Here is a 72,089-nt window from a genome sequence, read left to right on the forward strand (position 1 = left end):
ATGTGGCAGCTGAAGAATTTCACAAAGTCCTTGAATCGGTAGTACAAAAACACACAGTTAAAAAACGTGCGAGCAGATCGACATATACTTTGAAGCCGTGGATAACACCCGGCCTTATTAGATGTCAAAAACATCGTGACCGATTACACATGGAACTTAGAAACCACCCTGATGACCCCATGCGCAAATTGGTGTATAAGAGGTATAGAATTTTTCTTACAGAGTTACAATAGAGGTTAACCCATTCAGGGCCAGCCACTCAGCGTATGGGTCATGCTCAAACAGTTCCGCAGGGCCAGTGACTCACATGTGAGTCTTGAATAAATTCTGATTTAAACTTAAACGAAACGTAATTTGATGTAATAACGTAAGTATCATATAAGCTAACAACCATTTCTATAAGGTATATTAGGTTAAAAAATTATAAACACGTATTTTTTAATGAAAACAGGGTCTAGAATATTCAAGTTTGGTTTACTATCAGTGCTATATAGTAAATATACTAAAATTCTAGATACATATGCAATGCAAGCAAACAGAAAAATCCATATTTAAAAAATACAAAAAATATATATATTTCAGAAGTTATTGACATGGCTCAAGGTATGGGTCACCGTGGCCTGGCGCTACTTGTAAAAACTACTAATGTTTCCGTAGCAGGCTAAAATAAACTTTATTGGCTGGTTTTAAAGCTTATTTCATGTTGAAGCTGTTTGATATTGTACCATTTTACAACCGATTACTGTTTGGATGATGGTAAGCCACCTTTTGTAGGAACCAAACCGTAGTATACCTAATAATATTTTGTTTTGTATGAGGGGTAAGGCAACTAGGATTTTCTCCCACTGTACTTTTATGTCATAATATTTGGTGATCGTTGTATTGTATCTTAGGCAATTACATACTAACAATGATGTGAAGGTTCATTTTTTTTCGTTTTAATATAAAACAAGGCGGACAATGATGTGAAGGTTCATTTTTTTTCGTTTTAATATAAAACAAGGCGGTTGAAACAGTCATCACTAACTAATATGTATTGTATTACAAATAGTTTGTGACAAGTATTTACAAGTTCTTTAAAACATCGTGGTTTCTACGGCAGATTAGAAAGTAAGTACTATAATACATTTTAAGTTCTCTATTGTTACTAATATAATGGCGTTTACCAAAACAAAGATAAATGACCGACCAGGTGTAAGCTTATCGGACACACTTGGACAATAAACAAGGAGGCGGCGGCGGTATTATCTTTCATGTGGTATTTGTCACAAGAGTTCAAGAAGTGATTCATCCCATCCCCCCTATTAGAGATGTACATATTTTGGAGTAACATGGGAAATAATATTATTTAGTCACGATTTATTCGTGGGCGACTTTATACTCCTCCTGTGCTGTTTAGTGATTTCGTATTTTGTGACCGTGGCTATGGATTACCGGAATTTGAACCCGCCTAACCAAACTGCAATAATTCGTTTATTTTTGATAGGCACAGAAAAACGGTGGTTAGTAAAAATGTTGCATAATGCTGTTCAACTGGCCGGCTTCATAAGCGGCGATTTATTTACCGTGCGCGCCAGGCTCGAGACCCATAAGCTGAGTCATACGTTTTAGCTAAAAACGGTTTGTATGGTGGCCCGGCGTATTGTGTACGCTCAGCGGTTCGTGGCCATGAATGGGTTAAAAAACGCTCATGATAGCTGAGAATTGGAAAAAAACGTGAGCAATACAAAAGGACTCTGGAAAGTAATTAAAAACATTGCCGAATTCCCAGATAGTAAGGCAAAAGCCACGGAACTAACAAAAATAAAGCCAACGCTCTTAGAATCAATAAATTATTGCAATAACCACTTTGCCAACACGGGAACACGTCTAGCCAGTAACTTACTCTCAAAAATGAACAAGACAGAGCTTTCTCTCCCATCGACTCTCAGCAATGCTGCCTCATCCCCACACACTTTCTTTTTGCGGCCTACTGACGAAAGTGAAGTGGCCAAACTTATTAGTGTGCTGCGAAATGATAGTAGCCCTGGTCCTGATAACCTAAAACCTTCACTCCTTAAAGCTATTAAAGCTGCTATAACTAGTCCTTTAACTTATATATTCAACCTAAGTCTCACAACTGGAATAGTTCCTTCCATGTGGAAGAAAGCAGTGGTTATCCCTATCCACAAGAGCGGCCAAAGAAACGCACCCGAAAACTATAGACCAATATCTCTTTTGCCTATATTTTCAAAATTGCTTGAGAAAATTGTTAATAGTCGCCTGGTTGACTACTTGGACCGTTTCAGCCTACTAGAAGACTCCCAATACGGTTTCAGACGCGGTACGTCGACGGAAGATGCAGTCGGAAGCTTGACCAGGAAAATCAGTTCTGCATTGGACTGCGGCCTGAAGTGTGTGGGAGTGTTTCTTGATCTAGCAAAAGCATTCGACACCGTCTCAGTGCCCATACTACTTCGAAAGCTAGAGCATTATGGAATAAGCGGACTTCCGCTTCAGTGGTTTGAGAGTTACCTTACTGGCAGATATCAGAGATTGAGGGTGGATGAGTACTTGAGCGAAGAAACGCCAACTGTTTTCGGCGTACCACAAGGGAGTGTTCTAGGCCCAACACTGTTTATCCTTTATATAAATGACATTTTCTCCGCCACGCCTGCTCAGTGCGACCTCATATGCTATGCAGATCATACAGTGGCTATCTTCTACGGGAAATCCTGGATCGATACTCTGCAAAAAGCTGAAGTGGGTATCTCCGATATGATGAAACGCTGGTTAGACAATAATCTTCTCTCTCTGAACCTAAAGAAAACCAAATATATTTGTTTTCACAAAACCAAAGCTTCTGAGCCAAGGCTAGTCACAGCCCTTCATGTCAAGTGTGCTGCTGGTCTATCATCGAATGACGCCTGCGATTCGATCAGCCGAACGAATTGCATTCGGTATTTGGGTGTTGAAGTTCATCAGCACTTCTCATTTAAGCAACACATAGGTTCACTTTCACAGCGAGTAAGAAAATTGATTTATGTTATGCGCCTACTTCGGAATTCCGCTGATAACCGAGTCCTGCGTCAAGTCTACATTGCCTTATGTTAGTCTATACTGGTGTATTGTATATCAGTATGGGGCGGAGCTGGTACCACCACGATGCTCGGATTGGAAAGGGCACAAAGAGCTGTTCTCAAGGTAACGTACAAAAAGCCCTACCAACATCCTACAGACCAACTTTTCTCCGAAACCCAATTACTTTCAGTTCGTCAATTATTTGTCTGCAGAGTCGCCATGCTGATGCACAAACTCACTCTTAACTCCCCCACATACGCAGCATTACAACGCAAAAGGGTGTTTCGTGTCCCACAAAGTTTGACCAAAACATCGTACTCGCGACGCTACCCACAGTTTCTACATCCATATATTTACAACCAAACATTAAAAGCTTTCAACGTCCAAACATTGTCTCTCAAAGAACTGCTGTACACCGTTAAGAAATGGTAAATCTCTCTTTCCTACAAGGCCACCGAAGACATACTAAAACCCTTGCAATAATGCACCGCATACACAGGATCACTCTCTGTCACGCACACGCACACGCACATGCACACGCACACGCACACGCACACACACGCACACACACATACACACACACACACAAACCCGGAGCATATCTGTACAAATTTATTTCTTCTCTGTGTTTAGTAATCTTTGATATAAGTAGTATTATTTTACTTTTAAGTATCAGACCTGTATCCTACGCATCTTGATGGTAAATCTTAGGTTCAATGCCCCACAGTCCTCACGACACAGGCTCGACCTAGTGTGAGGGCTATTGTTTGTTCTAAGAAGCTGTTGTACATATTCTATGGTTAAATTTAATTTAATTTAATTACTAAGGTTTCATGTCATGTCAATTTGGAGAATAAATATATTTGTATTTGTATATTTGTATTTATATTTGATTCGATCATCATTTAAAATGCAACCTAGTAATAATGAAATAGCCGATTTATAATTATTAATCGTTCCATACTTAGCGCCAGTATCGAAAATACGGGTCAGAAAATCAATAATAATTGGTATTCATATTTTCATATAATCGTGTCCATGGGTTTTACAATAATCAATATAAGCTTTGATACATGGGCCATATTGTTTGTATGTATTATCAGATAGTGAAGATAACATTATTTCAAACGATCTGGGGGATAATGATCTATTTAATAACGAGTCCCTGATAATTTTGCGGCAATCAACGACAGGGTCCTGTGCAAGTTGTGAGTCGATCTGCAAGGAGACGTTAACAAATTAGCACTTGGTCGAAAGTAAATGGGTTCTGCAATTAATAATTTCGAAAACAAAGGGAACCATGGCTGTGTGGGCCAGTTAGGAACGACAAGAATACCCTCGGCTTTATCATTTATGATTTTTTGTATGACCTTTAAAATCAATGAAAATGGTGGAAAGGCGTAAAAATTAATATTTTTCCACGAAAAGGTAAAGGCGTCGATCGTCCATGCATCTGGGTCGTTCTTCCTGGTAACGTATAGAGAACACTTAGTATTACAACGGCTTGCAAATAAATCGACCTCAGGCATACCAAAAGTTTGTTTTATTTTTACGAATGCATTATTACTTAGTGCCCACTCGGTGTCAGAAAATTTAGTACGCGATAATTTGTCGGCTTCATAATTTTCCTTAGTATTGATATATGATGCAAATATTATAATTTTACGCCTTTCACACCACTGCCAGATTTCCTTTGTAATACGATTTAAGTGAGGAAATTGGACGCTGCCCATTCTGTTTATGCAAGCGATGGCGGTAACATTGTCGATTCTTAGAAGAATTTCGCAATTATGAACTTCGTCTGCAAATGTCCGTAAAGCCAAAAAAGCTGCATTTAACTGTAATTCATTAATATGTAAAATACGTTCACTCTCTTTCCAGTAACCATACGCCTTTTGATCATTACAGTATGCACCCCAGCCAGATTTCGATGCATCAGAAAATATTTCTAATTGAAATTGATTAAATCTGAACGGACAAAAACCATTGTCAATATTTTTAATTCACCAGTACAAGTCATCCTTTATTTCAGATGATATTGTGATTGAAACTTCATAGTAAACTGAGGTATTTATGACGTTCTAAAAGTTTAGTGTGTAACCAAGAATATTGTATAGCAGGGCAGGCAGATATTAAAAGACCAATTAATCTAGCAAATTCGCGTAATTTACATTTATAGATTCGGATAAATGTCGTAAGCTTATCTTTTATTTTGTCTCTTTTTGAGTCAGGTAAACTTAACGTCATTCTTTTCGAGTCAGTCAAAATTAAATCCTAAAAATTTACATTTTGTACTTGGTGTAAAGCAACTTTTTTCGCTATTAATAATAAATCCTAAATCTTCTAATAAAGATTTGGATGCAGTGACATTTGCAAGACATTCATCATGAGATCTACCCACACATAATATATCGTCCAGATATATACACGACAGATAATTGTGAAGTCTTAAGTATTCGACTATAGGTTTTAGCATTTTAGTGAAAACGTATGGCGAGGTACATAAACCAAATGGGAGAGAATTAAACGCAAATAAAGTATCGTTGAACATAAATCGTAGATATTTTCTATGCGGTTTATATATAGGAATCAAAAGATAAGCATCTTTAATATCAATAGAAGCCATATAACAATCCTGCGTTATCAATTTAGACGCGGTTCTATAGTCTTCCATTTTAAAATGGCGAGTTTCGATAAACTTATTGAGGCATTTTAAATTTAGAATGAACCTTTTCTCGCCATTTGGTTTAGGTACCAGAAAAATACTAGAAATGAATTCGTCGGGATCATGCTCGCACATTGAAATGGCATTGATTTCTAAAAGTTTATTCATAGCTTTTTCATAGTCAGATTTTTCCGATCTTGTCTTGGAATAAACAGCAGGACAATCTCTTCTGGTAGGCACAGAGGTAAAAGGAATCTTATACCCCTGGATAGTCCATTCAAGAATCGTAGGGTCAGAAGTGATCTGTGCCCATTTATGGGTATAGTTTTGTAATCGTCCTGCGTACCGTACCTCGTGTTCAGCTATCTCCTGTAGCTCCGGTAGCTGCGGCGGCGCGGCGAGTACGAGCGGCGCGGGGCGCGGGCGCTGCTCGGGCGGCTGGAGCGCGGCGACGGCCGGTAGTGCCCTGCATCGGGCTTGCTCTGCGTCCTTTGATGCAGGGGTTTGAAGTTTAAATTGTTTTTCTGCGACTTTTTGTTAAGTACAAAATTATTTTTATTAAAACGATTGTTAACCGGTTTAGGTGTGTGTTTTAATGTTTCACCAGACTTTTGAATAGATTGAGCGGCTTTTAATTTGTCAGATACATTATCTCCGAAAAGGAAACCGTCTCTAACCGTATTAGTAAGGGTCTCTTTAAGATCGGTGGTAATTGACGAAACTACGAAGTAGCGACGTGTTTTTGTTTCTAAGTAGTGACTATCGCATAAGATACGACAAGCATCATGCACTGACTGGTTTTAAGATTTTTTGCACAGATGCCTCTGGTTTGAGCAATTGATCCATGGCCTGCGCCAGAGCAGACAGAGCAATTCCTAATTGCTTCTGTTTTTCCATTATGGCATGATCTCTTTTTATTGAACTATCTGTTAATGCCGCTTTAGCTTCGGCGTTAAGAGTAGGAGCAACTAAGAGGTCACAATTGCTGGGCACGAGGTACTCTTGAAAAAGCTTTTCTTTAACCTCCTTTTGTAAACCTTTTAGTAAGATTTCATGCCACCTACTGGCCACGTCCTTGTGTATGCTCTGCCGTCAAATGGTAGAACGCTGCAACTCAAAAAACATAGTTTTGAGAAAAACGCGTTTAAAGGTTTAAACGTTTCGGCCTTTGAAACACATATTATTTATAAACTTACAAGGTTGAAATTTACACAATATATACCTAATAATACATTTTATATAGCTGACAAAAAATTTTTTTTTTTAATTAGTGTATTTACTTAAATATTAGCCATAAACTGTTTTGCCAAAAGGATCCTACAAAAAAAATCTATAGAACGTCTTAGCAAAATGCTGTAACTCCCTAGTTACATCATTTTGCCATAATCATTTTCTAGTTACAATGTTTTGGTTTTTAGTTTAAAACTCGTAAACTGATTCATTACAGGAAGAAAACATCGTAACTGTATTTCTTAAAAAGGTAAAATAATAAAATAAATGAAATACGTAATTAAATTTTTCATTTCAGTTTTAATTGTTAAATACCATATATACAATGAAAACATTCATTGATATTACTTTAGTCAAACTAAAATTACAAAAGCAAAAAGCAACTAAAAATAACTGCACATTCTCAAATTAACACAATGTAAGTCTATTCGGCAAGAAAAAAAACACTATTATACATATAATTTAATTACAGATCGCTGTCATTATGAATATCTAAATCTTTTGATTTATTATTTACCAAAAGATTGTCAAAAAACGATCGCCTATTTTCTGGCATTAATTGACATAATTTCAACAAGTCATTTTTTTTTAATTTGTCGTATTCCCCTTTTGGTCAGTTGCTTTGGCAAATTATCAATCAAATCATTTTTTAACCCAAATTTGATATTCACGTTTATAGTGTCGGTGAGCTCTTTTTTAAACGCATTGATTGGGACCAGTTCGCTAGCTGCATAATTGTTTTTGACAAATATGTTATTTGAACCTCTGCGAAATTCGACAACCTTCAATTTACTTATGCCGTAATTAGGTGGTTGTTTATCTTTCATTTCATTTGGGAACAGTGTAAAATCCAAATGGCTTAGTACCTCAACATCAAGATTTTTTCTGCTGTTTTTGATTACGTTAACAAAATCATCGAAATCATAAAGTTGTTGTTTACTTATTTTATGAGTAATATTAGCATGAACACTATCGGCAGTCATATATGTGTGTCCCGGTTCAAAGTACTCGATTTTAATTTTTTTCAAGATCTGATCTGGCTGATTTATAAACCGAATTAATGCTGAAAATAAAACTTTGTTTTTGTTTTGTGCATTGCAATTATCGGCGTAAAATATGATTTCTTCGAAGTCTCTACAAAGAGTTGACTGCAGAAATTTTAGGTATGCACTCGCTATGTTAAATGCATGGCGACCACCTTCACCCTCATGCCAAAGCACACAAATAGCTGGTTTATTTTTCCCTGGCGACGCAAAGGTCTCATTGAACATGACCAGTTTTCTCGAAAAAAAGGCTTCCTTAGCAGCAAGATTTGGGATAGATAAGACCTTTTGCATATCTACGGTGAAGATTCCAATCTTGTTATTAGAATGGTCTGCCACTTCCTGATCATGATGAAAGTCGCGGCGTGAAATATATCTATTTCGTTCATGAATTGTATATTCGTCACAGGTCAAGCGACCATCACAATCATCACACGAGTGTTCATCTTTGTTTGGATGTTCAAGATTGTGTTTTATGCATTTTTTGCATTGGTCTTGTTTTGCTAAACGAGATGATATATTCAATTCTTTAGTCACCTGTTTAAAGTATGTGAAGCTACAACTTTTTTTGTTTTTACTTAACATTTCCGTCTCAAAATCGGAGAAAATATTTTGCAGCGAAACTCCTATAGGTAAATAAAGCCGTTTAGGTGCATGAACAATACGATAGTGAGATAGTTGAGGTTTATACTTCATAATAAATTTGTTCAAACCTTCTTTATAATCTTCGGGAAATGCATTACTAGGCTTGTGTTTGCCTCTCATATCCGGAGCTGCAAAATCACTATTGTTTTTTGAATATTTGATGTTTGATTTAAAAACGGCCTGGACAACTTGGTCGTTGGTATAGTGTGAATCAAGCGATCTGAGCTAGTTTACTAAAAGAGTCTCAAGAATACAATACCATTGAGTGGTAAACCACAAATTAGGATAATCCCCTCGTAGTAAAAGCAGATTATAACCGCCTTGAAATGTTAGTATAGATTAACGACTCTATTTCTTTAAACAATAGACTACAAAATACACTAACTAAATAATGGCTAACCCAACTTTTTTTGCATTTAACAAGCATCGACACCTGTCGTGGCTAAGGTGCATGTGATTTTCCAAAATATTGAATATGATATTATCTTTTTAGACCATTTTAACCCCATTCAACAAGAAATAAGGTTTAGAATTCAATATACATGCAATGTACTTCTAACTTATTTTGTAAGTAAATTGGTTGGCGCCTACGAGAACAAAAGCAGATAAGGGTCAATTTCTGAACACGTTTTTTTTTCTGTCCGTGATGAAAATCGCGGGTTAGCATCAGATAATACTTACCATTTTTTTTTTACATAAAGAAGTCACACTTTCACACCGAGTTCCATATGAATTCACTGATTAATTGGTTTTTAGAGTACACTTAAAAATACCAAAAGGCTCAAATTACTACTCCCGTGCCCTGTCCGGAATCTACTTTTGAGCATAATGAAAAATCCTACGAAAAATTCTACATTAGTATCACTAATTTAGTTTCAAATACTTAAACTAGATGATATTTACTATCACTGAGCACATACACTATTAAATTCATTGTGGTAAATAACTCGTGATCGAAGTTTAAATTTTGTCCGAGCGCGCGAGTACAATTTCGTCGGCAAAACTCAAAGGGCTCTGACAGCCGACGTCTGTATTTGAACCGCCTCGTGTCCCGCCTCACCTGTACTGGCAGTATTCGGCTGTCTCTTAAAGCAAGCGGATGTACGTCAATCAGCGGCGTGTTCGAGCAAATCGCGTAAGTATTTCGGAATCCGGGTGGGCGACAATTTTTTTCTAATTTCGATGCCCCTTATAATTTTTATTTCCCACATAGCTTTTCAATAACAATTGTCATATTTAGGAGCCCTTTATGTATCTTTATGTAAGCGATAACATAACAGTTTGGTCAAACACGATTTAAATTTTTGGCGAATTTTTTTATTACGAATTCTAATTTCCGTGCCCTAATTCCCATAGAATATTTACCTAAAACAGCTGATTAAGTGGCACGGGAATTAGAAAGTATTACATATATTGTCAACAAATCTTTTATTGGGGGCGCTGTAAGTTAATTGGCAATGTTTATGTCATATTATTATTACATATATATATATATATATATATATATATATATATATATATATATATATATATATATATATATATATATATATATATATTGGCATTGAATATATATTATATGTAATAATAATATCACGTATATCTTTCTATTTTACATTTAAGGAAATCTTAAAGAATGCACAAAAATCTGTGAACGTTTTTTTAGTATAAGTACTAAGTATAGTATGTACTTACTTACATGGTGGACCCGAATAACCCGGGCAATTTTAATACGTAAGGTAAGGTGGGTAAGACGACACTGGGGTAAGACTATCACTTGTATGGAATCCTCGTACTGTTAGTGGGGCAAGTCCCACCTTACCTTATTCATTGATCATATTATAACATTAAAATATTATATAAACATAAAACTGTTTTTGGAATTATTACATATTATAATTCCTGTACCTAAGGTTACATGAAACAAAATGAATCAAATTTATTTTTTGTAAATTTGACAGCTGACAGCGTATGCCGTATAAAGTTTAAATATCTGGAAGACCGAGCTTTGCTCGGAAAACATATACCTACCTAAAAACTCAAAAATGCGCGTTTTCCCAGAGATAACACCTAGCTAGATTGATTTTTCACCCCAGAAAACCCTCATATATGATCAAATTTCATCGAAATCGTTAGAGCCGTTTCCGAGATCCCCGAAATATATACAAGAATTGCTCGTTTAATAGATTAGTTGTTATAAATTAGCTTTTCTAATAGGTACAAGAAAAATAAATATATCCTTCTTACTATATTATAAATGCGAAAGTATCTCTGTCTGTCTGTCTGTTATCTCATCACGCTTAAACCGCTGAACCAATATCATCTTGATGATACATATTTGGCATGGAGATAGTTTGAGGCCCGGGAAAGGACAAAGGATCTGGGGGCACGGCAGTGCCGCCGCCAAGTCGAGCAAAACAAAGTGGCACGGCCGTACCATCAAATCTCAATAACATTCTATCTAAATAACATTTAATTTGAACATGTAGTCTAAGAATTAATACACTTTAAAATCCCTTAGTTTTGTCACTGACACAATCACTCACAATCATCATTATTCTAAGGTACTTCTAGCATACCCACAAGTTCCAAATTTGAAACGTAATTAGGTTTTACCTTTTAAACCAATAAAAATCTAATAATACTGCAATATTAGTCACGTTCTAAGGATCTAATAACTGCATAAGTAAGTTTGTAGCCTATAGAAATATATGCGATAACAACGTTACCTTTTAGTTCTTACAATTAGTAGGGAAAGTAAAGGTACACTACGATGTACGATTTGAGTATGAATAAAGATGTGTGTAGTTATGATATGTGTATACATAGTATCAGTATGGTATGGGTATGATTACCCGAAAAGAAGGACAGCCTACAAAAAGAGATGGGATCCTATCAAAAACATTACATGTAAAAAGATGCAAGTCTCGCAACGCAGTTCTTCTACTACAAAAAAGTTTTGAGATGTAATGTGAAACTAAGTCGGTTATTTTAGTCAGTGCCAGGGGGTATTTTTTTTTTGAAGTTTTTTTTAGGAAGATTATGATATTTTTGAGAAATTACTTAACCAATTTGAAGATTTTCCCGGAGGGCAGGGACAGTGTATACCTATGTGTAAAGTAAGGCGGGGTAAGACTAACTTAGTTTATTTTGATCGGGACTAACAGTATGAGGATTCCATACAAGTGATAGTCTTACCCCGGTGATAGTCTTACCCCACCTTACCTCATATGTGTTCTAACAATTTTTTGTGTTATGAATTTATGAAGGCAGCATATTCGATTTCTTCAGATTAACTCACACAATAACTCCTCACTGTGCCCCTATTTATTTCTTAGTATCATTTCCTATACGGCCATATACCAGATCATACACCTTGTACCTATCTACATGCAGATACATAATGACACTTTTTAATGAATAGTTTTGTATGTAAGGCGGACAAGTTTACGAAACTACTCAAAGTATTGTTTTGGAATATGTACATTTTACTAAGAAAGAGAGATTAGTTGCCATTAAAATAAAGGAAACGATTAGTCAGATACGTAGTTTTTAGTGTATCATACTTTCGTAGATTTGTCGTCCGAAACTAAAATTAAAGAAGGTAAATATGTTCGATGCCACTTCAGTATGGTTGCAGTATATTATTGTAGATTAAAATATACATAAATAAGAGTTTTAACTACCAAAATAAGTCAAGAAAACAATTCCCGTGCCATGTTCTAATTTCCGTCCTAGTAAAATCTAATTCCCATGGACACACTAATTCCCGTGCCCTGACCAAAATTTTAAATTGAAATAACTTTTATAGTTTTATGAATATTTTTATCCCATAAGAAAATTAATGTTTATTATATTTTTTATCAAATTATCAGCATAAATATTTATGTGTAATGTTGGTATTTCAAAATTCCATGGGAATTAGACAAAAATGCTCGTTTGGTGAAATTGACCCATAATAGGATTGTAATAGAACAATGCCATTGTTAGTACAGGTAAGTGAACAAGCTCAGTTGAAAGAATTTTATCTATATATCCAACTGTGTTCAAAAACATGTCCTTGCAAACCCTTTTGCCGCTTAAACTGTAATTCATAGTACACGACCTCTTGGAGTTGTCGGAAGTTGTCACTTTGGTTTCTTCGCGTTTAACGTTTTTCGATATAAAGTCGCGTCTTCGCTGCCTGTCAAGAGACCAATACAATTCCCAAATTTGTTTTCTTTGTGTTTCTTCTAAATAACTCCTGCATTTTCTTCGACACTCTACTTTGCAAGGCTGCAACATACTATGCATTTCTTTGTCCTGTTCTCTTCTCTGTTCGGCATCGCGAATTCTTTTTTTTTTTTGGCACCAGCAAAGAAGCTTCTGGAGTACTAGTTGCTATAGGTCCATTAGGCTCAATATCCACCGTGACTTCATGTAATGGTGCTGTTGACTCAGCGATGGCATCATTTGTCGTTCCAGTGGCGTCTGTAGAAATGGCATCGTTGTTCATTACTTCTAGAAATGAATCGGATGGTCCAGTCAACGGTATGTTAGTAAGTTCAATAAATTCACGAGGACTCGGCGTGTCTCTGAAAGATTCCTGTGCTCTTCCATCTATTCTTGGTCTTTTGGATTCGGATCCCATATAATCTTCCTGAAAATATGAATTTTATTTTTTAAATTGGTGTTGAAAAATACGCAGTCGGTTTGCATAAGAGTAGGTGGACACTGAAGCTTTTTTACTGTCAGAATGAATGAAATGGCAATGTAAATAAACTAAATTAATTGAAGTGAATTTCACTACTTTTAGAGAATCGTGTAACCATACAGCAATGCCACTATTTAGGAAACTTAAACTAGTGACCTAGTGACATTGCTACAAAATTAGATACTTATTATCTATATATCGGCTAACCTTAGCTCAAAACAAACATTTTGTCACTAGGTATAGTTAAACCCAATTTGAAGTATTAATGCAGGCCTCATGATGATGTGAATTTTCTATTTAATCATAATTTTACTACAGTATAGGTACCTACTACATATATATAAAGTAAATACCTATACAATATGTTAGTTAGTTGGCCGGGAGTAACGGAAACGGAAAATATTCATATGTCTTACTTCTATCATAATAAACAACGACTAACGTTTAATACAATTACAAAAACAAAATGATACTAACCTCACGAGAATCCATTTCAGTTGCTAGTTTAAGTAACTGCAAAGTTCTTAGTTTTCTCGCCATTTCATACACTCACTTCGAAATGCTTATATCACATGCACTTGTTAGATAAAAGTATTTATTTTCAATTAATATTCAGTAGTATAATCACAATGTTCGTTAGCGTCAAGTCAACCGATTAAATAAAAAAAATATTTATTGGTTTTGTATAAGTATTGCTACAATATAGGTTGGGATCTTCTTTTAAGCAACAGATATGCTTGTGACAGAAAACCCCGCTCTTCCACAAATGCAGGATTTAAACCAATATGTTTGTGTATATAAATCTAATACTTAGGACTTAAAACTAAAACTAACTGTGACGTCCAGGCTCCGTTGTGTACTGGGTGATCAAATGAAACAACTGTTATTGTTCGTGCACTCCGCCAGCCACCCGCCGCCATCACACTTCCCCACGGAGTGAAGCTAGCGGGTAGTTGCGTCGTACTGTTTATTGTGTAATCGTCACATCTCTCCCTTTTTATAATGATTTATTTATTTTACTTTATATATTTATCATGCAACAATAGTTCAGTTTATCGTATTATCTTATACTCGCTAGGTTAATTTATTTTTCCAATCTAGGTATACTACCACCGGTTCGGAAAGGTTAACCTCAGACCCGAGAAGAACCGGCGTAAGAAACTCGGCGAGGTGTGGATGTATTCATTTTACAACAGTTAAATAATAAATATTTTCCAACACTAGCAAGCCTTTAAATCTGTAAAACTATTATTTTACTTTTACAATTTCTTCTTAGGTGTCAGTCCCTCTCCTTCTCCTATTTGCAGTTTTGAGTTTTTTATTCAATTGCTTATAACTCAAAGATTTACTTTAAACGCCTTAATTACTACATTTTCCTTTTGATGCTTACACATTTCCAGGTATTTCCATTAGCATACAATATAATATTTTACTAATTAATACCTATTTCATGATTTAGGTACAATAACATTGTTAGGTTGCCAAGCGCCTTACATTAGTTACTTATTAGCAATAACTGATTGACTCTGTTTTACTTGTCTTGTATGATGTTAATATATATAATGCAATTTAAAATACTTGTAGATAATCCAAGGTCAAATAAAGTAGGAATGTTACATTCGTTGTAGAGGTACCACGTCAAGTACCTATGATTAGTTTTACTTGTGAATAGGTTAAGCAAACAATAATCTATATAAATAGATTTATATATTATTAATTTGTTAGGTACCTACTAAGATTTACCTGCCTATTTGACCATTATTATTATTAATTGCATTGCATACATATCTAATTATCGTTCTTTAATTATAATACTTGAATAATATAATCTTGACATCAATTAATCCAAATATTTATTTTATTCATTTTATTGCTCAAAAAGTAACACAGCAAATATAATATCGAATGTAATATTATTCTAGCAACTTACTTATGCGAAGAATCATAATTACAATTTATGTTATGAAAATAACGTAACACTTTACTAATTGAAAGCTGATTTTTCAATTGAATTGTGACCAGTAAGTATTGTATTATTATTTCCACAATAATTACTGTCAGACTGTCACATAAATATTATTATTTGTACTTATACACTTTTTCATCGGTTTATTTCAATTACTTGCAACATATTTTATAAACCTGAAACATAGGTATACACCTTGTAAGTATGTCTGCTTCCTATATCCTGCCATTGGTAAGTATGTCATTTAATTTCAATAAACATCTCCCAACGAACCAATGGAATTCCATTATTCTAACCATGATCCCATGAAATACTGAGTACACCAGAGTACAGTTCGAATGTTTAGTTACTTTACCATTTTATCGTTACGTTTAACGTTTCTAAATGATAAGACCTAGGTTTTTGGTCTTTTGAGTCTTAGTGCTCAATTAGTACAATAAATGTGTACTCTTGGGTAGATCAATGAAGTGGTTCAAGCTACAACTTTAATCTACTAGTTTTACTTAATTTGTTAGCCTCAACAAATTAAACATCAGGCAAACTGTCATTGAGAGCGATCAAAATCACGGTTAATTCGAATACTTATTGTTTTTATTTTATAATGTGTAGGAATGTGTACCGACACACAGTATTTAGTTATTTGTTTCTGTTTTGATTTAATGTATCGGTTCTGAGACTATGTATAATTTCTAATGTATGTATTGTCTCAACCGCATACCTAAGCGTTTTGGCATCCTTAATTATTGTAAGTTTATGCATGTGACTGAAATAAGGAAATATATTTTCCGGTAAAGTGCCTTTTTAATTACACTTAATTATAATTAGTCATCACATCACACACATCACTCATCTTCATCTGAGTAGGTGTACCTACTACCTAGGTAGTTAAAAAGGTACTTCGTCATCTACACTGTTAACCGACAAAAGTCGTATGTCTATTTATAAGACATTAGGTTAACTGCTGGTCACTAGAGTTTTTCTGTTAGTACCTTAGTCATGGTTGCCTTGGGTATAGTTTCGTAGTTTAGTTAAGTAAGCAGTGCTTCCTCACCGTGTAAGGCTCCCCGCATCGCCACTTCAGTTTTTACAGCATTGACTTTAGGTACTACATGACATGATGTATTATGACAGGCCCAGCGTCTATTTACGTACCTGTTGTACTTGGGTTTGTAATTGAGCTTTGCCCTGATTATTATTCTATAGAATCATGTATTCCGGCTCTAAAATAGATTGGAATTGGGATTTATCATATGAAATCTGGGTCATATACGATTTTGAAGAATTGTATATCCTCATCTATTTATAGGTTTTATTTGGGCAGTTTAGGCATGCCTCTGTGTTCCACAATTTCCACGGCTACTTACGCAGAATGCATTATTACTCTTATCCTGGTCACCTGCTTGTTTCTCTTAAACTATAATTTAACCTGTCTTCTAACTGTTCCAACAGGATTGCTACAACAATCTTTAACCGGAATACCGTCAAAGTCGTCGTATAATATATTTTTATATATACTTTGTTCGTTTTTATTTAAACTGATACATTAAGTTCTTACCCATACGAACATCTGCAAAATGCAGTAAATTTATGATACGGGTATAGGTTAGAAGAAGGTTAAATTGTAATACTTTACAGGAAATGTTTTCCAACTGGCGTATTTTTTTTTGTATAATTGAAATCTATCCTGAATCTACATTAGTAGATATGCCTATTCCCGAGGCCATCCATCTATACCTACGCCTTAAGTTAACTGGAACAGTAGGCAGAGGCACTTAACTGCTTATTATATAATTTCGAATTCAATAAATACATTACATAATAGGAGGTCACTCTATACTAACATAATGTCAGTTAATGACTATTTTGCTTCCCTATTAAGTTTTGGTCGGCTAAAGAATCCATCTAATGGTGGTATCTAGGACATTTTGGATGACCTAAAACAAGATACTATCGTTAGTACCAACCAACACTATATCGCGTCAGTTTACTTTTAAGTACTATGTTGTACTAATTTGGACGACCTATAACAAAAGGTCCTATCGTTAGTACCAACCACCACTATCGCGTCTACTAGACTAGTTACTAGGTACATTTGACTCTTTTGGTTTGTTAGTACCAGTTGAACATTCAACTTACTAATTATTCTCTGTTTGTATCGTAGGTAAGTGTTATGATTTCGCTTATCATTTCTTTTGTTTTGCTAGTACTAGTTGAACATTCAACCTACTACTTATTTATTTTGCTAGTACCAGTTGAAAGTTCCAACCTACTAATTATTTGTTTTGCTAGTACCAGTTGAAAGTTCCAACCCACTAATTATTTGTTTTGCTAGTACCAGTTGAAAGTTCCAACCTACTAATTATTTGTTTTGCTAGTACCAGTTGAAAGTTCCAACCTACTTATTATTTGTTTTGCTAGTACCAGTTGAAAGTTCCAACCTACTAATTATTTGTTTTGCTAGTACCAGTTGAACATTCAACCTACTAATTATTTGTTTTGCTAGTACCAGTTGAACGTTTCAACCTACTAATTATTTGTTTTGCTAGTACCGGTTGAAAGATTCAAACTACTACTTATTTGTTTTGCTAGTACCAGTTGAACGTTTCAACCTACTCATTATTTGTTTTGCTAGTACCAGTTGAACGTTTCAACCTACTAATTATTTGTTTTGCTAGTACCGGTTGAAAGATTCAACCTACTAATTATTTGTTTTGCTAGTACCGGTTGAAAGATTCAACCTACTAATTATTTGTTTTGCTAGTACCAGTTGAACATTTCGACCTACTAATTATTTGTTTTGCTAGTACCGGTTGAAAGTTTCAACCTACTAATTATTTGTTTTTCTAGTACCGGTTGAAAGTTTCAACCTACTAACTATTTGTTTTGCTAGTACCAGTTGAACATTTCAACCTACTAATTATTCGTTTTGCTAGTACCAGTTGAACATTTCAACCTACTACTTATTTGTTTTGCTAGTACCAGTTGAAAGTTTCAACCTACTAATTATTTGTTTTGCTAGTACCAGTTGAACGTTTCAACCTACTAATTATTTGTTTTGCTAGTACCAGTTGAACGTTTCAACCTACTAATTATTTGTTTTGCTAGTACCGGTTGAAAGTTTCAACCTACTAATTGTTTGTTTTGCTAGTACCGGTTGAAAGTTTCAACCTACTAATTATTTGTTTTGCTAGTACCGGTTGAAAGTTTCAACCTACTAATTATTCGTTTTGCTAGTACCAGTTGAACATTTCAACCTACTACTTATTTGTTTTGCTAGTACCAGTTGAAAGTTTCAACCTACTAATTATTTGTTTTGCTAGTACCAGTTGAACGTTTCAACCTACTAATTATTTGTTTTGCTAGTACCAGTTGAACGTTTCAACCTATTAAATTTTTGTTTTGCTAGTACCGGTTGAAAGTTTCAACCTACTAATTATTTGTTTTGCTAGTACCGGTTGAAAGTTTCAACCTACTAATTATTTGTTTTGCTAGTACCGGTTGAAAGTTTCAACCTACTAATTATTTGTTTTGCTAGTACCAGTTGAACGTTTCAACCTACTAATTATTACTTATACCAACTGCAGCATAGATGTGATGTACAGTTTACTTCTTGCAATTTATTTTTCTTGTTAGTCCGACTCCGACTTACTACTCAATTCATTTGATGCTGAGTTTACGTGTCTACTCCTACAGTAAAACAATAACAAAGCCCTCGGCATTCATCAGTCTAAGTACGCTATCTATGTTCTTGACTCACTTGACATCGTAACGGTCCTTGATAATTTAACTGGTCCGTTACCTGCTAGCATTGTTTATTATCATAAACAGCACATACCTATGTATATATAAATACATGTTAAGTCGACACTAAGTTAACATCGATTCATACCCATATCGTGCTATAAATAGCATTTCAATTGATTATAACTGGTTATTTTAACCGAACAATATTTCTTTTAGGACATAAGGTCCATAAAATGTATACAACTATACCGACTTAATATGCAGGTTTCTCTATACGTTCCCACATGTAAAAATATTTTAGTATTTGATTACACGACTAAGTAGGTCGGTATATTTTAAGTATGAACGGTAAATACACAACTCATAATAATTATGATTTCCGCGAAGGTAGTTTGATTATTTACCCTTTATATCATATGAATTCTAATATACGATTTTGAGTCAGAAAATAAACCATGTACCATCTGTATTTGTAACACGCAAACCATCAGCATATTCGTTTCTGTCATTTCATGGAAATATTCATGGCTAATACGTCGGTGCCACATCATAGGAATAATGTAACATGAGTACATTATTTTTTTGTAGTGACCCCAATTATTGATCTATCTTGCATTGATTACACTTTTGGATTTACATTTGGTAACTAGGCTCACGCACAGTAGCCATTGTCAAAGAGTTAGTGTAATAAGCACGCGTATATTTCTTCTTTGCTTAGTAAATATTCCTCCCGAGTTACGTACCATCAATTATTTACTCAATAATAGTTGTAAAGTTAACCACTGTTCTTATGTAAACAGTCAACAAATTTTCGCATTATGTACAACCGTACGTCACTCGTTACACTGAATATCACCTCGCCCAAAATTTTGTATTACCTGAATACAATCGGCAGCTCGGGAGGAAATGGACAAATACGGTAGCTATTAGGTTAGGATTTCCATACCTTAGGTTTGTTTTTTTTCCGCCACCGTTACCTTTCCTTTCCGTGTTTTTTTTTGTAATATTTTACCCTCGTCGCCATCTGTGACGTCCAGGCTGCGAATTTACAAAAGCTATACTATTTCAGTCACGACTCAGATTCTAATAGGTGAGCTTTTGTTTATGCATATTACTTGACAATATCTATATCGTTTCAGTAAAAAGTACTCACTGAAATGGATTAGCTTTTGGCATACATATTTTCAAATATTATTTACGCCAAAACCTAGTCAAGTTTAGTAAGTTCAGTCACGTTTGAATGTGATATCAAAATTTTAATAATACTCATTTACTCAAATGGTTTACATTTTGTCGCGATATATTTAAACATTAATGCTCTCACAATACCTAGTCGAGCGGAGTCTCGCCGTCATTATTCAATATTATTCATCGAGTATTATTTGTACGACACTAAAGTTCACTGAATATTGATTTCAACAATTATTTTTTAACTAAATTACCTTTCACCTAGTATTCACGTGAAATTGTCAAAAAAGTAGTTTAGGTTAGTTTGATCTGCAACCTCCAAGAAAACGAAATGTTGCTGGAAAAGTGGGTTAGGTTAGAACTGCGACCCCCCAGAAAACGAACTGTTACCAAAAATTTGAGTTAGGTTAAGTTAGAACTGCGACCCTCAAGAAAATGAACTGTTGCCAGAAAAGTGGCTTAGGTTAGGTTAGAACTGCAACCCCCAGGAAAATAAACTGTTGCCAGAAAAGTCGTCCTATGTAAAGAAAAGTCGGTTCGCTGTTTGGTCGCAGTTCACCTAATACACTCCTCCTCGCTTCGCTCGTCGTCGCACCTATCTTGACTCAGTGAACTCTGTCAAATGACGAGACGATATCGTATTAATAATTATCTAGCAAATGGAATGATTTGACCAAAGAAATGACACTCCAAACGTTGTGCACATAATAATAATATACTTAACAATAATTCTATAAAGTAAAACATTGTCATGATGAAAATTTGGCGAATGTTGGTTGCCAAAGTAAATCATCTGCGAAAACTTGTCTGGCAAGTGAAATTCGGACACTAAAACGGAGAAAAGGCAGAATAGCATAGTAAATCTTGGTCCTTAAATAAATCATCTACTTCATTATGTACCAATGTATTATAAAATACAGTCGACTTATAATTTATATTATGATTTCACACTAAACATGTCCTAATAAGAAATCTCAACTGATATAGTTGTTAAATGAAAAAAAAAATTAGGCATTTTTAAGTAATTAGCACGAACAGTAATTAATACAATACAATCGGAGTCATTACTAAAATATTATTCAAGTTTTAGATCGCAACAAGCTAGCATTTGTAGCAACAATATCCATATTAATTTAGCCAACAAAGTCTATACGATTTCAGTAAATTTCTGTACTGTAATGGATTAGGGTTTGGTCAAGTTTTGTCCAAACAAAAGCTAATCCAGTTCAGTTCGCATCCGGACCTTATCAGTATAGGCTTTGTAAATTCGCGTCCAGGCTCCGTTGTGTACTGGGTGATCAAATGAAACAACTGTTATTGTTCGTGCACTCCGCCAGCCACCCGCCGCCATCACACTTCCCCACGGAGTGAAGCTAGCGGGTAGTTGCGTCGTACTGTTTATTGTGTAATCGTCACACTAACACTAAAACTAAAACTAAATACTTCTTTTATACTAAAAAGTAGTACTAGCAGGATAATTACAATTTATAACTAATACTTATTAATTACTAACACTAAGAATTCCTAATTTTATATTTAGAGCCTGAGTGGTGCACGCAAGTGTGTGTGTGTGTGTGTGTGTGTGTGTGCGTGTGTGCGTGTGTGCGTGTGTGCGTGTGCGCGTGTGCGCGTGTGCGCGTGTGCGCGTGTGCGCGTGTGCGCGTGTGCGCGTGTGCGCGTGTGCGCGTGTGCGCGTGTGCGCGTGTGCGCGTGTGCGTGTGCGTGTGCGTGTGTGTGTGTGTGTGTGTGTGTGTGAGAGAGAGAGAGAGAGAGAGAGAGAGAGAGAGAGAGAGAGAGAGAGAGAGAGAGAGAGAGAGAGAGAGAGAGAGAGAGAGAGAGAGAGAGAGAGAGAGAGAGAGAGAGAGAGAGAGAGAGAGAGAGAGAGTGAAGGTGAGTATATAAGCAAGGTAAGTAGCGCCTCAGTATTTGCATATGTTTGTGTTTTTAACCAGTCTATGGTTGCAGTTTTGCAATCAAATAGTTGTAGCGGATATACAGGGTGAAATTTAAATCACTGGCCATATTCATTCCAGGCACTAGGTTACACTTAAGGAATCTATTTAGCGAAAAAAAAGAGTACATTTTTTTTTTTTTTTTCATTTTTCAATTTTTAAATACTTTCCACAAGTCGTGGTCACCCTATTACCACAAATGTAAACAAACCTAATAGTAGGTTTTAACAACAACATCAGCAAAACCCTTATCTGACCTTCACTAAACCTTATAATCGTTGCAATAGGGTCCACCTAGTTAGTGTTGGCGATGGTAGGCAGGTTTATCAATTTCGAGGGTAGTCTAAACCATTCCGCGCTAGCGGTAAACATAACGGTTAGCATAAATGATTAGTCACTCGTCACTCGCCAACCTTAAAGTAATAATCGCGCGCGTACTAAGGTTTAAAAAAATGTTTTCGAACCGGGAATATTAGGAAATGGTACGGTGTTATTTATTAAGTGGTGAGTGTTTACGTGGTGCACAAAGATTATACGAAATGGAATCCGTTCCACGCCTTCGCAGACAAGGATTGAATCCAAGAGTACCATCTCGTGGGACTTTCGTTAATTGCGTCGACTTTTAATCAAATGTAAGTACTTACATAAGATGATTCAATTTTTTAAATACGCCTGAATGCAAAGATTCCTGACCTAGTTTTTACTCATTGTTTTTAAGCCACGGACGTTTTGTTAATAATCATTAGTCAGAAATAATATTTTAGATTAAAAATGGGTTGCCTTTGCATTTTGATGGCTCTAAGCCCGTTAAAGTATGAAGGAAAAATTAGCAACTTATGTAGGTAAGCGTCTTATCTCGCTGCAATAGGGTTCATAATTGGTGACGCGATTGCAAACAGCGGGAGGGGCGGGGTGTCAATGACCTTAACTGATAAGAGAGAAGCGGGTGTAGTGGGTAGTTGTCGGTTCACCATAACGTACGAGGTTTTTAGGACAACTTGATGATGAGTTATTTCGAAAAAAATGTACTGAGCGGTATTAAAAGAAAAAACACGTGTTTAATATTTTTTCGAATTCTTTCGGGTGTTTCAATTTGGCCAGTGAATTAAATTTCACCCTGTATATTAATGAGTTTATTGATAGTATTGTATAAATAGGCAGATTGTGCAGCGAATTGTCTCTGAGCAAATTTAGATTTAGTTAGAGGTCTAGGGGCCACATTGTTTCGTCTCCGACGTCCCGCAGTGGTAGGGTTATAATTCTGAGTCTTGTGCACTTTTACAATAGCGCTAACTATATACAGTTTACGCATTGAGAGAAGACCGCATTCTTTGTATAATTCAGCAGTAGGATGCCTGTACGGCTTCGAAAGCATGACTTTAATGAGACATCTTTGTGCTCTTTCGACTTCTATGAATTTAGTTTTAATGCTGCCCCCCCAAACTGGGATACAATAGCTCATTATGGATTGGGCCAATGCAGTGTAAATTTGCTTTGTGGCGCATCACTAAGTGCATGCGCACATCACTAGCCGCAAACCGGTCCAGGCGACAGCGGGGTGAAGAAGACGCGCGGAGGGAACCGCCGCGCACCGGCTCCCAGACCGCTGCACGGAGCCCACAGACCAACCCCTATAGACCGAGCTTATAGGACGACTCGCGGCCACCGCCCGTATGGTGTATAGGTCAAATATAAGATTGTTCGCGCGCCGCTCCGATCAGTTGCGCCCAAGGTTACGACCTGTTAGCAGTGTGCACGAGTCTAAGAAAATAAATCGTAAACTATTGAATTCATTGGGAAATCATGGGATATTGCAGCGTAAAATGGTGTGGCAAGTCATCTAAGACATCTACTTACGAAACAGATGGAATAACATCCCACAGGAAAGTCAAATTCATTATTTCATTGAATAATGTTTCTTGTCCGCGGGGTTCATTTTATACTGGTCGTAAGCAGAGGCGAAGTATGTCCGTCCCTTTTCGTCAACTTGAAAATGCAATGCGCTATCCCTTTCCCTTTCGACTAGTGATGTGACGATGATGGTTTTTCAGTTGCGGGAACTTCGTGCTTCGTCATACCGTATTGTACCATTTTAGACATAATATATAGGTAATATGTTGTGTAAGTTTTTTAGAATCCTCTAGGCTGGCCTGGCGGAGCAGTTAGGCCGCATGTCACGAGATGGACCTGATGATGAACTTCAAAGAAGTGCGAGGGAACTCGGTGTTGGTTTGTGATAGACATATGTTGTATGGGTTTTTTAGAATCCTCTAGGTGAGCAGTTAGGTCTCATGTCACGAGATGGACCTGATGATGACCTCCAAAGAAGTGCGAGGGATCTCGGTGTTGGTTTGTGATAGACATATGTTGTATGGATTTTTTAGAATCCTCTAGGTGAGCAGTTAGGTCTCATGTCACGAGATGGACCTGATGATGAACTTCAAAGAAGTGCGAGGGAACTCGGTGTTGGTATGTCTTAGACATATGTTGTATGGGTTTTTTAGAATCCTCTAGGTGAGCAGTTAGGTCTCATGTCACGAGATGGACCTGATGATGAACTCCAAAGAAGTGCGAGGGATCTCGGTGTTGGTTTGTGATAGACATATGTTGTATGGGTTTTTTAGAATCCTCTAGGTGAGCAGTTAGGTCTCATGTCACGAGATGGACCTGATGATGAACTTCAAAGAAGTGCGAGGGAACTCGGTGTTGGTATGTCTTAGACATATGTTGTATGAGTTTTTTAGAATCCTCTAGGTGAGCAGTTAGGTCTCATGTCACGAAATGGACCTGATGATGAACTTCAAAGAAGTGCGAGACAACTCAGAGTTGATTTGTAATAGGCATATGTTATTGGTCCATTTGAATATGTTTTCAATACAACCTTCTATGACCTTAATAAAACGGACAAAAGAAAATAATTGTATGAGATTTTGGCGACACTTTTTTCTCGTATCGAAAGAGATTGCGATTCTGAGTGGAAATAATATAAAAATTTAAACTTTAAAATTCATGTTCTGGGTACTTTAAACAGAAATGCCCTAATATGTTAAGTAAACATTTCAGGTACATTGTTAAATTACTTAATGAAATATTAAATTAATCAATATAATTATTAAGTAAGTTTACTCTAAGTATTCTAAATTGGTAACAATTTTACCACAATAAATTTCGGTATCACTGGTAGCAGTACCCACTACCTGTAATGAACATGTCCCATCCCTACGCTTACACGTGTCAGCGCGCCATGTTTGAAACGACCAATCGCAACGCCGTGAGCACCCCTCCCGCACCTCACAGTTTGGTGATTTGCGTCGGGAACAAAATGGCCAATATTAGGTTTCTAGAGGCGGTGTTCTGTGACGGAGCCTCAGAGCGCATCCGATCGCCATCGACGCCGAACCTGTGCCGCTCTGCCCCGCCGCTCGCGCTTACGCCTACGCAACCTATTGCTTGTTTGCTATCGCATAAATTCATAGCGCTTTGTAGAAATTAGATTATAGATTTATACGTGGAGTTCGTGTTTGATTTAATAATCATATAGAGTAGAACACCACATTGGTGACCCGAGAGTGCTTACGGACCGCGGGAAGTTTTATCGTCGCGTTATAATTATGACGGATGAGAATGGTAACGGCGCGGGCGCGTCGGTCACGGCGCCGCCTCGGGCGGCCGAAGATTTTGCTGATGCGCAAGTTGGCGCGCCGGTGGCCGTTAACCGCGTGGCAATTCGGTTGCCGCCATTTTGGCCGGACGATCCCGAAGTCTGGTTTGGACAAGCAGAGGCGCAGTTTCACGTGTCAGGTATTAAGGACGACGCCACGAAATTTTATTGCGTCGTTGCTCAACTCGATCACAGGTATGCCAAAGAGATTAAAGGTATTATTAAGAATCCCCCAGCTACTGATAAGTACCCAAAGTTAAAGGCTGAATTAACTAAGTACCTGTGTGTTTCCCGTCAGCAACAGATTACCCAGGTGCTGTCTAATGAGGAACTGGGGGATCGCAAGCCCTCGCAATTTCTGCACCATTTACAACATTTGGCTGACGGCGGAATGAACGACGAGTTTATGAAAAGTATGTGGATGAAAAGGTTACCGACGCATGTTCAACCTATTTTAATTTCGCAGGCCTCAGCCAGTTTGGAGGAGCTAGCAGATCTCGCCGACAGAATTTGTGAGGCCACGTCACCGTCGCCGCCATTACACGTTGCGGCCGCGACGTCCGATTTTGGTGGGCTATTGAAACGCATCGACGACCTGACACGTGCACAGTCCGAGATGACTAAGCAAATTGCGCAAATGTCCATGCATCAAGGCCGAGGGCGCTCAACATCTCGTCGAGGAGGCAACGCGAGATCGAGGAGCAGGGGTCGGAGCCGAAGTAGAACTGCAGGTACGTGTTGGTATCATTCTATTTTTGGTGAAAAAGCGAAGAAATGCACTACCCCCTGCAACTACTCGTCGGGAAATGCAAGCGGCTCTCAGTAAACGCGGCGACTGATTGCCGCGCCACAAGCCGCCTCTTCATAACCGACAAAAGGTCAAAATTGCAGTTCCTTATTGATACCGGTTCCGACCTCTGCGTGGTGCCACGTGGGAATTGGCCCGATGGCAAACCGACTGAGTACAGCCTCACCGCTGCCAACGGCACTCCTATTCAGACATATGGGACCGTCACGCTGCACCTTGACCTGGGCCTACGGCGAGACTTCGTGTGGAACTTCGTGGTAGCTAGCGTAGGCAAGCCGATCATCGGAGCAGATCTCCTCGCACACTATGGGTTGCTCGTGGACTGTCAGGACGGTAGATTGATAGACAAGCTCACCTCTCTCTCCTCAGCAGCCATACGGATGAAATGCGACATCTCCAGCATCAAGACGATTTCCGGTGACAGCGAGTACCACGCCCTGCTGTCAAAGTACTCGCAACTCACCAAACCGTCAGGCATCACACGTCAAGTGAAGCATAACACCGTACATTTTATCCGTACCTCACCAGGGCCTCCAGTATTTTCCAGACCACGCCGCCTGGCTCCCGATAGGCTGAAGGTGGCTAAGGAGCAGTTCGAAGAGATGGTTAGAGACGGCACCGCTCGTCGCTCCGATTCACCCTGGGCTTCTGCGCTCCACCTCGCTCCAAAGAAGGACGGCTGGAGACCTTGCGGGGACTACCGCGCGCTTAACGCGCGAACAATCCCGGACAGGTACCCCATTAGGCATATCGAAGATTATGCTCACAGTCTGGCAGGCTGCAAAATATTCTCCAAAATTGACCTAGTCAAAGCTTATAACCAGATCCCGGTTTTTCATGAAGACATTGCCAAGACTGCTATAACCACGCCATTCGGACTTTTCGAGTTTCCTTTTATGTCTTTCGGCCTAAGAAATGCAGGACAGACCTTTCAGCGTTTTCTCGACGAAGTACTTCGTGACATGGATTGCTGCTATTCTTATATCGATGACATTTTGGTATATTCCAGAAGCCACAGCGAGCACCTGGAGCACCTGGAGCAGGTTTTCAAACGCCTGGCAGAGTACGGTCTGCTTATCAACGAGAGGAAATGCGTGTTTGGTCTAGGGCTTGCAAATATTCGAAACTTTCAGGTATTCGAATATTCGACTTTTTCTGACGACATATTCGAATATTCGAATAATTATTCGAATATTATAAAAAATAAGAAAAAGAACGAGAAATCGGTTTATTATCGTTTTATTCAAAAGCTTATTTCACATATTGCTAAAACTAATGATATTTTGCAGAAATCCACTTAATTGACTAGATTTTATCATCCTACTATGAGATGCCCACATTTATAAAAAACAAGTAAAACGCCAAAATAAGACGTATTCAATATTTCTAGATAAAACTTTTATTATAAATGCGCCGTTGAGTGTAATAAATAATATAACTTTAATCATCTAAACCAAACCTAGGTATGTAAGATATTTTTTTTAGTAGGTAATTATTTTCTGATTTAAATTAACTTGTAGTCACTCAGAGGCCTTAATTAATGGTCGGCTTAATTATATAATATTGGAATATTTAAGGGAAAAAGTTAGTTGACTACTGGATTATTTGTCAGCTAAAGGTGCATAGTTAGATTACCTAGTTGGGCACTGGGCAGGTTTGGTATGATCAAATTTGAGAATTGCGATAAGTGCGGGCAAGGTTTAGTCTTAATAAACAGAATGACCCTTTAACTTAAAACTTATGCACCGTAAAAATAACATACTTTTTGATTTCGTTTTCTTTCAAATTGAGTTAGGTTTCACTGTATTCACGAAGTCTATCGAGAGGAATACAGTAAAAATATTATTTCCTTCGTATTTGGGTACCTACCATTACTCATTCACTGTAAATACCCGGAAAACACACAGAAACTGTAACTGCAGCGGATTAAATAGATTTTTTATAGTAATAAAAAATATTCGAATATTCGAAACCTGAGCGGCCGAATATTCGAATATCAAAACAGGCCGAATATTCGACAAATTCGAATATTCGAATATTCGAATTGCAAGCCCTAGTTTGGTCAGCGCGAGGTAACCTTCCTGGGTTTTCACATTTCGGAGCAAGGTACGCGCCCACTGGACACCAGGATCGAAGTCATTCGAGATTTCCCTCCTCCGAGGACTGTAAACGGCCTACGCAGGTTTTTAGGCATATTAAATTTTTATAGGCGTTTCATCCCACACGCTGCTGAGGAGCAAGCACCACTTCACGACCTGCTAGCTGGTCCAAAGGTCAAGGGCTCGCATCCCATCAGCTGGACTCCTGAACTTCTCCAAGTTTTCGCCAGCTGCAAAGCAAGTATCGTTAGATGTACCCTACTCGCTCACCCAGTATTGAATGCACCTCTAGCTCTCGTCTGTGATGCCTCAAACTCAGCCTTGGGCTCGGTGCTTCAACAATTGGTGGACAAAGAATGGCAGCCACTCGCATTTTTCTCGAAGAAGATGAACAAGGCCCAGTCTCGTTACAGCGCGTACGACAGGGAACTTCTGGCAGTGTACGAAAGCGTCAAGCATTTCAGGTTCATGGTTGAAGGCAGGCATTTTGTGATCTACACCGACCATAAACCAATCACATACGCTTTCCAGCAGAGAGACCGTCACTGTTCGCCTCGCCAGTTAAATCAGCTCGATTTCATCTCACAATTCACCACCGATATCAGACACATATCTGGTAAGGAAAACATTACAGCAGATGCCCTTTCTCGGATCGAGGCCATTTCGAAGCCACCTGATGTGGAGACCCTGGCTCGTTCGCAGAAAGCAGATCCTGAGATGCAAGAGCTCCTGAACCCCAACAACTCCTCCATCGCTCTGAAGGAAGTTCAAGTACCAGGGACCCTCATCACGTTGGTCTGTGACGTCTCACAGTCTAGGCCTCGTCCCTATGTACCACGCGAGCTACGAAGGCAGATCTTCGATGCCATACACTGTCTGAGTCATCCAGGTGTGAAGACAACAACCAAGCTGGTCACGGAAAGGTACATCTGGCCCAACGCACGGAAAGATTGCCGTGCCTGGACCCAAGCCTGCATTGCGTGCCAAACTTCTAAAGTACAGCGTCACACCTCTTCTCCACTCGGTCAGTTCGCGCTTCCTGGTGAGAGATTTAGTCACGTGCATATCGACCTAATAGGACCTCTCCCACCTTCACACGACTTCAGATACTGTTTCACAGCTGTGGACAGGTTCACACGCTGGCCTGAAGTACTACCACTTCATGACATCACCGCCGAGTCGGTGGCAAAGGCACTATGTGGAACATGGGTCTCGAGATTTGGTTGCCCACAGGTCGTCACAACTGATCAAGGACGTCAGTTTAATTCACGACTTTTTCAGGCGTTGACGCGCCTCTGTGGCGTACATCTGCGCCACACAACGGCGTACCACCCAGCGGCGAATGGGATGGTGGAAAGGCTCCACCGCACCCTTAAGGCCGCCATCATGGCCCACGACGAGAAGAGCTGGACTGACGTGCTCCCCGTCGTGTTGCTCGGGTTGCGGACGGCTTGGAAGGCGGACCTGCGGTGCTCGGCTGCGGAGATGGTTTATGGTGAGCCATTACGGATCCCGGGTGAGTTTTTCAATTCTAACACACACCCTCACAACATGTTGCAGCCATCTGACTTCGTGTCACGGCTTAAAGAGCACATTTCTCACCTCAAACCGCAGCCGGCATCTCATCACACACCCAAATCGATTTTTGTACACGAAGATCTCAAAACAGCAACATATGTTTTCATTCGCAAGGACGCTGTCCGCCGTTCCTTGGAAAAGCCTTACACTGGACCACACAAAGTACTCTCAAGAACTGATAAAACAATCACAGTAGAATCGAATAGAGGACCTGTGACAGTCTCTATAGATAGAGTAAAGCCAGCTTTCACTTTAGCCGAGCAAGACAGTCGTCAGCAAGCTGCTGTCCCATCTTCCGACGCTAAACAGGACCCTGTTAGGAAAACACGTTCTGGTCGCATTGTCAGATTTCCTAATTTGTTTTCCGCAGATGGACCTTAGCACTCCCAGGGGGGTGATGTGGCGCATCACTAAGTGCATGCGCACATCACTAGCCGCAAACCCGTCCAGGCGACAGCGGGGTGAAGAAGACGCGCGGAGGGAACCGCCGCGCACCGGCTCCCAGACCGCTGCACGGAGCCTCAGAGCGCATCCGATCGCCATCGACGCCGAACCTGTGCCGCTCTGCCCCGCCGCTCGCGCTTACGCCTACGCAACCTATTGCTTGTTTGCTATCGCATAAATTCATAGCGCTTTGTAGAAATTAGATTATAGATTTATACGTGGAGTTCGTGTTTGATTTAATAATCATATAGAGTAGAACACCACAGCTTTAGTAGAGAAGGTGAGGCTATGTGTTTTAAGGTTTTAAAGATCCAGATGAGCTTGCGTATTCATTACCATTTAGATATTCAATGTGAAAGTTCCAAGAGAGCCTTTGGTCCAGGATTATACCAAGGTATTTAACAGTAGGTACTTTTTCAATTGTAATACAATTACAATTTGCAGTTGTAGTTAGGTCACACTTGTGTATTATTAGTTTGAGGTGAGATGGGGGCTGTGTATTCTCATACTTTGAAAAACACATGTAATTGGTCTTGGCAGTATTTAGAGTAAGGAGGTTAAGTTGTAGCCATTGGTTAACCTTGAGTAGACCCTGTTGCGCCTTGTTATATACAGCCTTCCAAGAGCGATCTTTAAAGACAATTGCAGTGTCGTCCGCATATGAGAACACACTGCCTCCCTCGACGGGGAGATTAGTCAGGTCGTTGATATAGGTTAAAAAGAGCGTAGGCCCCAGAACGCTTCCTTGAGGGACCCCATAAGATATGGATCTTACACTGCTTATTTCGCTACCAATCCTAACGGATTGAGTGCGACCAGAAAGGTAGCTTGTCAATAACTCAAGAGGTTTTCCCCGGATGCCCATGTGCTCAAGTTTATGGATTAGAGTGGGGAGAGAGACAGTGTCGAACGCTTTCCGTAAGTCCAAAAATATGGCAAGGCATTTGTTTCCTTTATCTACCTGTCGAGTAATTTCTGTTGTGAGTACTAAAACCGCATCTTCCGTAGATTTACCACGCCTGAATCCATACTGCGAATCAGAAAGTATATTAAATTTGGTGAGATAACCAACAAGTCTGACGTTAATTAACTTTTCCACCAACTTTGATAGCAGGCAGTACGGAGATAGGGCGGTAATTATTGACGTCAGCTCTCTCTCCACTAGGGCTTGCAATTCGAATATTCGAATATTCGAATTTGTCGAATATTCGGCCTGTTTTGATATTCGAATATTCGGCCGCTCAGGTTTCGAATATTCGAATATTTTTTATTACTATAAAAAATCTATTTAATCCGCTGCAGTTACAGTTTCTGTGTGTTTTCCGGGTATTTACAGTGAATGAGTAATGGTAGGTACCCAAATACGAAGGAAATAATATTTTTACTGTATTCCTCTCGATAGACTTCGTGAATACAGTGAAACCTAACTCAATTTGAAAGAAAACGAAATCAAAAAGTATGTTATTTTTACGGTGCATAAGTTTTAAGTTAAAGGTTCATTCTGTTTATTAAGACTAAACCTTGCCCGCACTTATCGCAATTCTCAAATTTGATCATACCAAACCTGCCCAACTAGGTAATCTAACTATGCACCTTTAGCTGACAAATAATCCAGTAGTCAACTAACTTTTTCCCTTAAATATTCCAATATTATATAATTAAGCCGACCATTAATTAAGGCCTCTGAGTGACTACAAGTTAATTTAAATCAGAAAATAATTACCTACAAAAAAAAATTTCTTACATACCTAGGTTTGGTTTAGATGATTAAAGTTATATTATTTCACTCGACGGCGCATTTATAATAAAAGTTTTATCTAGAAATATTGAATACGTCTTATTTTGGCGTTTTACTTGTTTTTATTATAAATGTGGGCATCTCATAGTAGGATGATAAAATCTAGTCAATTAAGTGGATTTCTGCAAAATATCATTAGTTTTAGCAATATGTGAAATAAGCTTTTGAATCAAACGATAATAAACCGATTTCTCGTTCTTTTTCTTATTTTTTTATAATATTCGAATAATTATTCGAATATTCGAATATGTCGTCAGAAAAAGTCGAATATTCGAATACCTGAAAGTTTCGAATATTTGCAAGCCCTACTCTCCACTCTTATAAATCGGGGTAACGATGGCTTTCTTGAGCTGTTCCGGGAAGACTCCCTGGGCAAAGCAGAGATTGGTAAGTTTGCTTATGATCGGCACAACGACGGCTCTGGCTAGTTTTAAAAACTTTGTAGGTATTCCATCAAAACCGGGGGCACTGCTACTCTTAAGGCTAGACAAGACTTGGTCGACTTCCATTGGATCTGTTTCAAGCATGACAAAAGATTGTTGAGCATTGGATGGAAGGGTATACAGGGACTGATGATTATTAACTATAATGGCCTCTGCTAGTTTTTTCCGTGTGTCAGCAAAAAAATTGTTAACATTATTAACTGCAACAGAAGATGATGGTCCTGAGTTAAGCAAGTCTATGTTATGATTATCTCTCGGTTTGTAGTTGGTTATGTTTTTTATTGTGTTCCATAACGCCTTCGGATTTTGTGCTGATTTTGCTAGGATATCCCTATCATATGCTCTCTTAGACTTCTTAATTATATTGTTACAGAAGTTACGATATCTTCTGAAGGTGACCTTCAAAATCTCGTTATTAGGATCCAGTCTACACTTCTTCTGTAAATTATTTCTGTTATAAATACATCTAAGAATCCCTTTGGTCATCCAGGGCTTAACAGTCCTCTGTTTTTTAGGAATTCTACTCATTGATTTGCTTTCTTTTAGGGATTCCTGTAGTCCATGTACTAACTGCTCTAAGATAAACACTGGATTGTCACTAAGTAGTAAGGAGTCCAAGTTTTTATCCATAAGAATGGTAAGAGCTTTCGGGTAATTTATGTGTTTAGCTACTCTAGGGTGTTTATTTTGAACCATGTTTGATAGGGCTAGAAATATTGTAAGGTGGTATGTAATAGATGTATTTAGAATAGCTGTGAAGGCTGAGGTTTTACAAGGGTCAGATTTAATCATAAAATGATCCAGACAGTTAGCACCCCTTGTAGGTAGCGTGTGGCTAGGGAGGAATCCAAAGGTAGAAAGCATATTTAAATAATTGTTTCTATTAGTTCTGTCAGAGGAGGACTCTTGAGACCTAGAAATAAGATTAATATTAAGGTCCCCAGTAATTATAATCGTTTTAACTGTTTTAATAGTGTTTAGATGAGCTTATAGTGAGGTAAGAAAACTAGAGGCATCAGTGTTAGCCGGAGAGCGATAAATGCCTAGTATGACTGCATGTCCTATTTTTACCTGAACGCAAGTAGCATCACTAAGCTTAATTTCACGTGTTACCGAGTTCAGATAACTCCTCGTGTAGCTCACCACCCCATCATTTTGGTTGTGGTTATTAACAGTTGCCAAAGACATGTAATTGGGAATTATTGGAATAGGCTTATGGGGATCAAGTCTACACTCAGTCAATATTAGGATGTCTACCCGTAAATCTAGGTTCGAAAGAGTAATATTTAGATCGTCAAGGTTTGCATATATGCTACGAATATTTTGAGCAATAATTGTTAAATCGTCCTTAGATACAGATATACGCTTGGATAGATTCTGGACGTCACATTCACAAGCAAATGTTATCTCTGTGTGGTCTATGTCATTTAGTGTTGAAAGTCGACTATCCATAAAATAGAACCGTTTTTCCCCCGAAGGGTAAAAAACGGATATTTAGGTTCCTGCCGAAGCTTGAACCACATTATGAGATAACACCCTTGTAACTCAGCCCTAATCAAGCGAATTCATCAACTAGTAGCGCCATCTATCGCGCTACCCAAGTACTAATGTCGACCGGTTGCCAGCGCTCGGCTGCTTTCTCTTCAGTACCACATAAGCCGGCAAGGCCCTTAGGTGTGGTTCAAGCTTCGGCAGGAACCTAAATATCCGTTTTTTACCCTTCGGGGGAAAAACGGTTCTATTTAGGTGTCCGTGCCTTCGCTTGAACCACATTATGAGACGTGTTTAAACCTCTGCCGGCGCTGGCCCGGGCGTACTGTGACTGATAATATTTAAATTTATGCAAAAATCACTTGATAAGAATATGGGCTTGAAATTTATTCCGTATTGATATACTAAAGGATTGTTTACGTCAAACCTTAACTAGATTTTCCTTATTTGTAATTACCGATAGATGAGACAATTGTTAGCACTAACTGGCAACATAAGTTATCCATTGCGACTATAAAACTACTTAACTTTTTATATAAAACAAAACTGTGTGACTATTAGTTGAAAGACTGTCCCTAAAATCATAATTAAAGACATAAGTAGGTACTTGTAGGTCGTACATATTTAAGTGTAACCACTATCTGAAGTAGTAGCTCTGATGCGTGTAACGTGAACCTCATCGAGTGAGTTTTACATTAAACCCGTCCAAACTACCTGATTCTTTCCTTACAATAGCCCACTAGGTGATAAAAAGGATTTGTTGTATGATGTAATGATATTACTACTACTTATCTACTGCTTAACACAAATAAAGCACTGCGGCCCATCCACTGTTTAAAATTCTTGTAACTAATTGGAAAAGCTTGGGTCCTCTCTGATTTATCGTATTTTCCAACAATTTAATGTAAATTGGTAAGTTGCATCATAGGCCAGATGTAATGTAATATGACTTTTAATCTGGACAAATAACCAAAGGTTTGTATAGGTACCCACTACAATACGATATTGACATTATTTAGATATTAATACATAGTTATTGACTAGGTATACCAGGTTTATTTGTTAATGGGCTATCATTACATAAGGACAACATATTCCGTAAATGTGTTCAAAATTATAAACATGATGTTCTTATTTGTGGAAGCAATTGAGATTTATTTCGAATCAAGTACTCCTCTGCCTGAAAGTAACGTCAGAAAGTGAAGAAGAAAATACAACACTTCATGATTTAATGTATGCGTTACTAACAAGTAACAACTCTCAACTCAACACCCTAGCAGTAGTTTCAACTGAGGCGATAATACATCCTTCCTTACTGATTAGTTTTAGGTGAGGGTTGCTTTAAAAAAAAAACAACCATATTAATAGTAAGCCATGAATAGATATTAATTCTTATATGAAATGGTAGGCTCCTACCTATTTTAAGTGTCAATTATGCTGCTAAATTTATTACTCCCCACAGATAACTGAAAACTTGCCAATTAGGCTGGTGCCAGGTCAACCAAGCTTCTATTATATGCTTGTCAGTCATGCAAGCGAATGTAACTAATGAACAGAATCACTGACACGAAGGTGACAATCGTATGGAGGCGATGATTATGAATTTAAAGTGATGCAGACAACTCCAGTTGTTGTGGATGGCATCTCACCATGATGTTGTGCGTAGACTGAAGATCCGTCTACCAAGTAGGATATTATAGAAGATTTTTTAATCTTTGAATAATTCCAATGCCTTCACCCATAATTTTTAGGCTAATTATAATAAAGGCTTGTAATTGTAGGTTGTTTAATGTTCACTCTTTCTGGTGGCAAGCTGATTCCCAAACTGAAGATTTTATGGTTCGCGCGCTGGTAATGGATTGTGCTTTATTGTTAGACTTAGCACGTTGTGTGAGTTTTTAATGCTTTCGTATACATACGATCTTCTAATAAGAGTGTAAAAACCTCTTGACTGACGATGAAAGACTCTTTGAGTAAGAGTAGAGGAGGTGGACCTATCCACTTTAAATTGTAGTGCAACCTTTTCAAACCAATTGCGGAACTTTCGTAACATCCAGACAGATTAAAACATTATTATTATTTGTATATTGGTCCGAACCAGTAAGTTCTTGGCATTATACCATTGCAGTGGCACAAACCACGGGTGTCTCATGATGTCATCTAATCTCAAGTGCTGCCAGCACCGGCGCGCGCGGGCGATGCTGTGGCACAATTCCTGTCAAACCTTAACACGTGTAGACGTGTTCATTACCAAATATTAATTTGATTTCTTAATTTGTACTTTGAAGCCCCAATCCGCATTAGGCCAGCGTGGGGACTATAGCCCAAGCCCTCTCGCGAGTGAGAAGTGGCCTGTGCCCAGTAGTGGGACGTATATAGGCTGAATTATTATTATTATTAATTTGTAGGTACTTTTGATTAGAAATTTAGCAATACAAGGACGTTGTATGTTGTTTATTGGCTTTCGTGCAATCAAGTTGTGTATCATTTGATGATCTTGAGGGAACCCTAGGGTTAATTAGGCATCATGATGCCCACAAATAAACAATTATTTGATAATCTAGGCCTTTCTGCGACATATTATATTCATGTCACTACCTTGACGTAATCATAGAATAAATAATAGTATGTACTATTACGACAGATTATGACCGCAAGGTGGCGCCAGCGCGAGCAGGCGTCCGTTCCATAGCGGTGCGCGGCAACTACTAGTGCTAGACACCAAAATTGGTGTGGGCCGCATGTACTTCTAGCGACGCGACGAAATCGCGGAGTGAGCTACGCCTGACGTAACGTTGATATATGTCTACTGACATCTCATATTTACTGTATTTAATGATATAAGCTTATTATCATGAATATATAAATATATGAATTGTAGTTGTCTTCACAACTAATGCTGTAATTCTATTAGCAGAGCATCTGCCCTATAACCAAGACACGATGATTTTGTAGGGTACTACACCTGGAACTCTAATTGATTGCATTGACGATGACGTTTCCAATTACATGCCCTACGAGACCTGTTACAACAGTATGCTGTAAACCCTGGACTACTAGCTTTCAGCTAAGCTTATTGTATTTAGATCTGGCAATGACAGCAGAACTAGTGTTGATTTTCAGAGTAAATTGCAGGCTCTATTTAACCGGCGAACATATTTGTAGTCATGACTGTCATGAGTCACTACTGGGATCATATTTCGCTTAGATCTTGCATTTTTTCCTGAACCACCGTATGTTGTTGTTCTTTTATAAAATCACGTGAGTACTTCCTTATCTGCAAAGGAAACCTCTCATCTGGAAATCGAAAGAAGGATATTTCTGATCCGTGTTCTTTCAGAATCCGGTATCTGCTATCGGTGACTGCCTGCAAATATTTTCTACATATTACGCATGTGTGTACGGTTACGTACGTTGTACGTTTGTATGTACGTTGGCTTGCCCCGCAGTCCACATGGTTTCAAAGTTTCTGAAGTGACTTCATTTTAATTTGTCTATTTGGCGAAATTAAACAATCATCGTTTAGATGTAAAGCCGTGGACCGTGGCTATTGGTTCGACAGCTTAGTTCTCTTAGGCGGCTTCACCTCTAATTCAATTCGCGATTTTTCGAAACAGAATCAGTAACTCCACTCTAACTAAACTACCGAAAAATCTTTTCATAAATTCTTTATTTATGTACATAACTTGAAGGGCCGCCTCATCTTCTACATAGGCATAACATTTACCACTAAAGAAACCGATGTTTCACCTATTGAACAATCATGGGTAACTATGCGGATTGCCATACTAATTTAATATTTTACTAGTTGGTCCTTTTAGACATTCTGTGAAAGCACCTCCTACAAATACCGTCTGTTTCCGATAGTTATATTACCAGTAAGAGTTCATTTCCTTTGAAATTGAACTATGTAACATTTATGGTCAACGTTTTATGATGTATGATTGTTATACCAACGGCAGGTCGATTGACAACCCGCTGCTTAGATAATCTTCCGAAGTGGAGCTTGTTACTTGAATTTTGAACCTGGAAATTCCCAAGTTTCTACCTGACTGATGTGAATAGAGCACTAATTACATTATAAATGCCTTTGTCAGTTCGGTCTATTGGACGGAAGACGGAATGCGATTGAAGGTACTTGCTGTTTTCTACGTGTTAGTCTTAGTTCAGTGGTCTCTGTTTCACAGCTACATAGTAGACGATTTAAAGTAAGTAAAAGATTTCTCTTTGTAACAGGCCGCAATTTTTTAGCTAATGGTCAATATTTAGAGAGTATACAGGAGATGCTTCAGTATTCCCAAAGACACTATTAACCTGACTAGTCATTCATCATTCAAAAGAGGGATTTAGTGCGATGATTTTTCACTAATATATATGAGTATCATAAACTCTATTCTTTTCAGGTTTAGAGCCGCAATAAAGAGTTATCTCTTGTTAGCCTATGACAGAGCCGTAAATGAATTGGCATTATACTTGTATTGGTATTCCTATTCAGAAGAGAGAGTTTTAGTTTTCTTTCCTTCTTTAAGGCTAACGTCAATTTTCTTGCCTCCCCCTCTCTCTTTTTGACATAGGATCTAGTTGGGCAAAGTATAACACAAGGTTTTTCACTTTGTACTTTTCCCTTTTCACAGTTTTTTAACTGCTATTTTTCATGGCCGGTTAGTCATACAGTTTAGGATCCTCAGAATGTATATTTTTGGTTTGTTTGGTATCTCACGGGAATTGTTTGTTATCGACCCAGACCAACATTTGTACACGACCAAGACGGAAACCTTCCTTTTTCCTGGCAGGTTGAGACAATTATTGTAACTGCATTTCCTTATCAATTTCGCGCCAAACCCGCTAATAGCAATTCTGCTGCTCGTCGTTCTAAAAGGTGACACACCATTTGGTCGGCTACAATGATGATAACGCCCACTAAGTCGTGCATTGGTTCATGACCATGCAGATCTTAAATGCGAGGCCGACTGTGCAGACATCGAACGATAAAGCGACCAATAAGACGTCCGCTACCGTATTAATGGTAGACCATGAGACAACGGTTTTTGTTTAACAAGACAACATCATTTCAATGTCATTTCAGAGGACGATGCGATATCATCTCATAGGACGACGCATTAATGTCTCACGATACGACAAAATGTAGTCTTATGAAACAATGCAACGCAACGTCTATGGGACGCAATATCCTCTCACGGGACGATACCACAGGATGGCGCAATGTCTTCTCACATGATGACGTAACTCATCGCGATGCCTGTCGTATCACAGGATGACGCCTTACTGCTTTACAGGACGACGCTTGATGTCCCACAGGAAGATGTCATGTCATCTCACGGGACTACGCTATGTCGTCTCACGCAACGACGCTTGTCGTCCAACGGGACGACGCTGTGTGCCATTTATACCCGTAGGTATTCTTTTTATGATGATGGCTATAAGAGCTCACTTAGTCTCATCGCTGGGCCACGGGCACTGAGCGGAATGTAACAAGGTCTTTTAACGAGACGATGCTCGTCGTCTTACAAGACGCTGCCATGTCGTCTGTCAGGACAATACCAAGTCGTGTGTCAGGACGATACCACGGGACGACGCCATGTCGTCTCACGGGACGACGCCTTGTCGTCTCACGGGACGATGTCTTGTCGTCTCACGGTACGACGCCTTGTCGTCTCACGGGACGACGCCTTGTCGTCTCACGGGACGACGCCTTGTCGTCTCACGGGTTGACGCCATGTCGTCTTACGGGACGACGCCATGTCGTCTCACGGGTCGACGCCATGTCGTCTCACGGGACGACGCCTTGTCGTCTCACGGGACGACGCCTTGTCGTCTCACGGGACGACGCCTTGTCGTCTCACGGGACGACGCCTTGTCGTCTCACGGGACGACGCCTTGTCGTCTCACGGGACGACGCCTTGTCGTCTCACGGGACGACGCTCGTCGTCTCACGGGACGACGCCATGTCGTCTCACGGGACGACGCTTGTTGTCCCACAGGACGAAGCCATAAGGCGTAAGTACCCGTGTACTTTTTATGACGGTGCCTGTAGGAAGGTCACTGCGTCTCGTCGCTGGGCCATGGGCACCGAGCGGAATGTCACGAAGTCGGAGGTTTTCAAAATATCTTTACGATTTAAATTTCTTGATCTTTTTAAACTTGCTTTGTAAACGTGTTGCTCGGCTGAGTTACAAAAGCGTACTGAAGAGAAAGCAGCCGAGCGCTGGCAACCGGTCGACATTAGTACTTGGGTAGCGCGATAGATGGCGCTACTAGTTGATGAATTCGCTTGATTAGGGCTGAGTTACAAGGGTGTTATCTCATAATGTGGTTCAAGCGAAGGCACGGACACCTAAATAGATGAATGAGACTTTTGTGAGGGTGTGGTATGGGGGGGTGTTCATAAAATAGCGAAAAGGTATCAAACTTTTGGTTACAGTTACTAGGTTACAGTTACTAATAGTCATATGTTCTCTGTGAGATACGTTTATGGAAGCATCTATATTTAAGGCCATTTATGTTATTTTAAGTTTTATGTTCATCCCATGTATGTTTTTCTGTGTTATCTCCTCAATAAATAAATAAATAAATAAATAATAAATAAATAGGGTAGCATAGAGTTGGGGAGTTGTTGCACGTTATTAGACTGAGAATTGCGTAGTGTTTGATAATGACATCAGTGTAGGGTGTTAAAACCTGACTACCAGGGGCACATGGGTTGTATAGATTAATTGAGGATAGATAAGTTGCATAGATAATATAAGTATACATACATGTCGAAGTGTGAATTGTATCATGTGTGTGTGTGTGAAAGTGAGAGCTTTGTAGAAGGATATTCGTTAGCCACTGTAGGAAACTATTACTAGGAGCACATAATGCAAAGGAGGTTGCTCTATACGATATATTAATTATAACTAGCTTTGAGTTTAGCATTAAGATTATTACATTATTTATAATTATACAAATTTTAGTATTACAGAATAGGGCGGTGGGGTTGCCAGTACGTGTGTTGCCTTGTACGTCTACGAAGTCTGGTTTACGATTACGAGTCTGAGTGCGCAGTGATGTACCAGGGCAGCATAAATCTTTAAAGGTTGAACAGATGTACATTGTGAATGGAGCGAAACATAATTGTAATAGTTTAAAAAAGACGCATAGGGCACTCACATAGGCAATTAAAAAATTGGTAATTTTATCTAGTCTATTGTAACTTACACTAATATATAGTCAATTTCCACTAAAGTTTTGACTCCGTTGTGCAGTGGAATTGCTGTGGTTGTAACCGTGACCATGGGGATTTTCTTTTCGGAGTCGTTCGATTTGTTCTTCACTTGACACCAAAATAATAGGGGAATTGTCTTCCTTTGTGACATATACGCGGCCGTAATTTGTCCAACAGTATTTGAATAAATTGGCTCTTTTTAGCTCTCTGGCCGGAAAATGTAGGCGGGCCGCATGCGGCGTCAGCTGTTCAGCCACATAAATAGGGGTGTCAGAGTTAGTTTTTATGCCCAGATGTTTAGCACATAGGTGTTCAGATTTCTTCATATTGAATGTTTTACATTTGGAAAGTATTTCATTTTTTAGAAGTGTCGTTGTAGTTTCCATTATTATCGTAGAAGTATTGGAGTTGTCCTTGTTATTTCTAACTCTATAAATGTCCTTTACAAATTAAGCAGGAGGTCATTAAAAACAATTTAAAATATGTAGGTATACTCAGATTTAAAGAAAACATTTCATCTCACTCTTTGTTACGATAAACGATATTACTATCCCTTTTTTTCAGTCACTTGCCGCGTTTTGGCGTTTTCCATGCTCTTAATGTAATAATATTCTAATCCAAGCAAAACGCTGCAAGTAGCACTTGTAGCGTTCTGCCTAACCCAAAATCATCATGAATTTCAAATAAAAACGCGGCAATTGCTGTTGCAATGTTTTGGTACGCCCAGACCATAGTTGCCGCGTTTTGACAGTTTTCTACAGCCTTAATTAAAAGAGATATCAAAAATCTGAAAAAAGGGGATGATAGAATAACATAAAAGGAATCATTTGATCCAAGGCAACTTAAAACGCTGTAACTCGAGTTGCAGCGTTTTACCATTTGACGGCAGTGCTGTCGCCTAACGCCAGTTCTGGTTTTGGAGCATCACCTAGCATTAGCAAAATGTTGTCATCGAGTTCTTGATCCCCCGCTGAAGACGAAAGTACCTGGCGTTGTGTCTCTGGTAGATCTGGAGCAGACGACGGACCTGGGCGCGGAGAGGCTGGTCGCAGCGGCTCTTGTTGCGTCGGGGGCTGGGACGGTGGTTGCTGCGGCGAGTCCAGCGCTGGGGTTGGCGGCGGCGCTGCGGTGCGAGGCGGCGGCGGCGAGGCCACGTGGCCGCGCGGCGACGAGCTTCGCTCATAACGTTCTTCAGAATCAACTATCATGTTGTCTGAAAAGAACAATACGTTCTGTATTTTGTTGTACAATTGAGCCGAGGAAGGAATAGCGTGACAGTAAGAGCCCGTAATTAGCAAATACGCATCACAATCCTCAAAACAGGTCATTTGACCTCAAACAGACATAATTGTGACAGTAAGAGCCCGTAATTAGCAAATACGCATCACAGTCTTTGAGATAGGTCTAAAATTTGACCTCAAGCTGTTACAAAAGTTATGTGTGACAGTCAATGCCCGCAATTAGCAAAAACGCATCACATTTCCAATAGAATCTCATCAGCTTATGAGAAATAGCTAGAAACAAATAGTAACTCACCATCTGTTTCACTAGAATCTGAAGAATATATAATTCTAGATCGGCCACGTGTCTGTCGTAGTAATCTTGACTCCAGTTTCTTGATCTTTCTCCTAATATTCTCCTCTTCGTTCTTCCGTTTCCCCATGTTGAAAGTGGAAGGTACGCGTGCGAAGGCTTGAGCACGGGAATGAATAATGAAGTAAAAATGGTGGTTTCCAACCGTCGCCAGGTGGGAGTAGTGGAAGGGGTAACTTTTTTCTTTTTAAATGTTGCCAGTACAAAACTTTAAAAACCGTGCAAGGCTGATGCTTGGGGGTGCTACTACACTATGTTAACTTTAAATCGCAAAGAATGAAGCTGTGAAACATAATAATAAAATGTGAAAAATAGGTAGGTAGGTAACTCTAAACAAATGACTCGAGAGCGCCGACCGGACCGTTCAGGCACACCTCGGACACTAGCGATCAAATGTATGAAACAAACTCGTTCCTACGCACACAGTCTAAGCTCGTGTAGGTGAACGCGTACCTTGCTTGTGTGAGTGAGATAAGACGTGCTAGGGTTCCCGCCATTTTGTTGTCAAGTTCGATGACCTCAATGACTCAAAACTCATTGCGCGTATTAGGAAGAAATAAGAATCGTATTATGCTGTAAGGTGGGTATCTAAGCTCGATTTATACAATAGTTTCCTATTTTGAATCAGTTTAAACGAAGTAACAAAATTTTTGTAAGGAAATTCAGGCCACAAAAATATTACGTAAGTTGAAAACATGATTTTTTGTTCATATAGATATTTTGTTGTTTTCAATGTGATCTGATAGGTTTTGTAAATATTTGTTTAATATTTGAATATTTTACGTGGCCTCCGCTCTGCGCACCGCGTCGTCGCGTCCTTGCCAGCCGGTAACTGTGAGGTAACCGAGAGCGGGTGGGCGGCACTTTCAACGGGAGGCAGGGAGTGTCCATACTGTACGTTAGTACTATTTATTATACTGTGGTTCAGGAGTGTTGCTTTAGTAGTGGGGGTACAAAAAAATCGGGCAAGTGCGAGTCGGGCTCGCGCACGAAGGGTTCCGTACCATATAAAAAAAAAACAAAAAAAAAAGCAAAAAAAAACGGTCACCCATCCAAGTACTGACCACTCCCGACGTTGCTTAACTTTGGTCAAAAATCACGTTTGTTGTATGGGAGCCCCATTTAAATCTTTATTTTATTCTGTTTTTAGTATTAATTAATTAATAATATATATAGCTACAAACCGACTGATTTCTCATATATATGTTTTATTTGAGAACTGTAAGACCTAGGTTAAAAAAAAAAACTGATTCGTATAGAGGGCCGAAAATGTAGGTCCAGAAAAATATGGATTTTTGAATTCGGCTCCTGGGTCGAAAAATGTTTGACGGCCCGGCGAAACGGTGAGACCTAGGTGGGGGGTGCTCGACCAAATGTCATAGAGGACCCCGGGCAGTTTTTGGAGCCGCCATTTTTTTTTCAAAATGGCCGACTTTTTTTTTGACGTTTTTTCAAGTTTGTCCCAGCGCGCTGAAATTTTGGTCACGGAATCTCGGGGTCCCCTAGATTCGTATGGAAAAAAAAAATTTGGAAAAAATCCAAGATGGCGGAAAAAATGGCCACTTTTATCTTGTATGGCAACTTTTAAACGGCGCGCGATAGGCGGGGGGTGCTCGACCAAATGTCATAGAGGGCCCCGAGAGAAATAAAACTGCATTTAAAAATTTTCAAAATGGCCGACTTTTTTTTTTTTTTTTTTTCAAGTTGGTTCGAGCGCGCTGAGATTTGGCATGCGGCGAGCCTGGGGGCCCAAGATTACCATGTGAAAAAAATTTTTTGGAAAAGTCTAAAACGGCGCGGGCAGGGGCAAAAGTCAAATTTAAGCGAGCCCGAAGGGCGAGCTTCAGGCTGGGAGGCCGAAGGCCGACCTCGCGACGGGCCGTCAGGCCCGGAGCTTCACCCCGAATGTCCAAGCGTGCCCAAACCCCAGTAATTTTGGGCGAGGCCGAAGGCCTCCCCGCGGGAATGACGAACAAAGCAAAATCCTATACAAAAACTGTGTTAAGCGAGCCCGAAGGGCGAGCTTCAGGCCGGGAGGCCGAAGGCCGACCCGGCGACGGGCCGTCAGGCCCGGAGCCACCACCCCGACTCCCGAAACGCGAGGCCGAAGGCCGAGCTGCGTGAATGCGGTGCTCCCAAGCGTTCTACAAACCAACTGTCTTGATAAGCGGAGCCGGCGGGCCGAAGGCCCGACGGCGAAGCGTCGAGGCTAGCGAAGCCCGAAGGCCGAGCTCCGCGTAGGGCCGAAGGCCCGAAGCGTCACACGAGAGGGGGAAGTTGGAGCTTAAACACGACCCAATAGGAAAAGTGTCTTAGACAAGCGAAACGACGGGCCGGAGGCCGAAGGCCGTAGGCCCGACGTGAGGTTGTCAAGACACTTTTACTATTGGGTCGTGTTTAAGCTCCAACTTCCCGCTTACCCCCCAAAGCAAAACCAACCCTCCAAGTATTTAATAAGCGAAGCGGCGGGCCGAAGGCCCGACGCTGAGCTTCGAAACCCAGCGAAGGCCGAAGGCCGAGCTCCGCGTAGGGCCGAAGGCCCGGAGCGTCCCTTTAGATTTCCCATGCAAGCGAGGCCGAAGGCCGAGCTGCGGGAATGAAGTGCTCGCACGCGGATCTTTTCGTCATAGCAAAAGTACAACTTCATTTCCTTTTACAACAGCACAAACAACAGCACCAACAACAACAACAACACCAACAACAGCACAAACAACAGCACCAACAACAAACACAAAGAAGACCGCGGGGCCCTCGGGCCCCGCGCACAACGCACAAAACTAGTTAATAATATATATAGCTACAAAACCACTGATTTCTCATATATATGTTTTATTTGTAAACTGTAGCACGTGGGTTAAAAAAAAAAGTAGATTCGTATAGAGGGCCAAAAATGTAGGTCCAGAAAAATATGGATTTTCTGGACAAGTGGAAAACGAAAAAAATGTTTGACGGCCCGGCCAAACGGTAAGAGGTAGAGGGGGGGTGCTCGACCAAATGTCATAGAGGACCCCGGGCAGTTTTTGGAGCCGCCATTTTTTTTTCAAAATGGCCGACTTTTTTTTTTGACGTTTTTTCAAGTTTGTCCCAGCGCGCTGAAATTTTGGTCACGGAATCTCGGGGTCCCCTAGATTCGTATGAAAAAAAAAAATTTGGAAAAAATCCAAGATGGCGGAAAAAATGGCCACTTTTATCTTGTATGGCAACTTTTAAACGGCGCGCGATAGGTGGGGGGTGCTCGACCAAATGTCATAGAGGGCCCCGAGAGAAATAAAACTGCATTTAAATTTTTTCAAAATGGCCGACTTTTTTTTTTTTTTTTTTTCAAGTTGGTCCGAGCGCGCTGAGATTTGGCATGCGGCGAGCCCGGGGGCCCAAGATTACCATGTGAAAAAATTTTTTTGAAAAAATCCAAAATGGCGGAAGATACGAGCAAAAACAAATTTCCAAGTAGGTTAAGCGAGCCCGAAGGGCGAGCTTCAGGCCGGGAGGCCGCAGGCCGGGAGGCCGCAGGCCGACCCCGCGACGGGCCGTCAGGCCCGGAGCTTCACCCCGAATGTCCAGGCGTGCCCAAACCCCAGTAATTTTGGGCGAGGCCGAAGGCCTCGCCGCGGGAATGACGAACAAAGCAAAATCCTATACAAAACCGGTGTTGAGCGAGCCCGAAGGGCGAGCTTCAGGCCGGGAGGCCGAAGGCCGACCCCGCGACGGGCCGTGAGGCCCGGAGCCTCCACCCCGACTCCCGAAACGCGAGGCCGAAGGCCGAGCTGCGTGAATGCGGTGCTCCCAAGCGTCTTGATAAGCGGAGCCGGCGGGCCGAAGGCCCGACGGCGAAGCGTCGAGGCTAGCGAAGGCCGAAGGCCGAGCTCCGCGTAGGGCCGAAGGCCCGAAGCGTCACTTGGGTCGTGTTTAAGCTCCAACTTCCCGCTTACCCCCCCAAAGCAAAACCAACCCTCCAAGTGTTTTTATAAGCGAAGCGGCGGGCCGAAGGCCCGACGCTGAGCTTCGGAACCCAGCGAAGGCCGAAGGCCGAGCTCCGCGTAGGGCCGAAGGCCCGGAGCGTCCCTTTAGGTTTCCCATGCACGCGAGGCCGAAGGCCGAGCTGCGGGAATGAAGTGCTCTCAAGCGTTCTACCAAGTCAACCGTCTTGATAAGCGGAGCCGGCGGGCCGAAGGCCCGACGGCGAAGCGTCGAGGCTCGCGAAGGCCGAAGGCCGAGCTCCGCGTAGGGCCGAAGGCCCGAAGCGTCACACGAGAGGGGGAAGTTGGAGCTTAAACACGACCCAATAGGAAAAGTGTCTTAGACAAGCGAAACGGCGGGCCGGAGGCCGAAGGCCGTAGGCCCGACGTGAGGTTGTCAAGACACTTTTACTATTGGGTCGTGTTTAAGCTCCAACTTCCCGCTTACCCCCCAAAGCAAAACCAACCCTCCAAGTGTTTTAATAAGCGAAGCGGCGGGCCGAAGGCCCGACGCTGAGCTTCGAACCCCAGCGAAGGCCGAAGGCCGAGCTCCGCGTAGGGCCGAAGGCCCGGAGCGTCCCTTTAGATTTCCCATGCACGCGAGGCCGAAGGCCGAGCTGCGGGAATGAAGTGCTCTCAAGCGTTCTACCAAGTCAACTGTCTTGATAAGCGGAGCCGGCGGGCCGAAGGCCCGACGGCGACGCGTCGAGGCTCGCGAAGGCCGAAGGCCGAGCTCCGCGTAGGGCCGAAGGCCCGAAGCGTCACACGAGAGGGGGAAGTTGGAGCTTAAACACGACCCAATAGGAAAAGTGTCTTAGACAAGCGAAACGGCGGGCCGAAGGCCGAAGGCCGTAGGCCCGACGTGAGGTTGTCAAGACACTTTTACTATTGGGTCGTGTTTAAGCTCCAACTTCCCGCTTACCCCCCAAAGCAAAACCAACCCTCCAAGTATTTTAATAAGCGAAGCGGCGGGCCGAAGGCCCGACGCTGAGCTTCGAAACCCAGCGAAGGCCGAAGGCCGAGCTCCGCGTAGGGCCGAAGGCCCGGAGCGTCCCTTTAGATTTCCCATGCAAGCGAGGCCGAAGGCCGAGCTGCGGGAATGAAGTGCTCGCATGCGGATCTTTTCGTCATAGCAAAAGTACAACTTCATTTCCTTTTACAACAGCACAAACAACAGCACCAACAACAACAACAACACCAACAACAGCACAAACAACAGCACCAACAACAAAACACCAACAAGACCGCGGGGCCCTCGGGCCCCGCGCACAACGCACAAAACTAGTCACTGATTTCATATATAGATGTTTTATTTGAGAACTGTAAGACCTGGGTTAAAAAAAAAAACTGATTCGTATAGAGGGCCGAAAATGTAGGTCCAGAAAAATATGGATTTTTGAATTCGGCTCCTGGGTCGAAAAATGTTTGACGGCCCGGCGAAACGGTAAGACCTAGGTGGGGGGTGCTCGACCAAATGTCATAGAGGACCCTGGGCAGTTTTTGGAGCCGCCATTTTTTTTTCAAAATGGCCGACTTTTTTTTTTGTCGTTTTTTCAAGTTTGTCCCAGCGCGCTGAAATTTCGGTCACGGAATCTCGGGGTCCCCTAGATTCGTATGGAAAAAAAAAATTTGGAAAAAATCCAAGATGGCGGAAAAAATGGCCACTTTTATCTTGTATGGCAACTTTTAAACGGCGCGCGAAAGGCGGGGGGTGCTCGACCAAATGTCATAGAGGGCCCCGAGAGAAATAAAACTGCATTTAAAAATTTTCAAAATGGCCGACTTTTTTTTTTTTTTTTTTTCAAGTCGGTCCGAGCGCGCTGAGATTTGGCATGCGGCGAGCCTGGGGGCCCAAGATTACCATGTGAAAAAAATTTTTTGGAAAAATCCAAAATGGCGGAAGATACGAGCAAAAACAAGTTTCCAAGTAGGTTAAGCGAGCCCGAAGGGCGAGCTTCAGGCCGGGAGGCCGCAGGCCGACCCCGCGACGGGCCGTCAGGCCCGGAGCTTCACCCCGAATGTCCAAACGTGCCCAAGCCCCAGTAATTTTGGGCGAGGCCGAAGGCCTCGCCGCGGGAATGACGAACAAAGCAAAATCCTATACAAAAACTGTGTTTAGCGAGCCCGAAGGGCGAGCTTCAGGCCGGGAGGCCGAAGGCCGACCCCGCGACGGGCCGTCAGGCCCGGAGCCTCCACCCCGACTCCCGAAACGCGAGGCCGAAGGCCGAGCTGCGTGAATGCGGTGCTCCCAAGCGTTCTACAAACCAACTGTCTTGATAAGCGGAGCCGGCGGGCCGAAGGCCCGACGGCGAAGCGTCGAGGCTAGCGAAGGCCGAAACCGAAGTGCCCAAACCCCAGTAATTTTGGGCGAGGCCGAAGGCCTCGCCGCGGGAATGACGAACAAAGCAAAATCCTATACAAAAACTGTGTTTAGCGAGCCCGAAGGGCGAGCTTCAGGCCGGGAGGCCGAAGGCCGACCCCGCGACGGGCCGTCAGGCCCGGAGCCTCCACTCCGACTCCCGAAACGCGAGGCCGAAGGCCGAGCTGCGTGAATGCGGTGCTCCCAAGCGTTCTACAAACCAACTGTCTTGATAAGCGGAGCCGGCGGGCCGAAGGCCCGACGGCGAAGCGTCGAGGCTAGCGAAGGCCGAAGGCCGAGCTCCGCGTAGGCCCGAAGGCCCGAAGCGTCACACGAGAGGGGGAAGTTGGAGCTTTCCTATTGGGTCGTGTTTAAGCTCCAACTTCCCGCTTACCCCCCAAAGCAAAACCAACCCTCCAAGTGTTTTAATAAGCGAAGCGGCGGGCCGAAGGCCCGACGCTGAGCTTCGGAACCCAGCGAAGGCCGAAGGCCGAGCTCCGCGTAGGGCCGAAGGCCCGGAGCGTCCCTTTAGATTTCCCATGCACGCGAGGCCGAAGGCCGAGCTGCGGGAATGAAGTGCTCTCAAGCGTTCTACCAAGTCAACTGTCTTGATAAGCGGAGCCGGCGGGCCGAAGGCCCGACGGCGAAGCGTCGAGGCTCGCGAAGGCCGAAGGCCGAGCTCTGCGTAGGGCCGAAGGCCCGAAGCGTCACACGAGAGGGGGAAGTTGGAGCTTAAACACGACCCAATAGGAAAAGTGTCTTAGACAAGCGAAACGGCGGGCCGAAGGCCGAAGGCCGTAGGCCCGACGTGAGGTTGTCAAGACACTTTTACTATTGGGTCGTGTTTAAGCTCCAACTTCCCGCTTACCCCCCAAAGCAAAACCAACCCTCCAAGTATTTTAATAAGCGAAGCGGCGGGCCGAAGGCCCGACGCTGAGCTTCGAAACCCAGCGAAGGCCGAAGGCCGAGCTCCGCGTAGGGCCGAAGGCCCGGAGCGTCCCTTTAGATTTCCCATGCAAGCGAGGCCGAAGGCCGAGCTGCGGGAATGAAGTGCTCGCACGCGGATCTTTTCGTCATAGCAAAAGTACAACTTCATTTCCTTTTCCCACTGGAAAACAAACTACTACACAATTACAACAGCACAAACAACATTACCAAAAACAACAGCACCAACAACAACAACAACACCAACAACAAAACAAAACCAACCCTCCAAGTGTTTTAATAAGCGAAGCGGCGGGCCGAAGGCCCGACGCTGAGCTTCGAACCCCAGGGAAGGCCGAAGGCCGAGCTCCGCGTAGGGCCGAAGGCCCGGAGCGTCCCTTACCAGTTCCCAAGCACGCGAGGCCGAAGGCCGAGCTGCGGGAATGAAGTGCTCGCATGCGGACCTTTTCTTTCTAGCAAAAGTACAACTTCATTTCTTTTTCCCTTTGGAAAACAAATATACCTAATATTTACAACTAATTATAGAAGGTTGAGCATCGACATTCGTGCAAAACCGAACTTCCATCGTGCTTTAATAAGCGAAGCGGCGGGCCGAAGGCCCGACGCTGTGTTTCGAAACCCAGCGAAGGCCGAAGGCCGAGCTCCGCGTAGGGCCGAAGGCCCGAAGCGTCCCTTACGAATCCCCAATCACGCGAGGCCGAAGGCTGAGCTGCGGGAATGAAGTGCTCTCAAGCGTTCTACCAAGTCAACTGTCTTGATAAGCGGAGCCGGCGGGCCGAAGGCCCGACGGCGAAGCGTCGAGGCTCGCGAAGGCCGAAGGCCGAGCTCCGCGTAGGGCCGAAGGCCCGAAGCGTCACACGAGAGGGGGAAGTTGGAGCTTAAACACGACCCAATAGGAAAAGTGTCTTAGACAAGCGAAACGGCGGGCCGAAGGCCGAAGGCCGTAGGCCCGACGTGAGGTTGTCAAGACACTTTTACTATTGGGTCGTGTTTAAGCTCCAACTTCCCGCTTACCCCCCAAAGCAAAACCAACCCTCCAAGTATTTTAATAAGCGAAGCGGCGGGCCGAAGGCCCGACGCTGAGCTTCGAAACCCAGCGAAGGCCGAAGGCCGAGCTCCGCGTAGGGCCGAAGGCCCGGAGCGTCCCTTTAGATTTCCCATGCAAGCGAGGCCGAAGGCCGAGCTGCGGGAATGAAGTGCTCGCACGCGGATCTTTTCGTCATAGCAAAAGTACAACTTCATTTCCTTTTCCCACTGGAAAACAAACTACTACACAATTACAACAGCACAAACAACATTACCAAAAACAACAGCACCAACAACAACAACAACACCAACAACAAAACAAAACCAACCCTCCAAGTGTTTTAATAAGCGAAGCGGCGGGCCGAAGGCCCGACGCTGAGCTTCGAACCCCAGCGAAGGCCGAAGGCCGAGCTCCGCGTAGGGCCGAAGGCCCGGAGCGTCCCTTACCAGTTCCCAAGCACGCGAGGCCGAAGGCCGAGCTGCGGGAATGAAGTGCTCGCATGCGGACCTTTTCTTTCTAGCAAAAGTACAACTTCATTTCTTTTTCCCTTTGGAAAACAAATATACCTAATATTTACAACTAATTATAGAAGGTTGAGCATCGACATTCGTGCAAAACCGAACTTCCATCGTGCTTTAATAAGCGAAGCGGCGGGCCGAAGGCCCGACGCTGTGTTTCGAAACCCAGCGAAGGCCGAAGGCCGAGCTCCGCGTAGGGCCGAAGGCCCGAAGCGTCCCTTACGAATCCCCAATCACGCGAGGCCGAAGGCTGAGCTGCGGGAATGAAGTGTTCGCATGCGGACCTTTTCTTTCTAGCAAAAGTACAACTTCCCTTTGGAATACTAAATAAAAATACCTAATACTTACAACTATAGAAGGTTGACCTTCGACATACATGCAAACTGAATTTTCATTTGAAAAGTGGGTTAGGTTTGGTTAAAACTGCGACACTCACAAAATATACTAATTAAAACTGTGACCTACACAAAAATGGTTTACCAAAAAGTAGGTAAGATTAGAACTGCGATCTTTGGATAAACGTGTTGGTATCTGAATAATTGTTTAGGTCACTGTAGAACTGCGATCCTTGCAAAATCGTTTTGCAATCAGAAAAGTGGGTTAGGTTAGGTTAGAACTGCAACCGTTACAGAAAAGAAATGCTACTAGAAAAGTGGGTTAGGTTAGGTTAGAACTGTGACTCTTACGGGAACGAACTGCTACCAGAAAAGTGGGTTAGGTTAGGTTAGAACTGCGACCTTTACAGAAACAGACTGCTATTAAAAAGGTGGGTTAGGTTAGGTTGGAATTGAGACTCTCACAAATACGAACTATTACCAGAAAAGTGGGTTAGGTTAAGTTAGAACTGCGACTTTCACAGATACGTACTGCTACCAAAAAAGTGGGTTAGGTTAGGTTAGAACTGCGACCCTCACATAAACGTATTAGTGCCTGAAAAGAGGGTTAGGTTAGGTTAGAATTGAATGCCGTACAATATCAAACTGCTATCGGAAAAGTAGATAGTAATATATATGAGAATGTTATATGAAAATTACACATTGTTATCATAAGCACAGAATAAAATTAAATAATAGTACATTCTACGTCAAATATATGTTTACATTTTTCGCTTTATTACAAATTGGAGTAATGTGCAAAAGTGTAAACATGTATTTGACGCCGACTGTACTAGGTACAGAAGATTCACTCCCTAACAAAACGCGTCTATTACGACAGATATGACCGATAGGCGGCGCAAGCGCGAGCACTGCGACCAGGCGCTAGGCGTCCGTTCCGAGTCGGAGCGCGGCAACTACTATGGCTAGACACCAAAATTGGTGTGGGCCGCATGACCCGCGTGTACTTGTAGTAGTATTTATAGCGACGCGACGAAATCGCAGCACTCCGCGCGTGGCGGAAGTGAGCCACGCCTATCATTAGTTTTAATAAAAATCAAATGATATACAGAACATGCGTTTAGAAAATTTCCACATAAAAAAAAGATTTAACCCATACAATTGATAAATTATAGGTAAAACAAACTTATGTGCATAAAAATTACATTAAAGTAAATTTAATTTATTTTAATGAATAGTTACGCCTATGTATAGGTAGTTCTTATCAAAAGTGAAAATTGGCAAAATAAAATTGTGGCGATCCACTATATAGACTTGATGGAAGTACTATCAAACAACCCGATACTGATCCATTGAAAAACTTTTTTCATTTACGTCATTAGCACTAAGTACACTGATTAAAAGTTTTTGGCAAAAATTACATTTTTTTATTTATCGCTGACTGTACTTTTCTTTCGACAAACAACTAATACTCATCGAGACAATTCTAAAAACCCCAAACACAATGAGGTTGCGTTGTTTCATCACAGAGTTCCTATGGCCACCTCCTGTCTCCATCATCAGATCAGCTCAATGGTACTATGATATTGCATTGTCATCCGATTTATATATGCATGTAAAATTTCAGCTCATTCGGAAACCGGGAAGTGGATCAAATTTAACTTGCAAGATTTGTGATCGGTTCTGTGATCGGTTACAAATCAGTTAATGTATGTATTTGATTGTATACATATATCACTTTTTATATCCTTTATTTTATCAATACAGCATTTTTATATACCTACTTCTTGACTATTGTAGTATAACATTTTACATATAATTTTAATTTGTGGCAATAAAACTAAATATATAAAATAAAACATTCATATCCATTATGATGAATGAAACAAATTGCTTATGGCATACTTTTTTATTTATTATGACCTTTTCATTTACACAGTAATTTATATTTAATGCATGTCAGTGATCAGTTGTGACATCAATAAACCATTTACATAATTTTATGAGTTTAATTGCTAAGCTCATCATTACATTGTGAGAGGTGTAATATAAAATAATCACACTTATGCACACACATATATGCCATTTTGAATCTTAAGGATACTTATTGTCGGTTCTCAACAAAGCGCTATTTCCATAAAGCTTCAATTTGAAATAAACCTTATCGACAACCAACAATGTGATACCTTTTAATTGAAAATATCACATATGGTAGTCATAAACTGTCATTTAAAGGGAATTCTTCTTCTTTTTCTTCAAACAGCTACAGGATCTTCTAACTGCTTTGGGCGCAATATGTGTCCGCCTAGGATTAAGTCACGAGTACGCATTAGGCAAGGGCACTCTGTGAGGATATGCAAGGGCGTCTCCTATGTCTCCATACAGAGTCTGCACCGCCCCATGTCACGTTTCCACATAGTGTGCATGTGCTTATTTAGGCTGCAATGCCCGCAATGCAATTGAAGACAATTGCAAATATATTTAGCAGGTTGGCTTTCACTTTTGGTCCTTCTCCTTTCCTTGCCATGTCTGGCAATGGCAACTCCAATTGTTGTCCGGACTATGGAACATTTTAATGTTAAAAGCTCGCAAAACCAAACTTTGTTTTTTGAAGGTTGCAGTCACACGACACGAAGTGGAGGTTATCCAGTTGAATTGTGGATATACGTGTTGGAGGGCTCAGCTTGTGTCTTGGTTTTAATATCACAATCATCAAATAAACATCTGATATCTAAGACCTAGCCCGAAAGCTAGAAAAAAGGCACAATCTTCAGAAGTTGCTGGCTTCGTACTTCTGCTGTCACAAATGCAGGCGCAAATGTCGGTTCCGTTTCCGTATTGGTTTATATAGTCACGAAAGACGCTGTCCATCATCAATCATCCATCGAGATACCTGAAAAGACACAAAATAACTTTGTAAAAACAATACCACTAATAGGTTAGGTTAGGTTTTAAACTTGCATATAGTGTTTTGTTATAATTTTAACGTACAACAATAAAATTTACAAACATTAAATCATTTTGTTATACTTACAGCAGAGAAACAATCCTATATTTTAATGTAACAAGTGTTCGGTTAATTCCATGTTAATTATTTAGCTTCACACCAATTGACATTGACACATTATACCTTCAGTGTTGCCAGTATAATCGATTATATTCGTTTATCGATACGCAAATTTGTTTCTAAATAATAATGTAATCTAAATAATGCGTTTTTAAAGTTATATTTAGGGAAATATTAATAAAATATATTCGTAAAATGTAGTTTTTTTTTAAACGTATTAGTATTAGTAAACACACTGTGACTTTTTTTTTTTCAAGTAGAAACACCATCGATAAAGTGAAAGCTTCCCATTCATTAACAAAAAAATATATATAATTCGTTCGAAAAAGTTTACTACAAATTATAGTTGGTCAAGCAGATCTTGTCAGTAGAAAAAGGCGGCAAATTTTAAAAATGTAGGTGCCAAGGGATATCGTCGCATAGAGAATTGGAATTTCGCACCTTTTTTTACTGACAAGATTTGCTTGACCAGCTTTAATTATATACTTAGTTTAAAAAAGTTTACCAGAAATATATATTGTAACTCTTTTCAAATCCTTCAATACAACCTGCGTATTGAGGCGGAAATCCGTCCGTCATTCGTATAAAAAATGCCCGGCGACCGGTTAAATGTAAAGGCCCCTGTACACAATGGGCCATCGCCGGCCAGTCCAAGGGACGCAGCCATGCGGTAGAATGAGATAGCAATATCACCTGCTCCCTCCAACGCATAAATGCGTCCCCCAGAATGGCCCACGCTGGCCCATTGTGTACAGAGGCCTTAATATGTACGCCTTTTGTCATTTGACATATTTGAATCTTGCAAGCATAATAAATACCAAATTTAAACAGAATAGTCTTGAGAGTTATTATTGTTAATCGATATCATTGTTTAATTTTTCATTAATACCCACTTGAAACACTTGGGTTGTGGCTATTTTGTTTATGTATACCCGTATTCGTATATTATCAGATGACGACACTTTACATGACTGTGTTTAGTGTATAATGTAAATATTCGTGTTGTATCCCTTTTGTTTTGTATGTTAAAGGAAAGAGATGCAACACGAAAATTTGGATTGAATCTAAAGGCTCCTGTACACAATGGGACAGCGTCGGGCAGTCCAAGGGACGCAGCCATGTGATAGAATGAGATAGCAATATCACTTGCTCCCTCTAATGGCTCCTCTACACGATGGGCCAACGCCGGCCAATCCAAGGGAGGCAGCCATGCGGTAGAATGAGATAGCAATAAGCCAACCGACATCAATACCCCCTCTACACGTTGTCCCAACATATTGGACCAATAGGTTGGGCCAACGTGTAGAGGAGCCATAACGCATATATGCGTCCCCCAGACTGGCCCACGTTGGCCCATTGTGTACAGGGGCCTTAATGATACGATCCATAAATAATTAAGAAATCTGTTCAATTTTTAAAAGCAAAAGATATGTTTTTCAAGCAACTCAGGCATTTACTTTCGTTAATAACGAATTAGATGGAATTAGTCTGATGTTAAAAAACTAAAGAAATTAGAATATTTATACTTGGTCAAGCAGATCTTGTCAGTAGAAAAAGGCGGCAAATTTGAAAAATGTAGGCACGAAGGGATATCGTCCCATAGAAAATTTGAATTTCGCGCCTGTTCTACTGACATGATTTGCTTGACAAGCTATATTCACATAGTAAAAGAAAGCATAAAAATTCACAATACGAATTATTTTGTCACATGTGACCGTTTATGGCAAGCTTTAAATTTGGGCTGTTTCTTGTAGCCCAAGTCCAGGCGTCGAAAAGTTTGTTAAAAAAAAACTTTTCTTTAGTTCTTGCGGCGATTTGTGCAGGTGAGCTTGCATTTATTTATAAATTAATTAATATATATTAATAGTGACGCTTTAAACGTGAAAAAACTACAAATAATTCATTTACAGTATTGTTTGGTGAATTAAAAATACAATAGATGTTAGTTTATATACAGATATTGAATGCAATTTCATGTTTAAAACTAATCGTTACGAAAAAACAAAAGAAAATCATCAATTTCGAACAATTTGTAAAATAATATCTTTAATAATTATTAATAGCTTGATTTCGTTGTTATAATTAATACATTCTGTTTATTACAATTACGAAGTACAAATTGAAATACATAGTGTTCTTGGGTTAGCTTTCATGATAGAGTTATAATTTATTTTATTTGAAAAAAGTTTTTCGACGCCATCGCCATTTTGTTTTTCACAAAACAATACTTGGGTAGGTACAATTATTTGAAAATATATTCTATAAAAACTAAACTGTTTCAGGATAACTTCAGAAAGCTGTTATTTCACTGTCAAGGTACGTTAAACTTTTATTTAAAATCTTATCAATAAGTAGATAACATGTATCCCATGTATGTATGACATAGGTATGTATATATTCGCGGTTGATCGTAAGATTCGACAAATCGTAAAGTTACTTACCTATGAGAGAGTGTTCAGATACTCAAAGGACTAACTACCTAGAAATAGGGGCTCCGCATAGCATAGAAGATGATTTTCACATTTCACGATATGACCGTAGATAAATACTTTCACGATCCGCCGGATCTTACGTTCAAACGCCGACATACTTACCTATCTATTTTCTTATAAATGAAATAACCTTTGCTTGATTTAACATTAGTTTGCCATACTAACACTGAATGGTATGTGCCTCCTAAGAGTCCTAAGTATCGACTTATTAGAGTAATTATGTAGTTTTGATTATGAAACCTTCTTTTACTCCATATAGTTCTAATATAAATAATCGTGTTTATTTACTTACTTAAATTATGTATAGTCCTCATCATTTTTTCAATGACGGCGCGGCGATCTTATGAACGTTATTTAGCGTGAGGCGTGAGCTAATCGTGTTTATGTATTTGATACCTATAATCTATATGTTAAAGTACGTTTCCAGGTAACATGTATATATATTTTGGTTGGTAACTATTATAATGAATGATTGTCGTATGTTTAGTTATGGTAAAAGTTGTTTAAAAACTGTAGGCCGCAAACTAAAAGAGCAACAAATCAAGGTAATTCATACATTGCGCTCGATGACCTTGATTTGGTGATTTGCTGCGCCACCGAACGCGTGCATCCATACCACGATGGTTATCATAGGTGCTTCGTGTCTGGTGTTGCAGTTTTTTACTTTGTATAGGTACTGTAGAATATTGATTCCTACCTATGTAAAAGTCACATACTGGCTGCGCCTTCACGTGTGAAAATGATTGCGTTTTTGAAAGCCTTTCACGATCGCGAAAGGCTCGCAAAATACCATGCAAATTTTTAGGGTTCCATACCCAAAGGGTAAAACGGGACCCTATTACTAAGACTCCGCTGTCCGTCCGTCCGTCCGTCCGTCTGTCCGTCACCAAGCTGTATCTCACGAACTGTGATAGCTAGACTGTTGAAATTTTCACAGATAATGTATTTTTGTTGCCGCTATAACAACAAATACTAAAAACAATAAAATAAAGATTTAAGTGGGGCTCCCATACAACAAACGTGATTTTTGACCGAAGTTAAGCAACGTCGGGCGGGGTCAGTACTTGGATGGGTGACCGTTTTTTTTGCCGTTTTTTGCATTATGGTATGGAACCCTTCGTGCGCGAATCCGACTCGCACTTGCCCGGTTTTGTTCATAAACACGATTTGTTGTGCATCGTAGTTCCGGACGAAGATACGGAGCAAATTGTTGCGTTGGTGCGAATTTGTCGCTTCGCGATTCATTTGTCTCTGCAAATTGTTACATAAATTTGAATGCTTTCAGATGAAACGTCAAGGAGATTCAACTTCTGCTAGCAGAAGATCGAAAAGAATTGCTTCGAAACGACAAGCGAAACGGCGGGCCGAAGGCCGAAGGCCGAAGGCCGAAGGCCGTAGGCCCGACGTGAGGTTGTCAAGACACTTTTACTATTGGGTCGTGTTTAAGCTCCAACTTCCCGCTTACCCCCCAAAGCAAAACCAACCCTCCAAGTGTTTTAATAAGCGAAGCGGCGGGCCGAAGGCCCGACGCTGAGCTTCGGAACCCAGCGAAGGCCGAAGGCCGAGCTCCGCGTAGGGCCGAAGGCCCGGAGCGTCCCTTACCAGTTGCCAAGCACGCGAGGCCGAAGGCCGAGCTGCGTGAATGAAGTGCTCCCAAGCGTTCTACCAAGTCAACTGTCTTGATGAGCGGAGCCGGCGGGCCGAAGGCCCGACGGCGAAGCGTCGAGGCTCGCGAAGGCCGAAGGCCGAGCTCCGCGTAGGGCCGAAGGCCCGAAGCGTCACACGAGAGGGGGAAGTTGGAGCTTAAACACGACCCAATAGGAAAAGTGTCTTAGACAAGCGAAACGGCGGGCCGAAGGCCGAAGGCCGTAGGCCCGACGTGAGGTTGTCAAGACACTTTTACTATTGGGTCGTGTTTAAGCTCCAACTTCCCGCTTACCCCCCAAAGCAAAACCAACCCTCCAAGTATTTTAATAAGCGAAGCGGCGGGCCGAAGGCCCGACGCTGAGCTTCGAAACCCAGCGAAGGCCGAAGGCCGAGCTCCGCGTAGGGCCGAAGGCCCGGAGCGTCCCTTTAGATTTCCCATGCAAGCGAGGCCGAAGGCCGAGCTGCGGGAATGAAGTGCTCGCACGCGGATCTTTTCGTCATAGCAAAAGTACAACTTCATTTCCTTTTACAACAGCACAAACAACAGCACCAACAACAACAACAACACCAACAACAGCACAAACAACAGCACAAACAACAGCACCAACAAGACCGCGGGGCCCTCGGGCCCCGCGCACAACGCACAAAACTAGTTTGTTGTTATAGCGGCAACAGAAATACATCATCTGTAAAAATTTCAACTGTCTAGCTATCACGGTTCGTGAGATACAGCCTGGTGACAGACGGACGGATGGACGGACGGACGGACGGACGGACGGACGGACGGACGGACGGACGGACGGACGGACGGACGGACGGACGGACGGACAGCGAAGTCTTAGTAATAGGGTCCCGTTTTACCCTTTGGGTACGGAACCCTAAAAATCGGGCAAGTGCGAGTCGGGCTCGCGCACGAAGGGTTCCGTACCATATAAAAAAAAAACAAAAAAAAAAGCAAAAAAAAAACCGTCACCCATCCAAGTACTGACCACTCCCGACGTTGCTTAACTTTGGTCAAAAATCACGTTTGTTGTATGGGAGCCCCATTTAAATCTTTATTTTATTCTGTTTTTAGTATTTGTTGTTATAGCGGCAACAGAAATACATCATCTGTAAAAATTTCAACTGTCTAGCTATCACGGTTCGTGAGATACAGCCTGGTGACAGACGGACGGACGGACGGACGGACGGACGGACGGACGGACGGACGGACGGACGGACGGACGGACGGACGGACGGACGGACGGACAGCGAAGTCTTAGTAATAGGGTCCCGTTTTACCCTTTGGGTACGGAACCCTAAAAAAGAAGAATACCCTCTAAAAATCCGTGCAAGGCTGACGCTAGGTGGCGCTACTACAGCATGTTAACAATAAATCGCGTCGAATAAAGCTGTTTACATAATTGTCATCGAACTTCACTTTGGTAAGTTCGTTTGATTTTCAATTATATTATAAGGTAAGTGGCATGTCAAAAAAATCATTGTAGTCATAAAACATATTAGTAAGGAGGAGCCACTTGTTTAATCTAGATTTAAAACCGGCGGTGGAAGTTGCATTTCTGACGCATTCCGGGAGGCGGTTAAATACTGATGGTCCGAGACAATAGACCGATTTGCTAGTCTGTGACGCTCTGCTACTAATCTATCTGCGTATTTATTGCTACGTAGGGGGTACTTGGGATTTGTACCTCTGCATTTAAATAGCTCTCGATTGACGTATGTGAACTAGGGCTTGCAAATATTCGAAACTTTCAGGTATTCGAATATTCGACTTTTTCTGACGAGATATTCGAATATTCGAATAATTATTCGAATATTTTAAAAAAATAAGAAAAGGAACGAAAAATCGGTTTATTATCGTTTTATTCAAAAGCTTTTTTCACATATTGCTAAAATTAATGATATTTTGCAGAAATCCACTTATTGACTAGATTTTATCATCCTACTCTGAAATACCCACGTTTATAAAAGCAAGTAAGTGCCTAAAACGCAAAAATTAGACATTTTCAATATTTCTTGATAAAACTTTTTATTATAAATGCGTCGTTGCGTGAATTAATATAACTTTAACCATCCAAACACGTATGTAAGAAAGAAAACATTTTAGGAGGTAATCACTAATCATTTTCTGATTTAAATTAACTTCCTGTCGTTAAGAAGCCTGTAAAATGGCCTTTAATTCCATTGTATTTTGAATCTTTATTGACTTTATTAGTCTTGGCAAGTTTCGTTTTGATTCCTAATGGTCGGCTGTTATATAATAAGTTATATAATTGGTATTGGAATATTTAAGGGAAAAAGTTGGCTGACTACGGGGTGGATTATTCGTTAGCTAAAGGTGCATAGTTCGGTAGGTTTGGTATGATCAAATTTGTGAATTGCGATAAAGGGCAAGGTTTAGACTTCGAATATTCGCTTAAGGTACGCTTTTACTCAATAAACAAAATGACCCTTTATCTTAAAACTTACGTAAAGTTACTTGTACCTAGAAAAAGCATTAGCCGCACCGTAATAAAACATACTTTTTGATTTCGTTTCCTTTGAAATTGAGTTAGGTTCTTAGGTTTAACTGTATTCATGAAGCCTATTGAGAGGAATACAGTAAAAACATTATTTCCTTCGCATTTGGGTACCTTTGGGTACCTACGGTTCCTCATTCACTGTTAATACCCGGCAAAATACACAGAAACTGTAACTATAACGGATGAAAATAGATTTTACCTAGTAATAAAAAATATTCGAATATTCGAAACCTGAGCGGCCGAATATTCGAATATCAAAACAGGTCGAATATTCGACATATTCGAATATTCGAATATTCGAATTGCAAGCCCTAATGTGAACACAGATACCTATTGTATAAGTATACAGGGTAGGGGCATGATTTTAAAATCTATAAAGAGATCGCGGGCAGGGGCGTCGTTGGGCTTGCCGGCCATACCGCGATGGCGGAGTGCTAGCTTCTGGAGGGAGAAAACGCGGTACCAATCAGCAGCTCGGGCCCACAGCTCCGTACCGTATGTCAGTAACGAGTGGACCGTTGCAAAGTAGCATTCCCGCACCGCGACCCGGCCGGCTGTTCGTGCCAGGCGGCGCAGTGCGAAACATGCCTTACCCAATCGGCTGCACACCTCATCTGTGTGCTGCTCTCATGTAAACGCGCTGTCGAGGTCGAACCCGAGCAAGCGAGTACAGTAGACTTGCTGTATGGGGGAGTCGTCTGCACACAGGCTTTCACAGGGGTGGCCGTTTAGTTTGATTGTCATGAAGCAGGTCTTGTTTTTTTTAGTGCCAAACCGTTTGTTTTAAACCACTCATTAGCTGCAGTACTATGCTGTTTACGGCAGCGACTAGTTGATTTTTCGTAGGCGTACTTATAACTGCCGTGACATCGTCGGCGTACGTACATGTAGATATCCGCGCCTTTTATTACCAGCGGTAGGTCGTTGAGAAGGATGCTGAAAGAGGGTGTTTGAGAGGCAGGACCCCTGCGGGACTCCCAATAGGTTTTGCCGCTCCGATGATGTGACGCTGCCACATCCTCCGACGACCACTTGGGTCCTACCGGTCATAAACGAAAGCAAAAGGTTAAGTGCAGGGCCACGGATACCGTAGTGCTCAAGTTTGTCTGCTACAAGCCCGTGGTCGGCAGTATCGAAGCCGCGTGTGTGTAAGCTGGCATTAGATTACACTTAAAGTCAAATACGTTTATTTCAAGTGCAACAAGCACTTTCGAATCGTCAGTTTGTATTTGTACAGTCGACGTCAAAGATATTACACCTTGGCACCTCACTCCATTGTAAAAAAAATCGAAGCATATCTTTGACGTCGACTGTACAACCTAATTAAATTGGTATGCGGGCAAGGTGTTAAAATGATCTTAAAGACATATAAGATTTAATTAACATGGTACCAATATGGTATTTTTTTAAGATTGTAAGGATTTGTTAAACAAATTACATAGTAATAAATTCATATTATTAAAACTGTAATTAAAAAATAGGCACGTGTAAGATTCATTAAAATTACTAATTATTAGAAACAGATTTAATGAAATAAAGATTTGAATAATCATTGATAATCTATAATTTAATAAATTTAAAAGTAACGCGTGATTGATAGTTGACCTTTGTAAATAGAAGGTAGTTGGAAGAAAGAATAAAAGACGACTGGCATGGCGGTTAACGGGCATTCGGTTACGGGCAGAGGTGAAGGGAGGACGATTGTGAAGTGAGCCCATACAACCATTTCCAGTCGCCGTTACGACGCGGTGTTGACACATCTTGTGTCGACACCGTCTGTTTCGGTCACAATTCCAGTCGCAGAGTCGTCGCCGTGTCGACACAGTTACCAGAAATGGGGAAGGGTCGACACATGACACAAAGTGACATAAAGTGTGGTCGCCGTGTGCACACATTGTTTCGGGTTTGCGACTACTTTATGCCAAAATCATTCGTTCATTCGTTCATTTTGTTCCTGTCAAATGGAAACTGTCAGATGGAAAAATACTTAAATAAAAATAAGTGACATTAATACGCCATCTCTAAAACGGATTACAAGACGTAATTATATATTGTTTGCATTTATATTACAATATGACTTAAATTATTATGGGGAATTAAACTGCTCGAGTGATTTGATAAACTAAGTGTAATATAATCAACGCGCCACCACATTGTTTTAGTTTAGCCGGAAATGAAATTGTTTACTTCTCAGTGCGTGTGTTCATAACTATATTATTTGAAGCATTTTTAGTACTTCGATGCGTATACTATACTTAAATAACAGAAATAACGCTTTACATACTACGAAACTTGTTAATTATGATGTATAAATATGGTTTAAGGCTGAGAAATATTGCAGTCACAAAGTAGTTGCAATGTTTCGACTTTGTGTCGACTCTGTGTTGACACATGACACGCGCTGTCAAAAGTAATAACAAAGTTACTGGTATGTTACTGGATTTGCAAAATGGCTCCTTGTGTTGATTTGTTTTCAGATATTCTCAAAGTGTAAAAATGCCGTGGTCAGAGATGGGCATTAATCGATTAACTGTTTATTCGACTAATTAATGGAATAAAAAAAGTTAATTCTCAAATTTTAATCGCGATTAGTTTAGTCGACCTAACATAGATTGAAATTGAATTAATCTGAATATTAATCGAATAAATTATCGATTAAATCTCGATTGAAAGTTGACAGGGGGCCATTTTTGTACGTAAAAATGGCCCCCTGCGGCCATGCACTATGTCATAAAAGTCGTCATGGATGTCGTTTTATAAGTTTTAGGGGGCCCCGATTTAGAAAATGATGACCATTTTGAAATCCAAAATGGCGGCCATGCACTATGTCATAAAAGTCGTCATGGATGTCGTTTTATAGGTTTTAGAGGGCCCCGATTTAGAAAATGATGACCATTTTGAAATCCAAAATGGCGGTCATGCACTATGTCATAAAAGTCGTCATGGGTGTCGTTTTATAGGTTTTGGGGGGCGCAGATTTAGAAAATGATAACCATTTTGGATTCCAAAATGGCGGCCATGCACTATGTCATAAAAGTCGTCATGGGTGTCGTTTTATAGGTTTTAGGGGGCGCAGATTTCGAAAATGATGACCATTTTGGATTCCAAGATGGCGGCCATGCACTATGTCATAAAAGTCGTCATGTATGTCGTTTTATAGGTTTTAGGGGGCCCCGCTTTCGAAAATGATGACCATTTTGGAATCCAAAATGGCGGCCATGCACTATGTCATAAAAGTCGTCATGGGTGTCGTTTTATAGGTTTTGGGGGGCGCAGATTTCGAAAATGATAACATTTTCAATTTAAAAATGGCGGCAATGCACTATGTCATAAAAGTCGTCATGGATATCGTTTTATAGGTTTTAGGGGGCGCAGGTTTCGAAAATGATGACTATTTTGGATTCCAAGATGGCGGCCATGCACTATGTCAGAAAAGTCGTCATGGATGTCGTTTTATAGGTTTTAGGGGGCGCAGATTTCGAAAATGATGACTATTTTGGATTCCACTTTTATGACAAAATACGTAGCCGCCATCTTGGATTATAAAATGATCATCGTTTTCGAATTCTGCACTCCCTAAAACCTATAAATCGACATCCGTGACGACGCAAGTTATCTTTATTTTCAGATCTAACAAATTGCTACAGAATACAAAGGACAAAAAAGAAGCGAGGAGGTAATGAAACAAGCAAAAATACAGATGATTCCTCGACGCAATTGGGTGATTCTTAAATTGTGTCCAGATTTTTTTTGTCATAAAAGTTTATATTTTCCACATATTACTAAATCTATGGCAAAAGTTATAATATTGCAATGGATTCCATCGCATGTAGGTATAAGTGGCAATGAGACAGCTGATGCATTAGCAAAACAGGCATGCAGCGATGGCATTGAATTTCACTTGAAACATTATATGGGGGCAATAATGACTGTTTACATTTAGTCAAATTAAAGTGTCGCGAATTGTGGAAGGAATATTTCGACGAGAGATCTAGGGACAAAGGTATTTGGTATAAGACAATACAGCCACAACCCTTTAATTCTCCTTGGATTGATAATAGTGTGTTGTGTAGGCAGGATCTAGTTTTATTATTGAGATTGCGCTCTGGACACATTCCATTGAATAAGTTCGCCTACCTCATGCGTAAAGTGAATTCGGAATTATGCACCTTATGTAATCGCGTCGAGGATGTGTATCATATTTTAATGGAGTGTGTCCGAAATGAGCGACTTAGAAGACAGATATTTCATGACAATGACAGTTCCATTGGGTTATGTAATACCTACCTTTCGAACCCCATGTCTGAGGTTGTTGAAAAGGTACTAAATATTGTTAAGTGCGGTCTGAGGGACAGAAATGTGTGATGTAATTAAACTAGATGTAGCTATTTACTTTCTTTTAATTTTGTTAATTAAGTCTGTTTTTTATGGGGTGACATATTCGTTCAATCGAAAAAGCCCCTTAATAAAGGAAAAAAAAAAAAAAAGTTCCGTGACATTTCGACCTTGTAATTTTTTAAGTAAATGTTTTTGTTTATCTATGAGGATCTAACTAGAATAGTATAATCAAGGTATGTTTATATTTGATTAATGAAATAGTAACGCAAAAAAAATATATATTTGTGTCTTATATTCCTGCCGAAGACTTTTATTTTACCTTTTCCTTCTACACAAGTTTGGCCAAGTAATAAGAATTTAGGGCTCTCAATTTTATTTTGACTTCTACAACAGTAAAGCTACGAGGCCATGTTTTGGTATCGTTTTCGTATAAATTCGCAGTACCAAATTTAGTTAAGGTATCACATTGACACCATTCCGAAGTAAAAACATATAAACTTATTAAAATACTTTCTTTTAAACTCCTCTTCACGCTTAAACTGCTGAACAGTTTTAATTTAAATTTGGTACACATATATTTTGAGTCCCGAGACAGGATATAATAAGTTATCTCAAAAATTACCCTTTAAAGGTGTGAAATGAGGTGTAGGGGGGAATTCAGAATTGACTTCTTGAAGTTAATACTGTTTAAGTTTAGGTTTGAAGTCATGTTTTTTCTAGTGTCCGACCGAAACATGTTTTTTTGCCGAAACCGAAACCGAAACCGAATGTTCGGCTTGGCTCTAATTTCGGCCGAAACCGAAACCGAACCTTTTGTAGACTTGTTAAAATCGTTGAAAAAATGTCATAAAACCGCTTTTACACACATATTATGGGGCTGTCAACACCCAATGTCCTTGAAATTGATGTTACTTAAGCAGTTTTTTAAGAAAATTACTAGAGTTAGACCAAGATAATTCTGCAACGATTTTGATAACACACGCAGTGCAAGTGTTATTTTAAACGTCAAAACTTCTGTGAAATTGTGACGTATAGATAACATTTGCACTAGTTGCACTGCATATGCTATCAAAATAATTGTAGAACTTTCTTGGTCTAACTCTATTCATTCACCAGTCAAGCCAACATGTAGATACAGGGTCAACCAAAAACGCGAGCGCAGCGAGCGCGAATTTTTTGTTGACAATATCGCAAGGCCGGGTACCGATCTTCACCTGGGCCTAAACGTCCGAAGTGCCCCAGTGAGGCGAACTTTCATGCGAAGTCAAAGCCGTGCTTCAGGCTGCAGGATAAGTAGTTGAGCACAGACTCCAACCAATGTCAAATTCCGGGATTACGCGAGGAAGATGATGAGTTTTCTTATCATTCTTTTCCCCAGACCCAGTAACATACGACAGTGCTATCTCATTTACTCCGATACAATTGTATCTGAGTAGATGAGTGTCTAATTAGACAGTGTGCGCGTTATAGGTATTAACAGCCTCTTAAGACTGCATCGACCGTCTATATAGTGGCGCCCTCATTAGTGGAATTGTGTTTTATAATAAACCAATTCATTTCTGTACCTATACATGAATCAGTATATGTAGGTACATATTAATATTGTTGTCCTACTTATTCCCCAACTTTTGGTCTTTGTCACATAGTTTAGTTTCATAGTACGAAGTACCATTTCGTAAGTTTCGGCCCGGCCGAAAGGTTCGGCCGTTTTTTGGCCGAAACCGAAACTACAGCCGAAACATGATTTTTTGGCCGAACCTGGCCGAAACCGAAACCGAACCTTCGGTCGGACACTAGTTTTTTCATCATTTTTAACTAAATCAAAGATGTAGACCATCCCAAATTTCATATAAATCGGTTCAGCGGTTATTGATTTCCCGTACAAATTTCCACGCCACTTTTCACACCTTCAAAAGATGATTTTGGTTATAAGATCTATCCTATGTCCTGTTCCGGGACGCAAACTATTTCTATACCAAATTTCAACGAAATCGGTTCAGCGGTTAAGCGTCAAGAAGAGTTTCAAAAAAACCGGCCAAGTGCGAGTCGGACTCGCGTATTAAGGGTTCCGTACATTAAGTCCGACTCGCGCTTGACTGCACATTTCTAATAGGTTTTCCTGTCATCTATAGGTAAAGAACTATTTTGTTTATTCAGACGGACATACATACAGACGCACGAGTGATCCTATAAGGGTTCCGTTTTTTCCTTTTGAGGTACGGAACCCTAAAAAGATTTATTTTTATTTTGTGGAATGGTGTCAATGTGATATCTTAAATGGATTCAGCACCCCAGATTTATACGAAAACGATACCAAACACGGCCTAGCAAGCACCTTCACTGATATAGATATATCAAGATAAAATTGAGACCCCTAAATAAACTTTCAAGAGCGGATATCTCAAAAACTATTCAACATATCGAAAAAATTGACGGAATAAACTTGTAACAAATTAAATTAACTTTCATTTTGTATAAGTGGCCATGTCGCTGAGATGCATAGTTTCCGAGATATAATCGAAAAACGGGAAAATGGGACCTTCAAAGCCCCCTCTCTCCCCCCCCGCTCAAGGGCTACGGCCGGGGACTTTTGATAACATATCAACCTCCTAACTTGTCAAACCGAGTTACGGAGTCAAAAATTGTGTTCCGAGCATTTCCCTCTACAACTTTTGGAGCATTCGTTGCCTGACCTAAGTAGCTTATTGAATTTCTTTAAAAACTTTTCTGTAAAAGGTTGACGGGTGTTGGGTGTTTATATGGTTTCGGTCGATTATTATCATTTGCATTGCCCATGATGACTTACTAGAATTACGAGCACACGAGACACTAATAGTAGTTTGACAAACCTTGGTTTTCAAGAGGTATTTTATATTGACATTTGCTGTCACAAATTTGCTGTCAGATTTAGTCGCAAACCGCACGCAAAGTGCACACAAATGTGTCGACACCTTGTTACGGAAAAGTGTAGACACGGCGACGACACTTTGTTTCGAAACAATTCTAGACACATTGTGTGGACTCTGTTACGACACATCTGACATTTAGTTACCACTTTGTGATTCTGCGACTGGAATGGTTATATGGGAGGTGATTGGAGATTGAACTGTAACGGAATATTGTGATCAGGAAATATATTGCTGTTATGAAAGAAGGAATTTTTATTATAGATCAGAAGTGGGATGTACCTACAAGTCAATATGGTATTCCTGAATGTATTATATTATGTAGGTATTAATATTAGAACTGATTGAGTTAAATCTTAATTGCCCAATTAAGTTGTTACAATAGTAACAGTGGTGTAAAATTATTATAATTATATACCTATACATATATTAGTACCACTTATATTGGTTGTTGTTTAGTTGAAATTAATTATCATTTCGTATTTCCCATGGTCTAATAAAACATGGTCTTCTATTCCCAGAGTGACACAGGCCTACGTCACAATAACATGGCCGCTATATATAGCGCTATCGCATATTTTCATATAGCGCTGTCGCATGATGACGTAGGCTTGTGTCAGTTAGGTGACCTAGAAAAGACGGGAATGGAGTACCAGGCGGATTATATTATTATAACATGGTATTTCCTATGTTAGGAAGTTTATGTTTAACGGGCGCTTAGAAACAAAGACACCGTTAATTTTATCAAGAACAAAATAATTGGGTAAACCCATTTCGGCCTAGTCGTTCACTCGAGAGCATTATACTGCAAGTTTTCTCTTCAAGACCAACAGTTAGGTTTTTTTAGTGTTTGCTGTAATGCCTATCCATAATATAATTAAAGCATTCATTACATCGCGGGTAGCGTGAAACCTTTGGAACACCGTTTTATTTTGAATAGTTCGGATACCTTTATGATTATTTACAGGTGTAGATCGGATTATTTTAGTATATGTATGTACCGCTTATTTGGTTACAACTTTTACCATATTTTCAATATATTACTTATCAATACGTCAGTATTATATAGCGGGGTTAAGTGTTTTCGAAATTATAAACTACTCAGACTGTAAATAAGTAGGAATGATACTTTTACTGGTAGTTACCGACCCGCCGACCTACACTGAGAGAAAAATCATCACCAGGAATTAATAAACAGTTCTGTACTGGGGGAAAAAATGAAGTTTTAGTAGTAATCATGGAAGTTTCACTACTTCTGTAAAATTTATTTATTTCTACAAACAGCTCAGTAATACTAAATCTAATTTCAGCAAACAGACTTTAGTAAATGGAGCATTAAACAAAGTTCAGTATTTGTTACAATCCATTTTTATTACTACTAAAATTCTCCGATTTTTACTAGTAAAGTTTGTGATTTTTGGAAAAAAGCATCTGTGATTTCAAGTTATAATTTTAGTAAATGTCTCACTTACATAGTTTTGTAATATCTAAAAAACGAGTTCGCGGGAATAACATTACCCCATTTAAAATAACAATTCAGTTGTTACTATAGCGACATTACAAAATTTACTGGTATTTAGTAGATAGACTTGTTGTGTTTATGTTCATTGTTGTACCAATCACTAAACGAGTTTTGTAATACCAACACAGCGAAACGAATGTTAGTGATTTTAGTAAAATTTACTACTTGCTACGTTCATTTGGTTAGAGTTAGTATTGTGTCGGATGTCGGGCGGGCGTGTCTCGTGTCTTCTTTGTTTAAAACATACTTAAGTTAAATAATACATTTAGGATATATTGTGGGCCATGGACATATTAACCCGCGACCTACTGTGTACTAGACGTGTGCGCCGATTAAACAATGATCGGCGGCGGCGTTTGCCGAAAAATCGGCGGCGGCGGCGTGATTTCGGCGTGAAATCGGCGTGACCTTGACTTCAGGTTTCTTAAGAAAACCACCGTTATACCCGTCTATAAATATGAGTTAGAATAGAATAGAAATACATTTATTTATAACAAACAAACACAGATGACAAAAACATGTTGACAAGTTAATATGTGTTCTTAAGAAAAATCATAAATTTGTTGTTTTTCTTGAAATTTTGCTCAATCCAGGTTGCTGGTTAGTGAACTACGTATAGTTTGAATATGCTGTGAGTAAAATAAGGTTTGTAAATGAATATAGGATAGGTATAATAGAGTGATTCTTAAAAAAGTGGCATCGACAGGTTAAAGAAAATGAAAATCATTATTTTTTATTTTTTTTACTTTTAATAATGAAAAATATGTTTTACCACTTCAAGTACCCCAAATTTTCAAAAGGGAACGGAAAATGAAGAAGTTATTTTCAAGACGTACAATAACCTATACATTGAACACAAATACATTCATTTTTATTTTTTCCCTTGAACGGATAATAATACGAATGTCTCACTTTTAGCATAGATGAATAAACCTTCATACAATATTAAAATGATATTATTACATTAGGCCCCATACCAAATTCGTAAAATAATCGAGACAAGTTAAAGTTAACATTCCGTTACAAAGCCCCAGATTTCTGCCTTTAACCACTTGTCTCTATGAAACTACGAAACTTGGGTCATAATGGTACCCTACGGTGGTTAGCTTGATACTTACCTAATATTTTG

The 72,089-nt window shown here is 40.3% G+C and overlaps 1 protein-coding gene and 1 pseudogene across 1 annotated transcript; one reads left to right on the forward strand and one right to left on the reverse strand.

Moving 5' to 3' along the window:
- Positions 1-6,003: 6,003 nt before the first annotated feature.
- LOC134805901 (uncharacterized) lies at positions 6,004-43,396 on the reverse strand (annotated as a pseudogene).
- LOC134805904 (uncharacterized) lies at positions 26,570-29,902 on the forward strand. Its single transcript, XM_063779101.1, has 4 exons — positions 26,570-27,388; positions 27,665-27,763; positions 28,865-29,677; positions 29,875-29,902. The coding sequence occupies exons 1-4, from the start codon at positions 26,622-26,624 to the stop codon at positions 29,900-29,902; spliced, it is 1,707 nt and encodes a 568-aa protein (XP_063635171.1). The 5' UTR covers positions 26,570-26,621.
- Positions 43,397-72,089: the final 28,693 nt, after the last annotated feature.

Source organism: Cydia splendana, unplaced genomic scaffold (genome assembly GCF_910591565.1).
Source record: "Cydia splendana unplaced genomic scaffold, ilCydSple1.2 scaffold_78_ctg1, whole genome shotgun sequence".
Lineage (NCBI taxonomy): Eukaryota > Metazoa > Arthropoda > Insecta > Lepidoptera > Tortricidae > Cydia > Cydia splendana.

What these genes read in the sequence shown, in the direction of transcription:
- LOC134805904 (XM_063779101.1), top strand. Translation starts at nt 26,622, where the DNA reads ATGCACTACCCCCTGCAACTACTCGTCGGGAAATGCAAGCGGCTCTCA. An exon ending in GCGCGAACAATCCCGGACAG is followed by an intron (nt 27,389 to 27,664) that starts GTACCCCATTAG and finishes GGTATATTCCAG; the next exon opens with AAGCCACAGCGAGCACCTGG. An exon ending in AAATGCGTGTTTGGTCTAGG is followed by an intron (nt 27,764 to 28,864) that starts GCTTGCAAATAT and finishes AAATTTTTATAG; the next exon opens with GCGTTTCATCCCACACGCTG.